At 43.9% G+C, this 72089-nt stretch overlaps 2 pseudogenes; both read right to left on the minus strand.

Annotated features, from left to right (window-relative positions):
* Window positions 1-13393: 13393 nt before the first annotated feature.
* LOC106580478 (piwi-like protein 2) lies at window positions 13394-43043 on the minus strand (annotated as a pseudogene).
* A 1729-nt stretch (window positions 43044-44772) lies between these two features.
* Window positions 44773-49467, minus strand: LOC106572410 (uncharacterized; annotated as a pseudogene).
* Window positions 49468-72089: the final 22622 nt, after the last annotated feature.

Here is a 72089-nt window from a genome sequence, read left to right on the forward strand (position 1 = left end):
ATTAAGACCGCACTCAGTCAGCTGTATAAGGAAATAAGCAAACAGGAAACCACCCAGAGCCGGCGCTCCTAGTGGCCGGAGACTTTAATGCAGGGAAATGTAAATCAGTTCTACCAAATTTCCATCAACATGTTAAATGTGCAACCAGAGGGAAAACAATTCTAGATCACCTGTACTCCACACACAGAGATGCGTACAAAGCTCTCCCTCGCCCTCCATTTGGTAAATCCGGCCACAACTCTATCCTCCTGATTTCTGCTTACAAGCAAAAATTAAAGCAGAAGGCACCAGTGACTCGGTCTATACAAAACGTGGTCAGATGAAACAGATACTAAACTACAGGACTGTTTTGCTATCACAGACTGGAACCTGTTCCGGGATTCTTCCGATGGCATTGAGGAGTACACCACATCAGTCACTGGCTTTATCAATAAGTGCATCGTCCCCACAGTGACTGCACATACATACCCCAACCAGAAGCTATGGATTACAGGCAACATTCGCACTGAGCTAAAGGGTAGAGCTGCCACTTTCAAGGTGCGGGACTCTAACCCAGAAGCTTACAAGAAATCCTGCTATGCCCTGCGACGAACCATCAAACAGGCAAAGCGTCAATTCAGAGCTAAGATTGAATCATACTACATCGGCTCCGACGCTCGTCTTATGTGGCAGGGCTTGCAAATTATTACAGACTACAAAGGGAAGCACAGCCGCGAGCTGCCCAGTGACCCGTCCTACCAGATGAGCTAAATCACTTCTATGCTCTCTTCGAGGCAAGCAATACTGAGGCATGCATGAGAGCATCAACTGTTCCGGACGACTGTGTGATCACGCTCTCCGTAGCCGACGTGAGTAAGACCTTTAAACAGGTCAACATACACAAGGCTGCGGGGCCAAACGGATAACCAGGACGTGTGCTCCGGGCATGTGCTGACCAACTGGCAGGTGTCTTCCCTGATATTTTCAACATGTCCCTGATTGAGTCTGTAATACCAACATGTTTCATGCAGACCACCATAGTCCCTGTGCACAAGAACAAAGGCAACCAGGCTAAATGACTACAGACCCGTAGCACTCACGTCCATAGCCATGAAGTGCTTTGAAAGGCTGGTAATGGCTCACATCAACACCATTATCCCAGAAACCCTAGACCCACTCCAATTTGCATACCGCCCAAACAGATCCACAGATGATGCAATCTCTATTGCACTCCACACTGCCCTTTCCCACCTGGACAAAAGGAACACTTATGTGAGGATGCTATTCATTGACTACAGCTCAGCGTTCAACACCATAGTACCCTCAAAGCTCATCACTAAGCTAAGGATCCTGGGACTAAACACCTCCCTCTGCAACTGGATCCTGGACTTCCTGACGGGCCGCACCCAGGTGGTGAGGGTAGGCAGCAACACATCTACCACGCTGATCCTCAACACTGGAGCTCCCCAGAGGTGTGTGCTCAGTCCCCTCCTGTACTCCCTGTTCACCCATGACTGCATGGCCAGGCACGACTCCAACACCATCATTAAGTCTGCAGACGACACAACAGTGGTAGGCCTGATCACTGACAACGACGAGACAGCCTATAGGGAGGAGGTCAGAGACCTGGCCGGGTGGTGCCAGAATAACAACCTATCCCTCAACGTAACCAAGACTAAGGAGATGATTGTGGACTACAGGAAAAGGAGGACCGAGCGCGCCCCCATTCTCATTGACGGGGCTGTAGTGGAGCAGGTAAAGAGCTTCAAGTTCCTTGGTGTCCACATCACCAACAAAACTAGAATGGTCCAAACACACCAAGACAGTCGTGAAGAGGGCACAACAAAGCCTATTCCCCCTCAGGAAACTAAAAAGATTTGGCTTGGGTCGTGAGATCCTCAAAAGGTTCTACAGCTGCAACATCGAGAGCATCCTGACTGGTTGCATCACTGCCTGGTACGGCAATTGCTCGGCCTCTGACCGCAAGGCACTACAGAGGGTAGTGCGTACGGCCCAGTACATCACTGGGGCTAAGCTGCCTGCCATCCAGGACCTCTACATCACGCAGTTTCAGTGGAAGGCCATGATTCCAATGATTCATCTTACCATGAGAACACAATTTGAAATCTAATCCAAGTCAGAATCTGAAAGCGTCCCCTTTCCTCAGAATACATTTTTCCCCCTCATTCTATTTTTCTTCTTTACGGTTTGCTCGGTTGAGACCTGTTAATTGTTGTGCAGACTGGTGTGCTCCTTCTAGGGGGGCTGAGGCTAACGAGGTAGTACAGTAAGGGGGAAAAAGTATTTGAGCGCTACGGGTCTGTAGTCATTTAGCCTGGTTGCCTTTGTTCTCCCTTTAAGAGTGTGCTCCTAACCTCAGCTCGTTGCCTGTATAAAAGACACCTGAGAGCCAGAAATCTTTCTGATTAAGAGGGGGTCAAATACTTATTTCCCTCATTAAAATGCAAATCAATTTATAACATTTTTGACATGCGTTTTTCTGGACTTTTTTGTTGTTATTCTGTCTCTCACTGTTCAAATAAACCTACCATTAAAATTATAGACTGATCATTTCTTTGTCAGTGGGCAAACATACATAATCAGCAGGGGGATCAACTACTTTTTGCCCTCACTGTAAAGCTTGTCTGCCAGCTGGATGGCCGGCTCTGAGTGGAGGTACTGGCCTGACAGGTAAACCAGTTTGAGGCCGTATTTGTACGGCGCTGGCACCTGGATAGTCCAGGGCCAATTCCAGTACATGTGGCACATTTTGAAGGTCAGCCTGGAGTGAAACCCAGGGTTAGATTATGTTAATAATGGCAGACTTTCATGCGACGCATTCCACGCCACCTACCAACCTATAAAGTCAACAACTGAGGTATTATGATAACTAGTGGATACTATTTGGCCCTTACTGCAACCAGAGATTTGTGGTGACATTCAATGTATGTTTAACCTTTCCTTTGCAAGTGGTCTGGGGAGAGGTTTGCCGTGTTGTAGACTGATATGTAGTGTGTGAGCAAGCCACAGCCCTGTTGAATGTGATGAGCCATCAGGTAGAAGTAAACCCTGGGGAGAGAGATATACTGCGCAAAAAAATAAAGGGAACACTTAAACAACACATCCTAGATCTGAATGAATGAAATAATCTTACTAAATACTTTTTTCTTTACATAGTTGAATGTGCTGACAACAAAATCACACAAAAATAATCAATGGAAATCCAATTTATCAACCCATGGAGGTCTGGATTTGGAGTCACACGCCAAATTAAAGTGGAAAACCACACTACAGGCTGATCCAACTTTGATGTAATGTCCTTAAAACAAGTCAAAATGAGGCTCAGTAGTGTGTGTGTGGCCTCCACGTGCCTGTATGACCTCCCTACAACGCCTGGGCATGCTCCTGATGAGGTGGCGGATGGTCTCCTGAGGGATCTCCTCCCAGACCTGGACTAAAGCATCCGCCAACTCCTGGACAGTCTGTGGTGCAACGTGGCGTTGGTGGATGGAGCGAGACATGATGTCCCAGATGTGCTCAATTGGATTCAGGTCTGGGGAACGGGCGGGCCAGTCCATAGCATCAATGCCTTCCTCTTGCAGGAACTGCTGACACACTCCAGCCACATGAGGTCTAGCATTGTCTTGCATTAGGAGGAACCCAGGGCCAACCGCACCAGCATATGGTCTCACAAGGGGTCTGAGGATCTCATCTCGGTACCTAATGGCAGTCAGGCTACCTCTGGCGAGCACATGGAGGGCTGTGCGGCCCCCCAAAGAAATGCCACCCCACACCATGACTGACCCACCGCCAAACCGGTCATGCTAGAGGATGTTGCAGGCAGCAGAACGTTCTCCACGGCGTCTCCAGACTCTGTCACGTCTGTCACGTGCTCAGTGTGAACCTGCTTTCATCTGTGAAGTGCACAGGGCGCCAGTGGCGAATTTGCCAATCTTGGTGATCTCTGGCAAATGCCAAACGTCCTGCATGGTGTTGGGCTGTAAGCACAACCCCCACCTGTGGATGTCGGGCCCTCATACCACCCTCATGGAGTCTGTTTCTGACCGTTTGAGCAGACACATGCACATTTGTGGCCTGCTGGAGGTCATTTTGCAGGGCTCTGGCAGTGCTCCTCCTGCTCCTCCTTGCACAAAGGCAGAGGTAGCGGTCCTGCTGCTGGGTTGTTGCCCTCCTACGGCCTCCTCCACATCTCCTGATGTACTGGCCTGTCTCCTGGTAGCTCCTCCATGCTCTGGACACTACGCTGACAGACACAGCAGACCTTCTTGCCACAGCTCGCATTGATGTGCCATCCGGGATGAGCTGCACTACCTGAGCCACTTGTGTGGGTTGTAGACTCCGTCTCATGCTACCACTAGAGTGAAAGCACCGCCAGCATTCAAAAGTGACCAAAACATCAGCCAGGAAGCATAGGAACTGAGAAGTGGTCTGTTGTCACCACCTGCAGAACCACTCCTTTAATGGGGGTGTCTTGCTAATTGCCTATAATTTCCACCTGTTGTCTATTCCATTTGCACAACAGCATGTGAAATTTATTGTCAATCAGTGTTGCTTCCTAAGTGGACAGTTTGATTTCACAGAAGTGTGATTGACTTGGAGTTACATTGTGTTGTTTAAGTGTTCCCTTTATTTTTTTGAGCAGTGTACATATTTTGATAAATGAGGAAGTGTTACAAAACTGATGACCTAAGCCTAATTCTGCCCATTTCTCCACTGAGAATGTACAGTCAGAGGGGTAGAAGGGGGCTTCTAAACAGCATTGGGCTTCATAATGACAGAGCCAGGAAGAACTAATCCCTGTTGGTGTGGTCCAGGACAGTCCTGGGCGTAAGGTTGGCTGGATGCCCTTTGGGTCGGGAAATGGTAGCACCTGGTGAAACCCAGCAGCGTTGCAGTTCTTGACACAAACTGGTGCGCCTGGCACCTACTACCATACCCCGTTCAAAGGCACTTAAATCTTGTCTTGCACATTCACCCTCTGAATGGCATAAATACACAAGCCATGTCTCAATTGTCTCCAGGTTAAACAATCCTCCTTTAACCCATCTCCTCCCCTTCATCTACACTGATTGAAGTGGATTTAACAGGTGACATCAATAAGGGATCATAGTGTTCACCTGGATTCACCTAGTCAGTCTGTCATGGAAAGAGCAGGTGTCCTTAATGTTGATATATAGTGCCTTCATAAACTATTCACACCCCTTTTTCGGGATTAAAATATACCTAATTGTCATTTGACAATGATCTATACAAAACTCTATCAAAGTTGAAGGAAAATTCTAACATTTGTAAAAAATAAAAAAACACTATCTTGATAGATAGATAATTATTCAACCCCCTGACTCAGTACATGTTAGAATCACCTTTGGCGAATACAGCTGTGAGTCTTTCTGGGTAAGTCTAAGAACTTTGCACACTTGGATTGTTCAATATTTGCACAATATTCTTATTTAAATTATTCAAGCTCTGTCAAGTTGGTTGTTGATCATTGCTAGATAGCTATTTTTAAGTCTTGCCATAGATTTAAGCCAATTTAAGTCAACTGTAACTAGGCCACTCAGGAACATTCAACGTTGTCTTGGTAAGCAACTCCAGTGTATATTTGGCCTTGTATTGTAGGTTATTGTCTTGCTGAAAGGTGAAGGTCTCCCAGTGTCTATTGGAAAGTAGACAACCCAGGTTTTTCTCTAGGATTTTGCCTGTGCTTTGCCCATTTCAATTTATTTTTTATCCTAAAAATGTCATAGTCCTTGCCGATGACAAGCATACCCATAACATGATGCAACAACCACCATGCTTGAAAATATGAAGAGTTGTACTCAGCGACATGTTGTGGGATTTGCCCCAAACATAAACACTTTGTATTCAGGACATTTCTTTGCCATTGTTTTTGCAGTTATTGCAAACAGGATGCATGTTTTGGAATATTTTTAATCTGTACAGGTTTCCTTATTTTAGGTTAGTATTGTGGAGTAAGTGCAATATTTTTCAAATTGTTCCTATCACAATCATTACAATGTAACCGTTTTAAAGTCACCATTGGCATAATTTACATTTTTGTCATTTAGCAGATGCTCTTATCCAGAGCGACTTACAGTAGTGAATGCATACATTTCATACTTTTTTTTTTCTCTCCGTACTGGTCCCCCATGGGAATCGAACCCACAACCTTGGCGTTGCAAACACCATGCTCTACCAACTGAGCCACACGGGACTAATGGCGGTGAATAATAATGGTGAAATCCCTGACTGTTTTTCTTCCTCTCCATCAACCGAGTTAGGAAGGACACCTGCATCGTTGTAGTGACTATTGATACACCATCCAAAGTATAATTAATAACTTAGCCATGCTCAAAGGGATATTCAATGTTTTATTTTACATCTACCAAAAGGTGCCCTTTGCGAGGCACTGAAAATCCTCCCTTGTCTTTGTGGTTGAATCTGTTTGACATTCACAGCTAGACTGAGGGACATTACAGATAACTGTATATGTGGGGTACAGAGATGAGGTAGTCATTCAAAAATCATGTTAAAACACTTATTACACAGCGAGTCCATGCAACTTATTGTGACTTGTTAAGCACATTTTTACTCCTGAACTTATTTAAGCTTTCCATAACAAAGCGGCTGAATACTTATTTACTGAAGACATCAGCTTTTTATTATTGTTTGTATTTGTAAACATTTCTAAAAACATAATTCCACTTTGATATTATGGGGAATTTTGTGTATGCCAGTGACCCAGTCTCAATTTACATTTTTCAATTTACATTTTTCAATTTACATTTTAAATTCAGGCTGTAATATAACATTTTTAAAAAGTCGAGGGGTGTGAATACTTTCTGAAAGTAAAAAATGCCTGTCTCTGGTTTTGAACAAAAATGTTGTATCATTTTTCCAGGCTGGAAGGCCTTTAGAAAGCTATGTTTAAAAAAATGTTTTATTGGCATCACAACTCTGTAGGGTCACCTCATATTGGCCTATTTCTGAATAGTAGACTTGACTCAAAAATCGTATGCATTTAAAATGGTAACAACATAGTATTTCTGCAGTGCAGCTAGCAGGCACACCCTGAAACCACTGATGACCTCCTCGTTGGGCATCTGAAAGGTCACTCTGGTGTACCACCTGGTCAGCACGCTAGGGGAGGGGATGAATGGGTAGGGGAAGAATGGGTAGAAATGTCATAGGCAATATCCCAAATGGCACACTATTCCTTATACAGTGCACCCTATGGGCCCTGGTCAAAAGTAGTGCACTATATAGGGAATAGGGTGTCATTTGGGATACAACCATAATTAGGTCAGAGCCATCAATAATCTGTTAATTGCAATTATTAGCCCTATTCGAAAAGGATTCCGTTTACTGGGGGAGGTTGGGTAATATACTTGTGTGCACAAGCACAAAACACCACACTGTAACTTTAGTCCCGAGCGAATCTGCCACGGCAGTAATTTTTATATGGCAGGAGTGTAACAATTCCAGACAGAAAAACCTAAATGTTTTTCAAAAAACTAATTTGTATTCAGGACAAAAAGTTAATTGCTTTGACACATTTTTCAGTATTACTTTAGTGCCTTGTTGCAAACCGGATGCATATTTTTGTACTTCCTTTTGTACTTCCTTTTCACTCCTTGTCATTTAGGTTAGTATTGTGGAGTAACTACAATGATGTTGATCCAGCCTCAGTTTTCTCCTGTCACAGCCATTAATCTCTGTAACCGTTGCCCATATGGTGAAATCCCTGAGCGGTTTCCTTCCTCTCCGGCAACTGAGTTAGGAAGGACGCCTGCGTCTTTGTAATGACTGGGTGTATTGATACATAATCCAAAGTGTAATTAATAACTTCACCTTAAAAGGGATAATCAATGTTTAATATTTTTATTTTGACCCATCTACCAATAGGCGCCCTTCTTTGCGAGCATTGGAAAACCTCCATGGTCGTTGTGGTTGAATCGGTGTTTGAAATTCACTGCTCGACTGAGGGACCTTACAAATAATGTTGTGTGTGGGGTACAGAGATACTTATTGTTGCCATAAAGTGGTTGAATACATTTCAGCTTTATTTTTTATTAATTTGTAAAAGAAATGATAAAATAATTTCATTTGTGTAAGCCAGTGACAAAAAAAAATCTGAATTTAATCAATTTTAAATTCAGGCTGTAACAACAAAGTGTGGAAAAAGTTGGTGAGAATACTTTCGTTAGGCACTGTATCTAATTCACTGGCCAGTTTATTAGGTACTCCAATCTAGCACCGGGTCAGGCCCCCTTTGCCTCGAGAACAGCCTGACTTCTTCAGGGCATGAAAACATTGCTCAATTAGTATCAAGGGACCTAACATGTGCCAGGAAAATATTCCCCACACCATTACACCACCACCAGCCTGTTCCATTGCCACCAGACAGAATGGGGCCATGGACTCATGCTGCTTACGCCAAACCCTAACTCTGCTTTCAGCATGACGCAACAGGAACCGGGATTCTCGGTAAACCCTAGACGTTGTGCGTGAAATGCTCAGGAAGCCAGCCGTTTGAGATACTGGAATTGGCATGCCTCCCACCAACAATCATACCACACTCAGTCACTTAGGTCACTCTTTTTGAGCCCATTCTAATGTTCCATCAAACAGTAGCTGGATGCCTGCTTTATACTGTACAGCAAGCCACAGCCACATGACTCAGTCTGTTGGAGCTAACCATTTTTGCGAACCTAATAAACTGGCCACTGGGTGTACATAATGTCCTAGCCTACCTCTTTCAGGTAATACATTCAATGCAGTATTAGCCTTTATATTTAGCTAATGAATGACGGGATAATATGCATAAGCTTCTAACTTATAGCCTCTGCATTGTTCTCTTGCACAAAACGCAGCTGCTCTCCCCTGGCCTCTGCTTTTAGCTGTTGTGGCGTCCCAGGAAAAGCTAGATTAGAATAACTTTTTTTGCATTTATTATACTAAGACTATACGAAGAGGGATGCAAGCTTGCTCTTGTTGGTGGATTGTTAAATACAGCAGCCAAAATAATCTTAATGATTTGAAAAATGAGTGTGCAATGGTGATAGCAGTTATTTATTCAGACCATAACCATTCAATCTTCGTGAAGAGATTACTCTAGTCCTATATTATTCTAGCATGTCATTACAATGAAGATAAGGACAAAACGTATTTAATTTAACTGTTGAAAGCGAGGAAGGAATGAGGCTACAATACACACGTCGAACACAGGAAATATTATCAAAAAGGTCATGTGTCAGGCTACTAAGTCTAAATATGTAAACCAGGCCCAAAATATAGTTCGCTAGCCTATAATTGTAACTTTGTAGGCCGCATAGCCTACACCAGCATTGCGTGTTCTCTCCCAGCTTCATGGTTTGAATGAGGTGCATAATTCCATACAATATACAGTACAGCACGGATGGGAAATGTGGGGCCCTCTTTTAGGCCCGCGGATCAAATTACATTTCCAAAAACTGAACCTACTGTTGAGTAAGAATCGTAGAATACACAAGGTGCAATTTCGAAATGTGGTAGTACATCAGCAGTTTCTGTTATGTCAGTCATTGACAGTTGCTCATGTCAGCTAATATTTTTTAGATTTGGTTAGCCAAAGCTGCCAGCTATAGAAACTTGTTGTAATCATGGTCAAAGTACCGACCTTGGGCCCCCCCATTGATCATTAGATATCATTAAAAACGGCAAACATTTATCTCCACCCTTTGGCAAAATGTATAGAATTGCAGGATACTTTGCTATAAAACTGATAATTTCACTCCACCCTATGGCAAAATGTGAGAATGCAGCAAACTTGCTTTAAAACAGCAACATTTTCTCTACGCACCATGCCAAAATGTGTAGAATTGCACATAAATAACTCACACTACCGTTCAAACGTTTGGGGTCACTTAGAAATGCCATTTTTGAAAGAAAAGCAAATTCTTTGTCCATTGAAATAGATCAGAAATACAGTGTAGACATTGTTAATGTTGTAAATGACTATTGTAGCTGGAAAAGGCTGATTTTATTTTATTTTTTAAATTATGGAATATCTACATCGGCGTACAGAATACCATTATCAGTAACCATCCCTCCTGTGTTCCAATGGCACGTTGTGTTAGCTAATCCAAGTTAATCATTTTAAAAGGCTAATTGATCAATTGAAAACCCTTTTGCAATTATGTTAGCACAGCTGAAAACTGTTGTTCTAATTAAAGAAGCAATAAACTGGCCTTCTTTAGACTAGTTGAGTATCTGGAGCATCAGCATTTGTGGGTTCGTGATTTGATACGATACAGAAACATCTGATTGCCGTGGACGTGCATCACAACTCCAGCAAGAAGAACAGATCAGTAATGGGCTTTGTCGCCCGCCTGAACAGGTATAAAAACAACGCACCCCTTAAAAGATACAGCCACATATTGGAGTAACATATAAGTCAATAGCCCTATTTGGACTAGGGTTGAATAATTTCCCAGTATTTTACAAATGTTCCATCCCAATAATAAATCCCTCTTCTCCCGGGTAACCCTGTATCGCCCACCAAAATCAAGTGTCATTCTAAAGCATATTAATGTCTGGATTAAAGGGATTCTACATTAAAGGGATACTTCGGGACTAGCATGCTTCTAGATAACGCAATGACTGGAAGTTTATGGGTAACACTAGTTTGCATTGGCTCGCAAATGTACCTTTAACCTGTTGGGGCTACAGGTTAGCAATGAACCCCGAGTCGGGATTGCTAACAAGGCTGGAAATTCAAAACATCAAAAATCTAATAATTTCAATTTCTCAAACAATCAACTATTTTACACAATTTAAAAGATAAACATCTCCTTAATCTATTTAAACGTAGAGCAAAGATGGACGTTAACAATACTACACTATAACAACAACAACAACAAAAGACAATAGCCATCAGGCAACTAACGGTCATCATGTTTGTGGCCAGCAAACCTCTCCTGCTCATCCATAATGCTATTGTCAACCGTCATTTAACTTCAGGCTAAATTATTCAAATCAGAGCCCCAGTCTTCTGCTTCCAGTCACGACTGTGTCAAAACAGTGTGCTCTGACTGCAACCTGAAGCTTGCTGCCTTATGGCAGCGTCATCCTGGTCACATCACTCCTCTGCTCCAGCCTCCCAAAGGGTAACATGAGGCGCCCCACCTTCACCAGAACTGTTAAGTGGCAGGCACATTTTAAAATAGCTGACTTCACAAAAATAACAAAACAAATCCCCTTACATATTCAGACTGCATACTGAAAATTGAATACAGCAACATTACACTCTACTTGTTTTATATCATCCCATTCGCATGTCACTATGGGTAAATGTTTGTTGTCCACTACAAAGTAAGGGATTTGTGCGGAAGAAACATTTTGGTTGAATGCATTCAGTTGTGCAACTAACTAGATATCCCTTCTTTATGTTATACAAAGCTTTAATTCTGACTTTCATGTCTCTCTGGATTCATCAACCCACTGTCTCCATTGTAATATTCATATGTGAATACATACTGAATTATAATTGGATGCATTTTACCGCCGTATCATACTGTGCGGTGATTGGTTAAGACCACCCAGACGGTTAGGTCATGGGCAGTTGATCGTGGTTGGAGATAGGCTAACATGTAGTTGTAGCTAGTTAATAAAGAGTTATGTTAAGAAACATCCTGTAGTTCTGCGTTTTATTATTTTGTACAAAGTGTACAAAACAAAACATCCATCTGGTGGACACAATACATATCTACACCCAAACTTGAAACAGTCAACATCAGCCCTTTATTTAACTAGGCAAATCAGTTAAGAACAAATAATTATTTACAATGACGGCCCGTTGGGTATACCCCTTCGGGGATTGCTTGACAAGATACAACGCGCGAAATTCAAAACAGAATAAATCGAATAATTTAAATTTCTCAATCTTACACCCTTTGAAAGATAAACATCTCCTTAATCTAACCACGTTGTCCGATTTCAAAAAGGCTTTACGGCGAAAGCATAAAGTTAGATTATGTTAGGACAGTACATTGACAAAACATTACACACAGCTATTTTCAATGCAAAGACAGGCGTCACCAAAAGCAGAAAACCAGCTAAAATGATGCACTAACCTTTGACAATCTTCATCAGATGACACTCCTAGGACATTATGTTAGAACAAAAAATGCATGTATTGTCTATCAAGTTCATATTTATATCCAAAAACAGCATTTTACAGTGGCGGTGAAATTCAGAAAATATTTTCCCTCAAATGCTGCCGGTGAATCAGCGCTACAATTTACAAAATTACTATTCGAAAACATTGGTAAATTATAATATTGTCATTCAAAGAATTATAGATTAACATCTCGTGAATGCAACCGCATTGCCAGATTTCAAAATAACTTTACTGGGAAATCACACTTTGCAATAAACGAGGTGCTATGCTCAGACAAATAGGCTAGGCGATACAGGTTAGCGCCATCTTGGAACCATCTAAAATCAAATATACTATTGTAAATATTCACTTACCTTTGATTATCTTCATCAGAAGGCACTTCCAGGAATCCCAGGTCCACAACAAATGTAGTTTTGTTCGAAAAAGTTAATAATTTATGTCCCAATAGCTCCTTCTTGTTAGCGCGTTCTGTAGGCTACTCAAAATGTACCGAAGCGCGCAGGACTTGTCGCCACGAAAGAGCAAAAAATATATATTTACGTTCGTTCAAACATGTCAAACGTTGTATAGCATAAGTCTTTAGGGCCTTTTTCAAACAGAACTTCAATAATATTCAAGGCGGACGATTGCATTGTCTTATAAAACGTTTCGGAAAGAAAGGGTCCCCACACGCATGCGCGTCATAGTAGACATGGCCATCCGCCTGTGACCTAGTTTACAGCCTTCCCGTTCGGTCAGTTTTTACAGGAGAACACTCAAACCACTTTGTAAAGACTGTTGACATCTAGTGGAAGCCTTGGGAAGTGAAAAATGAATCCTAACTCACTGTGTTTCAATGGCAAAGGCTTGAAGTGATTCCACACATCAGATTTCCACTTCCTGTTAGGATTTGTCTCAGGGTTTTGACTGCCATATGAGTTATGTTATACTCACAGACACCATTCAAACAGTTTTAGAAACATTAGAGTGTTTTCTATCCAAATCTACTAATTCTATGCATATTCTCGTTTCTGGGCAAGAGTAGTAAACAGTTTAAATCGGGTACGTTTTTTTATCCAGCCGTGCAAATACTGCCCCCTATCCCCAACAATGACGGCCTACCCCAGCCAAACCTGGACGACGCTGGGCCAATTGTGCGCCGTCCTATGTGACTCCTAATCACGGCCGGTTGTGATACAGCCTGGAATCGAAACAGGGACTGTAGTGACGCCTCTTGCACTGAGATGCAGTGCCTTAGACGGCTGCACCACTCGGGAGTCCTACTTTACCAGTAAAGAATATAATGCCTAACAGAGGGATGTTCACAGTCCACAGTTCTCCCCCAGTTTGCAGTTCATCTGTAGCAGGATTTTCTGGGCATCGCTTCTCAGCTTTTGGGGCTGGGAGATGGCCCGGATGTTGATGGCCTACAAAGCAAAAGAGATTAACATTTATTTTTTAATTCAACTTTTAAATGTATTTTAGATTAACATTTGCGTTAGGCTAAACAAGCAATTGAAACCTTTTTGTGTGCTCATGAAAACCTGGACATTTTGTGAACATCTGGTTCCTAAATTATGGTTCCTTGCCTTTTCCCCTGAACCCTTCAGTATTCTGATAGGACCTGAGGTGAAGGCTAAGCAAAATAGTGCTGGCACCCATCCTGTTATTTACTTTTGCTTATTGTATGTTGTGTGTTGCCGAGTAGACTATCCTGACTAAATGAAGATGAATAGTCTGGAGATGTGGCCGTATCAACCTGAGAGGGGACTGGACTCTGGATGCAGTAGAGCTTCTTGATGGCGCAGTAGAGCTTCTTGATGGCGCAGTAGAGCTTCTTGATGGCGCAGTCGAGCTTCTTGATGGCGCAGTCGAGCTTCTTGATGGCGCAGTCGAGCTTCTTGATGGCGCAGTCGAGCTTCTTGATGGCGCAGTCGTCTCTGTTGCCTGTCATGATGCACACCACCAACTGCACTTTGGGCTGAACTTTTTTTTACAAAAAAATTCAAATGTGTTTAGAGGCGATAGTGACATGTCCTGCCTCACTGGTGAGCTGGGAATGGATGCTCTTGACATAGGTCTCAATGCGGTCGTCCTTCAGCTCCACGCGGATGGGCTGGTCCAGCCTCAGGCCCATTGGCCCGGCCACCATCCCAAATCCGGACACTAGCTCCTCTGCCTGCTTAGCAAAGCAGGTAGAATATGGCCCAGCAGTTCATGGGGATCTGATAGACAAACATTACAGGCCAGAGGAGAATAGAGCAGTCAGTAAAGAGAAAGGGTGAATCTGAAATGACATTCCCTATGTAATGGACTATTTTTGTCCAAAGCCAGGCTGATTTCAGTTTATTTTTCTTCAATATTTTTTTTTAAGTGGCTGCATAGGGCATAAATATCCGTAATCAACCCCAAAACAGACTGCAGTACAGACTAGGGTTGGGCATGTAGGCAGACGAGTCACAGGAAGGACACTATAGAGGACTGTAGTTCCACACATTGTTTATGATTTGGTGCTTAGTCTAGGCTATATGTAAATCTTATTTAAATTGGTTATGGCTTTGGTAACAATCTCATTAAGTCCCTGTTAATAATAAAACAGTTAGGCCTAGTTATTTTTTTCTTGGTAAAGGAAACTAACACAGAGTACACAACAGCGGTCCAGCGCAGAGCTCACAGCCTACCTCAATGAAGATGCCATCGGAGGAGACTATAACCTACTGGCAATGTGGAGCAGAAATTGGCGCTTTCCAGTCAAGGCCAACGTCGCCCAAAAAAGACCTGTATATCTGTGCAACAAGCACTCAGTCTGAACATGTTTTCAGTAAAGCAAGCAATATTGTCACTCTACTCCAAAGACTTCTTAAACCAGAAAAGGTGAACATGCTGTTTTTTCTTGCCATAAACCTTTAGGTAGGCCTAAGACAACAATAACTAGACCCAATTGTTGTGTATTGATATTCTTTTGTCCCTTTAGGGCACCTGTAACTCCCCCTTGTTTACCTACTTTGAAAGTTCTTCCTGTGAAACGCATTAATCAATGCCCACGTCCTGTCTCATGTCCTGTCCTTGTATTAGTTGTATAAGTAATACAGTGTGCTATACAACACCAATGGTTCCTAATTGCTCTTTATTTAAATGTGAAAAATGGAGCCTACATTCAAATCATCCATATTGGAATTTACAGGACCCATATGTATTGGGTGCATTACACATTAGGGTGTCAACCCAGGGTGCTCAGAATGACAGACAATTACATTTCAATTATGGTAATGCTTCTTAACAGAACATGAAACTCATGTAATAAAACATCCAATAAAACATAATTTTCAAACATTTGCCAAAATGCAATTTGTGGAAAAACACCATTCTAAACAGCGCACCTGATAGAGATGAAAATCTGTCACATGTAGAACCTCTGTTAGAAATGTAGGAAGAGGGGGAATCTAAAGATGCAACAACTAGGATGTGTTGCTAATATGGATTGTGCCTTTGGCTTCTGGACAACGAAAGAAAGTTGATATGAAAACCAATAGAACAGGAGAGAAATGGCAGTGGTGGGTTCAATAGGTTAGTAAATGAGAAAACAACCATATGCCAAAATTATATAACTACTCCCGTCTATACCGAAATAAAATACTTCAAGAAAGCATTACTTAGACACAAAGGAATCGAGGATCATTAGCTTCTTTAAAAAAAATAGCTGTGGATTGTTTCAAATCACAAGCTTGTAGGCCTATGCCTATTTGGGAAGCCCGCAATTTGTGGCAATAAGCCTAGCTGATTGTTGAGTTGCGGCTGTCAGTGAAAAGCATCTAAAATGTGAAGATAATGCATCTCGAGTATAATCTAAAATGTTGAGACAAGGGGAGGGGTGTGTGGTGAAGATATAGGCGAGTCTCTCTCCAGAATTGCTCAGCTGTCGCTCAAATTCTTGCGCATTCATTGTTTCATTAAGTTCATTGTTTGCCCTTTCATTTTAAAAAAAATCAATTCCCCATTACATACTGTATGCCACCAGTAATAAATGTACCGTAAATCCCATGTAATTTGGTTACGTAGATTTATGTTAATGCATGTATTAATTCATAATTTACCGTTCTCATTCTCGGATTGTAAACGTTGTTTGCAGAGTTCACAACCTGCTACATGTAACAGTGTAGGTTCCGTCCCTTTCTTCGCCCCAACCTGGGCTCGAACCAGGGACCCTTGCACACATCAACAACTGACACCCCACGAAGCATCGCTACCCATCGCGCCACAAAAGCCGCGGCCCTTGCAACGCAAGGGGAAACCCTACTTCAAGTCTCAGAGCGAGTGACGTCACTGATTGAACCGCTATTAGCGCGCACCACCGCTAACTAGCCATTTCACATCGATTACATACACTTGGGAGAAACACGTTTTGGTTCTTTTCATAACCATCATTTATAAGATTTGTCAATTTCTTCCTTGTCTTTTGTTTGGAGTGCTCCATGTAAACAATGAGCATGTGTCTGGTTTCTATGTCCTGATAATGTTGAGGGAGCGCGCACGCCTGAGCACGCATAGAAGTACCTGGCCTGCTGCGCGAAAATGTAGGAAAGTGTTTTTACATCCATTGTGAATAATAAAGTAAAACTATAGTTCCTCATAGTTAGCTATTTGAAAAACCTTTCCAATAATCACCAATCGTAGGTGTGAAAGAGCAATGGAAGTGATTGGCCTTTTATAAACTGGGTGGTTCGAGCCCTGAAAGCTGATTGGCTGACAGCTGTGGTATATCACACCATATACTACGGGTATTACTTTTTTTTTACTGCTCTAATTACGTTGGTAACCAGTTTATAATAGCAATAAGGCACCTCTGGGGCTTGTGGTATATGGCCAATATACCACAGCTAAGGATTGTGTCCAGGCACTCCGCAATGCGTTGTGCATAAGAACAGCTCTTAGCCGTGGTATATTGGCCATACACCACACCCCCTCGTGCATTATTGCTTAAATAGGCCATGAGTTCCATGCGTCCATTTCTTTAGCCACCAATGGATCACAGTGTATCAATGTGTCCATATGGCAGAGGCAGGTGATCTCACATTAGTGGACATTTAACTTTAAGATGATCATTTTAACTCAGATTTTTATGATTGAGAAATTAAAATGTTATTATTGAAATGAAACTTATCTCCAGGTAATAGGCCAAACAAAAACCCTGCTGACACATATTTACTGAAAATGTAGGCTATGACCATCGTTGGTGGCATCACGATCAATGATGGCTGTCAATTATCGTCGCTAAAGGATGCAATCATAATGTTGCCCAAGCTATAGTATAAAGCTATAGTAAGCTAGTCATTCCCCTGACATCAGTGGGCTGTACTTGACCCTTTGACTCACACAGCTGATTGAAGCATCCCTGACAACCTCCCTGGACCAGCTGACATCAGCTCCGGTGACAAAGGATGCTGACAAGCAGACAGACGGTCTCCAGGGGAATAATTCTTCCTGTAATCTAGATGAACCAACAGAATAGTTCATAGTACTTTTTATAGTTACACAAAGAAAGGTATGTGAGCCTGTATGCATGAAACATCTGAAGGGGGGGTGGGGGAAAAAAAGTCCTTTTACAAGTGCTTGTAAAACTGGAGAGTAGTGGATACATACTCTGACCTCAATCAAAGTAGTAAGAGCACGTTAAATATTCTTTACTCTTGAGTCCATTTAACTCGGCAGGAATTTTAGAAGACTTGAACTATTCTAACCCATTACGAGCTGCCAGCAGGTCACTGGCAAATGTTTATCAACTGAGATTTACTCTTGGGAATGTATTTTATTACTCAACTTTTAAAAGCAGCTTTGATCCAATTTATGACATCCTCTTGTGGTTAAACTTTGAAGGAAAAGCCGTTTGTTCCAAGTTATTTTTCTAAAGCTAAACTCAGCTTCAACGTGGCCCCTGGGAGCTGTGTTGGTAGGCTTTCTGCACACAGGACGAGCCTAATAAACCTAAACATAGCGATTGTAGAGCCCGACCGATATGGATTTTTGGGTCCGATGAGCGATATTAGGGAGGCAACAGTCACCTATTACCAATATGCTTTTTTAGAGGTGGAATTAAAAATCATACCTTTTCTTTTCACATTGTGCCTCAAAGGATTAACTGATACTCCAAATTATGATTTCTTAACTAAATATTACAATTTAAGAACATTTTATTTGTGGTTTACATGATCACCACCAAAAAGCAACTATATCCTCTATAAATAAAAAAATACCTTCTTAGGTAGAACTTACAGATTTGTCTATGGCAGTAGATAAGAATGCAGAAGTGTTTGTGCTGAAGCACTACAAGCACACTAATAAACAAGGGCTGAATGAATTAAACTTAGTCTCAAAGTAAATCTGAAACGGCACTTTTTATTAAAACACACATCACGACAAGAGAGACAACACTACATAACGAGAGGCCTAAGACAACAACATAGCATGGCAGCAACACATGACAACATGGTCGCAGCACAAAACATGGTCAAAACATTATTGGGCACAGACAACATCACAAAGGGCAAGAAGGTAGAGACAACAATACATCACGCGAAGCAGCCACAACTGTCAGGGATGTGTGTGCTTTGGAGACCTTTAACAGAATGTGACTGGCAGAACGGGTGTTGTATGTGGAGGATGAGGGCTGCAGTAGATATCTTAGATAAGGAGGACTGAGGCCTAAGAGGTTTCTATAAATAAGCATCAACCAGTGGGTCTTGCGACGGGTATACAGAGATGACCAATTTACAGGGGAGTATAGAGTGCAGTGATGGCCGAATGGTAAAGAACATCTAGCCGCTCGAGAGCACCCTTACCCGCTGATCTATAAATTACTTCTCCGTAATCTAGCATGGGTAGGATGGTCATCTGAATCAGTGTTAGTTTGGCAGCTGGGGTGAAAGAGGAGCGATTACGATAGAGGAAACCAAGTCTAGATTTAACCAAGTCTAGATTTAACTTTAGCCTGCAGCTTTGATATGTGCTGAGAAGGACATACTCCCAAGTACTTGTATGAGGTGACTACTTCAAGCTCTAAACCCTCAGTGGTAGTAATCACACCTGTGGGGAGAGGGGCATTCTTCTTACCAAAGCATATGACCTTTGTTTTGGAGGTGTTCAAGGTTAAGAGCAGAGAAAGCTTGTTGTACACTAAGAAAGCTTTGTTGTAGAGCGTTTAACACCCTCAGCCTGTACACTACATTGCTTTACAACAGTCAAATGTCATGTAATGAAACAATTGATGACAACCGTGCAATGAGAGCTTGTTTAGAGATAATTTTGAGGAGATTGTAAACTCTATTGGAATCGTTCCCATTGTGTATGTTCCCATGCGTCGTCAATGGACCGCGTGGTGCATTCTGGGCGATTCTAGGACAAGAAATGCTGTCCTTCAAGGAATGTATGGGAGTTAATTGTGCGCTAGCTCAAAAAAACAACATTCGCATGAATTTCGTCAACAAGTAAAACGCAAATATATTCAGAGATTTGAGACAATTAACTTGTTCTCTGTAATATCACATAGCTTTGAAATTGTTACATTACGTACTTTCATGGAAAATAGGCTGGTTTCTCGACTCATACCCTGATTTTGAGGGATTGCTTGACGATAAGCTTAGCAACCGCGTGACTCAACATGACAACATGAACACGATTGGCCGACAGTCTGCTGCGTAAGGCGTTCCTTCATTCATTGTCCAATGGGATTCCTATCTCCTCGTTTCTCCCATCTCTGGCTTGTTATCACATGTTGTCTGTTATTACAAGCACATGCTAGCTCTTCATTATAAAAATGTTTTTTTTACTGAAACTAATGGAAATTACACATATTCAATTAAATCTATTGGCTATATATTTCAACTGCAAATGGCACGCGCTGATGACTGAACTTTAATGCAGGAAATGTTTGTCACTGGTTTTAGTCACATTGTAATTTAGGTAGCTAGCAAACTTATGAATGAAGCGCGTGGTCAGAATGATAGTTAGCGCAGATCTAACTAAGCCCACTAACGTAATAGGCCTAGACAGTAACACTGTTATGTTTGTATGAATGATGTGTCAGTGTTGACTTTGGCGCCAGTCCAGTGTTTGCACATATGTAGCACAGATAGCTTTTTAGCTAGGCTAACTACCTTTCTGGCTAGATAGAGCTTAATTACATTGCTGGTTAGCTAGCGTTAACCAAGTGAGCATGTGATGAGGACAGGGCTGCTTGCGTGGTGAAATATTTACTTATTCAAATACACTGTCGCTGGAAAACTACTCAGCGTCAAACCACCATGGACACTCACGGATTCTCACGTGACTTACAGGCTGAATGATGTTCAATGAGCAGCTCAGAGCGCCCTCTCCTGGCAACCATTGAAACTTTCTAAAAATAACTGCAAATGAGCACACGTATTTGTTAATTCTATGTATACAATAACGGTGCTTTAAATGGTGGAATAAAGACTGATACAAATGTTTCTGTGAAAGGCTAACATCTGCAGATAATATCAGTCGGGCTCTAATTAATTGTGCATTTAATTTAACACACGACTGACCTATTGCTGTCCATTTAACTTGATGGATTTCACGAACGACGATCCAGCATCCAACCATTTTTTTAAGAGTAATGTGTGAGTGAGCATGTCTAATGAGCTATGTGGAGCCTCACTACCAGATAGACTTAATTTTATGTGCGACTTCAGCTACACAACACATTTCCGTCAAATGTTGATTGTTTAATTGTGCCGTGTGTATCCTCACCACCAGGATGTCTTGGCTGATCTCCAGCCCCCAGCGTGCCAACTCCGTCTGGGCTCTGGGTTGGTGTTCTTCAGGAGCTGCTTCAGGGAGTGGGTGTGCTGCTCACTACTCACTCACATTGATGTGCATTGTCAGGTCCTGGGACGGTAAAACCGTTACTTTCATTCTATAACAATATAATTACTCTAACTTTGCCCTTCCCATTTAATCTCTGACGTGTCTGGGTTCAAATAGTATTTTTTGTTTCCCCACCCCCAATACTTGGAGCACTACATTCAGCCTGTCTGGATTGCCAGCTAGGTTTATGGTGTAGAATTTTGGGATTATTCAATTTATTTAATTGAGGCAGGAAAACTCAAGCAAGCACAGCATTTGAAAGAAAACAATAGTAACCAGCTAATGTGTTATCAAATGCTGCGTTATCAAAATCACTGTGCTGCCTTCGTGGACTGTGGATGTCACAGAATGTAAATGTCACAGAAAACCCCCCAGGGAAGAGAATGCATTGCTGACACAATGATTTTACCATCATGGCTTGGAAGTCCGTTCACATTTTGTCAGGAATTCCAGTCATGAAGGAGAGCTCAGGCAGAAGCAGGATCATGCCGGTTATGACTTGCTGTAAGATAAAAACACAAAATTAAATAGAACGTATTGTATCTCTATGGAGAAGAATGTCTCCAACTCATCAATAGAAACTCAGAACGACTATTTATAAAGCATGTGTGATAGTAGAACATCATAAAGAGCTATGAAAACAGAGTATCTTGCAATTAATCCCAATACTGACTTGCCCCATAAATTGGCCTTCTGTTTCAGGGATAGTATTCCGTTTCAGGGTTGTTGGGTGTGTTAGCTTCAGCAAACGAGTCCTGCGGAATGTTTTTATCTTTCCCCCTTGCTTGGACCTCTTTTTGGGCCGATGGATAAGCATGGGTTGGGCCATATCTTTTATGGTGATGCAGTAGTTTTTGCTGTTCATATTACAGGAAAAAAGTTATAATACACACATAGGAAATGCACTTGAATAACACACACGGCTCTGTTCAAAAACATAGATTAGTTGCCAGCTTGAGATTGAATGAATGGGCAACTTCAGACCCGGCCTTACCTGTAGTCGGCCATGTTGAAGGAATCTTTGAGGGATGCGGTAGGTGTGGTTGTTTTAGCGGGTGATGACAATGCTGCCGATCAGCTCTTTGGTGCACTCATCCCGGAAGCTCTCCCTGCTTTTTTGGTAGATCACTTTCTTGGGATGCAGAGGGGTCAAAAGGACAAAGGTTACCACTCTGGGCCCTGCAAGTCAGCCCATTTGTTTCCCAGCATATATCCCTTTAGTGACCAAGACTAGACAACCCCTCAGTCTCACAAGTCCCTGAGGTTGTTTTGAAGTGGTTGAGGCATACTCGGTGTCCAAATCTCTATGAGCAGGCTGATGCACTTTCTGTGAGAGCTTGTCGATATTTGTTGAAATATGAGTGTATCAGTGAAAATGCTATTTGTAAATACCTCTATGGCAAAAAAAGTGTTTTAAATTGGTATGAACTACAGTAGACGGCGCACCATGTGGGTATACACACCATGTGTATCTACACTGAGTATACCAAACATTAGGAACGCCTTAATATTGACTTGCACCCCACAGTTGTGTCAAGTTGGCTGGATGTCCTTTGGGTCGTGGACCATTCTTGATACACATGGAAAACTGTTGAGTGTGGAAAAGCACAGCAGCATTGCAGTTCTTGGCACAAACCGGTGCGCCTGGCACCTACTACCATACCACGTTCCAAGGCACTTAAATCTTTCCGATTCACCCTCTGAATGGGACAAGTGCACAATCCATTGCTCAATTGTCTCAAGGCTTAAACATCCTTCTTTAACCCGTCTCCTCCCCTTCATCTACACTGATTGAAGTGGATTTAACAGGTGACATCAATAAGGGATCATAGTTTTCACCAGGATTCACCTAGTCATTCTGTCATGGAAAGAGCAGGTGTCCTTCATGTTTTGTACACTCAGTGTACACCTTAAAATATCTGTCAAGAGAACAGATTTATCATGCATATTTTAGAGTATTAGACAAGTTAGTCAGTGACATAATGTAACCATTCTTCTAAGTGGTTAGGTTGAACTCACATGCAGTCAAGGAGGGAGTCGTATCACAGCACTTTGTGGGACACATCCACATGGAGGTACAGGCTTCCGTCAGTGTGCTTTCTGCACATTGAGTAACCTGGCCACACCTGCAGCCTAGAATATGAAGATGGAAACCAAGTGGCTTGAGTCAGCTGCTATTATCCTAGAGATTTCAGTTGGAGTATAATTTCTCAGTCTGTGGACAATTTGAATTCCTTCCCGATGTTCACAAGTATGACCGCGCTTTTTGGAACGTAATGATTCCGCCCCACATGCTTCAGTCCCAGGATCCTCATTAACCTTGACAACACACAGGGAGAGAACACTAATGTCTCGTCTAACCAGACAAATTGAACATTTGGTGTAGCCAGCCAGGCTTTTTTTGGGGGGGTTATATATATTAGATTTGTAAAATTAGCTACTTCAGTAAAAAAGCTTTTTAGGATTTAGGGGGAAATTGACCGTTTTAAAAAGTCTGGCCTCGTGTGTAAACCATTTGAGGCCTCTCTAGAAAGGAATTGTTTTTGCTTGTGTAACCGATGTGAAATGGCTAGTTAGTTAGCGGTGGTGCGCGCTAATAGCGTTTCAATCAGTGACGTCACTCGCTCTGAGACCTGAAGTGGTTGTTCCCCTTGCGTTGCAAGGGCCGCGGCTTTTGTGGCGTGATGGGTAACGATGCTTCGTGGGTGTCAGTTGTTGATGTGTGCAAGGGTCCCTGGTTCGAGCCCAGGTTGGGGCGAAGAGAGGGACGGAACCTACACTGTTACACTTGAAGCTATCAAACGAGCACAATAGATGACTCCATGTAGAGAACAAGGGGAGATTCAGACAACATGGCTGCACTTACGGCAGGTTTTCCATTTACATTTTCCATTTACGTCATTTAGCAGACGACTTAGAGAAAGTCTCTCATAGGTAGACCACAGGCCTTTAAACCCCCCCCCCAATTTCTCAAAATGTAAAAAAGATCAATTAGTGGTGGACCATTAGCGGCTCATATTGCAGCACTGTGGTGTATTTATTAGAGACCAAATGGAAGACAACATACTGTAAACAGGGAGGGACTACCTGAACTTGTCCAATAAGAACCATTGTTTTCTGTTGTAAAATGTTTTGCTATGATGTGCCCTAATGAAGGCTGCATTTTGCAGTTATGAATACGGCCCTGTTACCTCCTCAATACCACGTTGTAAAAAGGGGATGCACAGGTCAGAATGGGGTGGCAGGATCTTAGTCATCTGAACCTTGATGTCAACCTCCTCCTTAAGCAGCAGTTCCCATTGAGTGTATTACTAAGTTTAAGCCAATTATTTGGAATTATTTGTCTTTTGCAATTATTTCCCTGATGCACTTCAGAGACATCAGGGAAAAGTGAACTACCTCTTCCATCTTCACATGGAGGTAGAGAATTGAGGCGTCAAAAGCAACATCTCCCTTGGTGGGGCGATGGTCCTTTATGACAAATCGCATTCCCATCGACTCAGCTTTGGGACTGAAAGGTGGGACAAATGGAATAATAAGTTAAATTTAGATGTGCTGGCACTACTGAAATGCTTCTATGGAACGAGGTGCTTATCTGAGTGAAGTCATGACTCATGTAGTCCCAAAAAAACGTTTTCAAATACTCAACAGGGCAAATGTTATTTCTACAGCAGATATTTTTCACAGGAATGTTGCTCTTTTTTTCCCTAATACATGTACTTACGTGAAAGTGACATGGTACTGATATACTACCTCGTTCCTGCAGCCAGATATGGTTTGAGCCTATGTGCAATGTTATTCCTTTGGTACCAATCTTTTGGAATGGTTTACTGAAAAAGGAGAGAAAATAACCGTTCAATGACTAGGCCTAACAGTCATAAAACACACAATTCATAATATAATGAGCTCCAACAGTAATTGGGACAGTGACACATTTTTTGTTGTTTTGGCTTTGTACTCCAGCACTTTAGATTTGAGGGTATTTTCATCCATATCGGGTGAACCGTTTTAGAAATTACAGGACTTTTTGTACATAGTCCCCCCATTTTAGGGGACCAAAAGTATTGGGACAAATTCACTTAGGTATATTATAGTAAAAAGTAAAGTATTTGGTCCCATATTTATAGCACGGAATGACTACATCAAGTTTGTGACCAAACATTTGTTGGATGCATTTGCTGTTTGTTTTGGTTGTGTTTTAGATTATTTGTGCCCCGTAGAAATGAATGGTAAATAATGTAGTGTCATTTTGGAGTCACTTCTATTGTAAATAAGAATATAATGTTTCTAAACACTTATACATTAATGTGGATGCTACCATGATTACAGATAATCCTGAATGAATCGTGAATAATGATGAGGGAGAAAGTTAGACTCATAAATGTCATAAACCTCAAAAATGCTAACCTCCCCTGTCATTGTAATGGTGCGAGGTTAGCATCTTTTGGGGATCTGATATTTGTGAGTCTCTGTTGTGCAGCGTACATGAGGTGATGAAGTTACACTTGTATGCAATTCATTACTAAATGTTTGCTATAACATACCGTCATTTCCGGACTATTAAGCGCACCTGAATATAAGCCGCACCCACTGGATTTAAAAATGTTTTATAATTTTGAACATAAATAAGCCGCACATGTCTATAAGCCGCAGGTGCCTACCGGTTCATTGAAACAAATGAACTTTACACAGGCTTTAACGAAACACGGCTTGTAACAAAAATAAATAGGCTTTAACGAAACACGGCTTGTAACAAAACATTTAAAATGAGCAGTAAGCTTTAGTTGTCTTTTTGCACTGAGTCAATTCCTCATGCTGCTGTTTCCAACGTCTTATCATCGACTCATTAAGACCAAGCTCCCGTGCAGCAGCTCTATTTCCTTTTCCAACAGCCAGATCAATCGCCTTCAACTTGAAAGCTGCATCATATGCATTTCTCCGTGTCTTTGCCATGAGGGTGACAAAATGACTACCGTAATCAGAATGATGCGAAGTTTCAGAGCGCTTGATTTAATCTAAACAGGAAACAAAAAAGTTGTTTGACCTTAACCCGTTCGGCAATTTCATTGGTCTAATGAAAGCTTCATGCTGCCAAAAAACTGAGCACGTCACAGAATGTGTTTTTTTTTAGAAAAAAAAATTGAAAGCACGAAAAATCCATATATTAGCCGCGTCATTGTTTAAGCCGCGAGGTTCAAAGCCTGGGAAAAAAGTTGCGGCTTATAGTCCGGAATTTACGGTATTTTATAACGGCTTTCTGCCAGAAGTCAAAGAGCTCTGGTTGAGTTATCTGTACAGCTGCCATTTTTCCCCTGTGCTTCCTACTAGCGTTTTCTTCTCTTCAGTTCTTCTCCACTCTGCTCCATGTACACATGCTGCTCTTCCTTCAGAAAATGTATGCATCACACCTTTATTTGCACAATTTCTCTTGTTCACTTTCGATTGTAAGTGTCCAATCACCAAAAATGACAGTCGGTAGCTACTAGCTATGCTTGTATAACTTTATGAGCTGGATTTGCCTGTCTTTGCAATTAGTTTGTTCGTTTTCACTCATTAGAATTGAGCTATTAGTTTGTGCTAATTTTGTTTGCATTCTGGTAATAGCATTCTTGTAATAGAGGCTTTTCTTGCACTTTTAGCTCCCCCTTGTCTGCTATGCTGTTAATACTGTAAATTCCGGGATAAGAGAAGGACGCTATGACAATATAGAAATCTGGATACCGCCCAAGCCTACCTTATAGTCTTTGGAACATTTCAAGTCCAAAGTGCTGGAGTAGAGAGCCAAAACAACAACAAAAATGGTTACTGTCCCAATAGTTTTGGAGCTCACTGTATACAAATACATTTCTGCCTCATCATTTGATTGCCTTCAACAACAGTAACGTCATTTATAGCAACAATAACAATTTACTTCATAACAATATGTTTTCAGAACATGGTTTGACCAATACGGGTATTTAGTTACCATATGGATGGTACTTACCAGGTGGCCTCCATTTTAAGTTCTCCCTCAGTTGGACATCTACCTGGAGCCATGTGGGCTTCTTAGGGTGGGGAAGAGGGGAATCAGCGAAGACAGGATGGGGCCAGGGGGAAGAGCAGGGCCACAGTGGACCCCCTCCCAGTACCCAAGGGGGCATCGATGCTCGTCCCATTCCCATCATCTGAGATGGCAGACCTCGGCCAAGGAAGCTGCAGACAGAGACATTACAAGTTCTTAGTTGATCAAATACGCCATCCACAACATAAGTGTGACATAATATGTAGAAGAAAATAAAAATCGGAAAATATTTAAATATTTGTTTTTATATAACTAATAAGATCTATTATCTAATCAATATTACTGCTTATCTGTTTGTCTGAAGAAAAATGCTCTATTTTTATTGTCCGGCCTAGACGGTTCCTTGAATTATTAAAGGGAATGAACCATGACAATGACAAAATCACATTAGGGCTGCACAATTAATTGCAATATTGACATATGCAAGATATCTTTATCGCAATATTTTGAAACAGCCAAGCCTGGTCCTGGCCGTTCTGCGGCCCTATGCAAGGCAACAAAAATTGCTGCCCTCCCATACCCCCGCAAATCTAGAATAGTCCCAGTAAGATAAATGAAAAAAATCTGAACCAATCAGACGTGTTTATGATTTGGTTCAAAGCCGGGCCAGACTACATCCCCCAAAAATTACAACCGGTCTGGACGACACTAAAAAGAGGGGCGGTCCAGACAGGATAAAATAAGACGTCATTGATCACTGGGGTATAACCTACAATGTCAGCCTGCAATGAAATTGTATGAATGCCCATTCATGTGGTAGGCCTACTGTTTGTAAAACAGGCAGTTGCGTTGGCTTTATTAGTCCTGATTCCTGCCTGTGACTACTGGATTTGGCTATTTAACAATAGAACCGCCTAGCCTTTCAGCATTCAGAAAGGATTCAAACCTGCTGACTTTTTCCATAGTTACAGCCTTATATAGCTGAAAATAGCTATGCAGCGACGCTCCCCATCCAACCTGACCGAGCTTGAGAGGATCTGCAGAGAAGAATGGGTGAATCTCCCCAAATACCAGTATGCCAAGCTTGTAGCATCATACCCAAGAAGACTCAAGGCTGTAATCGCTGCCAAAGGTGCTTCAAGAAAGTACCTTTACAATTGCATAAATAAATATTAATGGAAATATATTAAATGACAAGATATTAAAACAGTAATTTGTTGATTGGGTCAGACACTGTATTGTGCCCATATACCCATGCCTTTACACATTAATCAATTGCGTCTTCTCTTTATGCTTCGGGTCCAGTCAGCACACAGCTGACTATGGAGCCCCACAAACAAAATCGGTTGCACTGCACACTTTTCATGGGCCTTGTTTTGTGTGCACCTGCCGACTTGACATCGTGTCTTATTTGTCCCGAGTGGGAGCTGTGGTGCTTGGCGGCCTGCAGCTTCTTTCTTGGCGTTCATGTGGTTCTCACAAAGCTCACATGCCAGATCCAGTGGGATGCATGCTGCTGAGGATGCAAACACTCTTATTTAACATTTGTACACTGTGAGTGTTGCCTTACCACTCTCCATCACTGTTGTGGAGTACAGCATTGCTGGTATGTTGTTTTGCGCAGAGGGGGGGCAGCTCCCGCCTCTGTTCATTGTTCTGAGCAGGCTAGTCTTCATTGGAATCAACTTGTCTGCCAGGGGAATTGATGTGAAGAAGTTGTCCATGGTCACATTTCTGCCTTTGCCCATGTAAGGCTCCACGAGTCTCATATTTAGAAATCAAAAATGTTTTACCTACATGTGACTCAAGGAGGATTTGATAAAGCGATGGTCCTTTCCCTGCATGTCAATTACAAGATGCGCCCATCTTCTCATGTTCAATTTGACAACTGACAGGCCAAATAGTGTCATTCATCAGATAGCCTATAGACAAGATTACATTGACAAACTCTTATGTGTGAAATTAGTTTAGGTATAGTTTCGATGGGCCGGCTGTGTAGGCTGACTGGCATTGTTTCCCGCTCATCAACTTGGAGTCAAGGATATGTTTTCATTATTCTAAAGGCCTACTGAAACACACAGCATGTTTTCAAAACGTAAAAGGGTATTGTTAGGTTCTAATTATCAGAGTAAGAACTCAACGGACACTATGAAAGCTCAAACCAAATGTATTCTTCCCAAATTATCGAACAGCTGAACAGAAAACGACATTCACACAGGCACTGATATTTAACCCTTTCTCCTATGCAGAGTCTCCTCCTACACATCTGAACAGCCAATGCATCTCTGTTGCTAGACAGAACCTTAGTGATATCTGTTCTTCCTCACATCATCTGACCTGATCTCTGCCCCAAAGTGCTCACTCCTCCACAACTCACGGCTATCATGGTGACTGGTACCAGACTGTCTCTTCTCCCAGAGGATCCCTGATGGCTAACAACAACATATCCTGACAATGTACACGTTATACAATACCCTCTCTCCCTCAGTGACATGAATAAGTATATTCAATATTCTCAGAACCCAACAGTATCAACCCGCAAGGCATACGGTCAAATTATTTGCTGCTGGTAAATAGGCATAACACACTCATTACACTATTGTCTTTCTAAATTAAAATCAACCTTTTCACCCTCCTTATCATTGTTAGGCCTAATTTAAATTCAACTGTGAAGTAAGGTGCAGAATTATCATACATGTGTCATTAATTCAGTGAGGAGAGAGCAATGCATTAGCACCTGGCTGGGTACCAATGTCCTACAGCACATTGTCTTGGCGGATTAAGTTAGCAATAAGTGTGGGGGTGAAAAAAAAGAAACTGGTAAAAAGACTAAATACTTTTCTGTTTGTGATTTTAAAATTCTGACAAATGAGCAGACATTTAGGAAATGTCAGGGATGGAGCAGGGGTTTTTTTTGGCTGCTTTTTTTATTCATTTACAAAATCAAATGGCTGGCTGTTGGCCTATGGCGGTTCTAGTGTTAAAGGGATACTTTGGGATTTTGGCAATGGTAAACATTTTATGTCTCTGCATCCAGTATGAAGGAAGTTAGGTCATTTCACAAGCCAATGCTAACTAGAGTTAGCGCAATGACTGGGAGTCTATGGTATCTCCTAGCATGCTAGCAACTCCCTTCAAACTACACGCAGACATAAAAATGGTATCCACGAGTTCATCTGACTCTGGGGAGGTAGATGAAGGGCTTCATTGACAAAATCCTGAAGTATCCCTTTAAGCTCTGAATATCAGCTATCCAACTTGATCAGGAGTTATTCTGAGCCTATTTGTTCAATGAGAATCAATGTGTTTACACAGAAGGAAATGCAGAAGTATTCTCCTTTCACTATGATCAGCTCGTTTGTACGGATACAAAATTGAAACCACTGATCATGACAATTTAGCCCATGGGGTGAAACTCTAGTACCGCAGTTGTGAGCAGCCTGAGAGTCCATTCCATATTGTCTATTCTACTTTGACCTGTCCTGTTTTTAGGCTATGGTGTTTGTAGGGTTGTCCGACCAAAAAAAGTTGTCTGTTCTTTCAATATATTGACACATCCTATGTGTTTTAAACAACTCAACTATATTCACTGAGCTTATCTGATGCTTTAAGCACACAGTTTGATTAAATAATTAAGACACAAATGACTAGAAGGAGTCTGACCAGCAATTGATTTGATTGTGCCAGGCTGGGCTCAGACTTGCTGCGCTGTGTTAAAAAAAAAAAAAGACTGAGTGACTGTGACTAGCACCCGTTGTCTCTCTCTCCTCCCTGCTGCAGCGACCACCAGAGAACAGTGTTTATCCCGCTGTCCATGTTGCTGGAGCTGCAATGTAATTACAGCCATTTCTGACTGAAAAGTTCTGATACCGAAATTCCTAATTTGTTTAGGAAAAACATTCCCTATTCCCTCAACCCTTGCTCTCTTTACGTGACATATATGCATCGCATGCATGTGACCAAAGACCTATTCACACGGGACTAGTATCACTAGAGAACGTTGGTTATGTAATTATTACAATGATTCGGACAGAATTAGTTTTTTCCAAACCCACGTAATTTTTTCCAATAAATTGACAGTTATGAAGGTTTTTATTCTAGGAGCGAAGATACAGTATTTCAACATATCCAGGTGATGGGGCCACACTGATAACTCAAGTTTCTAAACCATACCATCTTTCCTATTGTGTCGCCATTATATTTGAATTGAGGAAGTGTCATTAGGATATTTTTATGAATGCCCCCCAGCATTCAGATGTGAGCTAAACAGTGCAATTGCACTTGAGATGCATTTTAAGGCTATGGATGAGAAAGTTAACATATAATTTTCAAACGTTAGGTCAGATGTATGCTGCTGCTTTGTGATCTATTAACAGCAAACATTGCATTAAATAGGCCCCCAAAAAATTACTGGTGCATTTGGCAATATTCAATTTATACGCACAAAAAATATAAACAAAAGAATTCACCGCAAAAGTTGATAGGCAACATGTAGGCCATTCATTTATAACTTATGCGCAGCACTTAGTTCAATTTATCGAATCAGTTATTGTTTTCTTGCGCAAAAAGCGAGCAACACCTGTCAACACAGACATTTCTCTCAAAACACAGGGATGTTGATTCGCACGGGACTAGTGTTATCAGAGGACCTTGAAGTTGGCCAAAAAACAGTAGGTTATTTTGGCTAGAATTGTTACTCTCCTGCCATTTAAAAACTACTGACATGGCAGATTCGGACGGGGCTAAAATTACAGATGGTGTTTTGTGGTCGTGCACATAATTACATTACCTGACACCCCCAGTAAAACTAATCCTGTCCGAATAGGGCCTGACCTATATCAGATCTTAATCACATCAATAAGTTGGTTATAAACAAACTCTGAACACGTAACGCATGACAGCGAAATGGATCCAGATGACATGACAAAAAAAATTGAAACGGGGGAATAGTTAAAGGTTGCTCAGGAGGCAAAGGGAAAGTCAGATGTGTGGAATAAATGTGACTAGTTGTGGAAAATACTGGAGATCAAGAAAAGGTAAGGAGCAAGCGCTGCATGTATATTATGAGTGCCAAACGGGTGCGGTATAGATTACAATATCTTTTTTATGAAAGTTTGGAACAATGTAAACAACACTAAATAAAGTATAAGCTTACTAGTCTAACTTTTTTTGTTAGGCCTTTATTACAACAGTCACATTCCTTTGTGAAAGCAATTTCCGAAATCGAATGGTTTATTTGTTTAAGCTAATTATTCAAGGCTCGCTTTATTTTAAAACTAAAATTGATTGCATTTCAAATCATGAACGACTCTTATGCTGTGTGATGACATAAACGAATGAATGATAGATACAGTAGCCTATAGAAGTATTGAAATATAGGCAATAAGGAGATCAAGAAAATGTTGTATTATTATTAATATAATTCCAGACAATTTGGAGCAGTATAAACACTAAATAAATTATATCTAATAACAGATAGGCTGTTAAGAAAGAACGTGTAAAGCCTATTACAGAAAATCAAAGATTAAGAAGAGCCAAATTTGTGAAATTGTTTACTTGATATGTCATTGCGTGAGGCTTGGTGCTCACGGAATCTGTAGGCTAACAAACACTCAGACAGGCAACTGAAGCAGGATCTGTCTAATGTCTGTAGATGTATTGATGATGTATAATGCCAGGCACATTTAACAGTTAGGCTATTGATTATAGACCTAATTAAGTTTTTCTTAATAAGAGCTGATTTCTCATCTCCTGTTTTCTCAATGCCTCCGCGGCATTGTTCTCAACATCATTATGCACATTGCAACATTGTCTAGGAAAAGGCGCCAATTCAACAGCACACTGATGTGTTTCAGAGCCGTGGACAGCGACCGCTATCCAACGAGGGAGAAAGCACATCTGTTATAAAATATAATTTTTGTTAGTGTTGCAGCATTGTTCTAATGTAATATAACCATATACAATTTCAGTAGCACAAGTGTCCGTCTTATTACATTGTCATACATATGATCTTTTGCCTGTAGGCTACAGAAAAGGCCATATACTCCTACCATATCCATTACCTGATACATTATTTACAGTGCATTCGGAAAGTATTCAGACCATAGCTGTATTTGAATACCCATACTAACATACTGTATAATAAACTCAGTAAAAGAAAAGTCCTCACTGTCAACAGCGTTTATTTTCAGCAAACTTAACATGTAAATATTTGTATGAACACAACAAGATTCAACAACTGAGAAAAACTGAAAAAATTCCACAGACATGTGACTAACAGAAATGGAATGTGTCCCTGAACAAAGGGGGGGTCAAAATCAAAAGTAACAGTCAGTATCTGGTGTGGCCACCAGCTGTATTAAGTACTGCAGTGCATCTCTTTCTCATGGACTGCAACAGATTTGCCACTTCTTGCTGTGAGATGTTACCCCACTCTTCCACCAAGGCACCTGCAAGTTCCCAGACATTTCTGGGGGAATGGCCCTAGCCCTCACCCTCGGATCCAACAATTCCCAGATGTGCTCAATGGGATTGAGATCCGGGCTCTTTGCTGGCCATGGCAGAACACTGACATTCCTGTCTCGCAGGAAATCACACACAGAACGAGCAGTATGGCTGGTAGCATTGTCATGCTGGAGGGTCATGTCAGGATGAGCCTGCAGGAAGGGTACCACATGAGGGAGGAGGATGTCTTCCCTATAACGCACAGCGTTGAGATTGCCGGCAATGACAAGCTCAGTCTGATGATGCTGTGACACACCACCCAGACCATGACGGACCCTCCACCTCCAAATCAATCCCGCTCCAGAGTACAGGCCTCGGTGTAACGCTCATTCCTTCGACGATAAACGCAAACCTGACCATCACCCCTGGTGAGACTGTTAGGTTATTATTTTTCAGAGTAAATAACCCACGGACACTAGAGAACCTTCCTTTAACCAAGTTTAATTCTTCCCAAAGGTTCTGTACAGCTGTATTCAGACACCAAAACATTTCTCTCCATCACAGTTATATACATCCTACTTAAGACAAGCCTTCTCTCCAATCCTTACGGTTCAACAGAAAGAGGGTAACAGGATACCAAACCCTTATTACTCCCTTAAGGGAATCTGTCCTCCCCTCCTGACCTCAACCACTACATCTAATCCACAGATGTCCATCTGTCTCAACACGTTGCTCTGCTCCCATCCCCCAACGCATTCCACAGCTATCTGTCTTTCTACAGAGACCCAGTCTCTTTCACTCCTTAATATTCTATGCTTCTTCTCTATCATTTATTTAATATCTCAATGTTCAAAATGTCGATTTCAACAAGACAAAACCGCGACTCGTCAGTGAAGAGCACTTTTTGCCAGTCCTGTCTGGTCCAGCGACGGTAGGTTTGTGTTTTTCAGAGTCAGTAGAAAGGCCTCTTTAGCGTCCTAAGTTTTCATAACTGTGACCTTAATTGCCTACTGGCTGTAAGCTGTTACTGTCTTAACGACCGTTCCATGTTCCTTAACTGTTTATGGTTCATTGAACAAGCATGGGAAACAGTGTTTAAAATCCTTTACAATGAAGATCTGTGAATTTATTTGGATTTTTAAGCATTATCTTTGAAAGACAGGGTCCTGAAACTGACGTTTCTTTTTTTGCTGGGTTTACATACTATTTGTTCATTTTAGTATACTGTAAACTAACGGTATCCTTTCAGATGAGCGTACTAGCACTTCGCCTGTCTACCGGAAGTTGATGCTTTTGCTATGCAACCTCTTGCTAGCTATTTAGCATAAGAAGTTACTAGCTAGACATTTTACGACTTCGAGTGTGTTCGTAAATTCCATCTGGAGTGCGCTCTGGGCGTTCGTAAATTCAGAGCGTTGTCAGATTGTCCATTCGTAAATTCAGAGCGTTTCACTCTCGGAGCATTCAGAGCGCACACTGGACGCTCTGGCCGGTCTTTAACCTCCCTACTTTCTACCTTTGACTCATCGCTCTCTGCCGGCTTCTTTCCACTCCTCTCCTATCTTGACGTCACCCTCTCACCAACCCCCCAACTCACAAGGCAGGCAATACGCTTGACCTCATCTTTACTAGATGCTGTTCTTCTACTAATCTCACTGCAACTCCCCTCCAAGTCTCCGACCACTACCTTGTATCCTTTTCCCTCTCCAAAACTACTCACTCTGCCCCTACTCAGATGGTTTTGCGCCGTCGCAACCTTCGCTCTCTCTCTCCTGCTACTCTCTCCTCTTCCATCCTATCATCTCTTCCCTCTGCTCAATCCTTCTCCAACCAATCTCCTGATTCTGCTTCCTCAACCCTCCTCTCCTCCCTTTCTGCATCCTTTGACTCTCTATGTCCCCTATCCTCCCGGCCGGCTCGGTCCTCCCCTCCTGCTCCGTGGCTTGACGACTCATTGCGAGCTCACAGAACAGGGCTCCGGGCAGCCGAGCGGAAATGGAGGAAAACTAGCCTCCCTGCGGACCTGGCATCTTTTCACTCCCTCCTCTCCACATTTTCTTCCTCCGTTTCTGCTGCTAAAGCCACTTTCTACCACTCTAAATTCCAAGCATCTGCCTCTAACCCTAGGAAGCTCTTTGTCACCTTCTCCTCCCTCCTGAATCCTCCTCCCCCTCCTCCCCCCTCTCTGCAGATTACTTTGTCAACCATTTTGAAAGAAGGTTGACGACATCCGATCCTTGTTTGACACACTGGTCCTGCTCACATTGCCCTACCCTATGCTTTGACCTCTTTCTCCCCTCTCTCTCCAGATGAAATCTTGCGACTTGTGATGGCCGGCCGCCCAACAACCTGCCCGCTTGACCCTATCCCCTCCTCTCTTCTCCAGACCATTTCCGGAGACCTTCTCCCTTACCTCACCTCGCTCATCAACTCATCCTTGACCGCTGGCTACGTCCCTTCCATATTCAAGAGAGCGAGAGTTGCACCCCTTCTCAAAATACCTACACTCGATCCCTCCGATGTCAACAACTACAGACCAGTATCCCTTCTTTCTTTTCTCTCAAACTCTTGAGCGTGCCGTCCTTGGCCAGCTCTCTTGCTATCTCTCTCAGAATGACCTTCTTGATCCAAATCAGTCAGGTTTCAAGACTGGTCATTCAACTGAGACTGCTCTTCTCTGTCACGGAGGCTCTCCGCACTGCTAAAGCTAACTCTCTCTCCTCTGCTCTCATCCTTCTAGACCTATCTGCTGCCTTTGATACTGTGAACCATCAGATCCTCCTCTCCACCCTCTCCGAGTTGGGCATATCCGGCGCGGCTCACTCTTGGATTGCGTCCTACCTGACAGGTCGCTCCTACCAGGTGGCGTGGCGAGAATCCGTCTCCACACCACGTGCTCTCACCACTGGTGTCCCCCAGGGCTCAGTTCTAGGCCCTCTCCTATTCTCGCTATACACCAAGTCACTTGGCTCTGTCATATCCTCACATGGTCTTTCCTATCATTGCTACGCAGACGACACACAATTAATCTTCTCCTTTCCCCCTTCTGATAACCAGGTGGCGAATCGCATCTCTGCATGTCTGGCAGACATATCAGTGTGGATGACGGATCACCACCTCAAGCTGAACCTCGGCAAGACGGAGCTGCTCTTCCTCCCGAGGAAGGACTGCCCGTTCCATGATCTCGCCATCACGGTTGACAACTCCATTGTGTCCTCCTCCCAGAGTGCTAAGAGCCTTGGCGTGACCCTGGACAACACCCTGTCATTCTCCGCTAACATCAAGGTGGTGATCCGATCCTGTAGGTACATGCTCTACAACATTCGCAGAGTACGACCCTGCCTCACACGGAAGCGGTGCAGGTCCTAATCCAGGCACTTGTCATCTCCCATCTGGATTACTGCAACTCACTGTTGGCGGGGCCCCCTGCCTGTGCCATTAAACCCCTACAACTCATCCAGAACGCCGCAGCCCGTCTGGTGGTCAACCTTCCCAAGTTCTCACACGTCACCCCGCTCCTCCGCACACTCCACTGGCTTCCAGTTGAAGCTCGCATCTGCTACAAGACCATGGTGCTTGCCTACGGAGCTGTACCTTCAGGCTCTGATCAGTCCCTACACCCAAAGAAGGGTACTGCGTTCATCCACCTCTGGCCTGCTCGCCTCCCTACCTCTGCGGAAGCACAGTTCCCGCTCAGCCCAGTCAAAACTGTTCACTGCTCTGGCACCCCAATGGTGGAACAAGCTCCCTCACGACGCCAGGACAGCGGAGTCAATCACCACCTTTTGGAGACACCTGAAACCCCACCTCTTTAAGGAATACCTGGGATAGGATTAAGTAATCCTTCTAACCCTCCCCCCCTACCCTCCCCCCCAAAAAAATATATAGATGTACTATTGTAAAGTGGTTGTTCCACTGGATATCATATGGTGAATGCACCAATTTGTAAGTCGCTCTGGATAAGAGCGTCTGTTAAATGACGTAAATGTAAATGAGTAAGGTTGATCCGAGCGTTTTGACCTCACAACAGCAGTGAAGCACCCAAGCTAACTGGCTAACGTTGGCTAGCTACTTTCAGATACAAATGAGAGAACACCTCACTCTGACCATTTTACTCGCCCTTGCAGAGCTGGTTAGGCTGTTTTCATGTTATCCAGAGCATTGGTGACTGTATCTGTGCTGCTGGCAACAATTTAATTACGCTTTTTTGCCAACGTTTACCAACTCCGGCCATATTCAACGGGTGTTGAGCGTTCGTAAATTCATCAGTTATTCTGCGCTCTGGCACACAGACGAGAGTGCTCTGAAATCAGAGTAGATAGCCAGAGCGAATTTACGAACGCACCCTTAGTACATACTGCTGTAATGTTGTGCTGCGGTTCGTAAGGGCAACGTAGCTAACAAATTGTCAGCCAAAGTAACTTATTTGAAAAGTCATTACTTTATTACATTGCTCACCATTTTCTTAACATTTGTCATAATTAGTAAAAGCTATGAAATTGTCTCCGCTCTCGGACTTTGGCTGCATATTTTCCGCCATTTTCTTGAAATCTGAAAAAGTTGTGAAGCCACGCCCCAAAAATTGTATTATGGTCCCTAAAACCATTTAAATAGTGTCCACTGCTTGTATACCTCGTATTTTGACAAATTTAGTACTACATCAGAAGTTTTGGCATACTAACTCTATCCATACTATGACCAATAAGCATACTACATAATTTATGTCGCAAATACTATGGTTAGTGTGGTTAGTAAGAGTATTCGAACACAGCTCATTACTTTTTCCACGTTTTGTTACGTTACAGCCTTATTTTAAAATTGATTAAAAAAAAATTCCCTCAATCTACACATAATACCCCATGATGACAAGCCAAAAACAAAAAACGTATGTAAATGTGATAAGTATTCAGATCCTTTACTCAGTGCTTTGTTGAAGCACCTTTTGCAGCGATTACAGCCTCGAGTCTTATTGGGTATGACACTACAAACTTGGCACACCTGTATTTGGGGAGTTTCTCCCATTTTTCTCTGCAGATCCTCTCAAGCTCTGTCAGGTTGGATAGGGAGCGTCACTATACAGCTATTTTCAGGTCTCTCCAGAGCTGTTTGATAGGGTTCAAGTCCGGGCTCTGGCTGGGCCACTCAAGAACATTCAGAGACTTGTCTCGAAGCCACTCCTGCGTTGTCTTGGCTGTGTGCTTAGGGTCGTTGTTCTGTTGGAAGGTGAACTGTCGCCCCAGTCTGAGGTCCTGAGCACTCTGGAGCAGATTTTCATCAAGGATCTCTGTACTTTGCTCCGTTCATCTTTTGATCCTGGCTAGTCTCCCTTTCGCTGCCGCTGAAAAACATCCCCACAGCATGATGCTGCCACCACCATGCTTCACCGTAGGGATGATGCCAGGTTCTCTCCAGATTTGTTGCTTGGCATTCAGACCAAAGAGTTCAATCTTGGTTTCATCAGACCAGAGAATCTTGTTTCTCATGGTCAGAGTCCTTTAGGTGCCTTTTGGCAAACTCCAAGCAGACTGTCATGTGCCTTTTACCGAGGAGTGGCTTCCATCTGGCAGAGATGGTTGTCCTTCTGGAAGGTTCTCCCATCTCCACAGAGGAACTATGGAGCTCTGTCAAGTGTGACCATCGGCCAGCTCTAGGAAGAGTTTGTGGTTACAAACTTCTACCATTTAAGAATGATAGAGGCCACTGTGTTCTTGGGGACATTCAATGTTGCTGAAATCTTCCCTAGATCTGTGCCTTGACAAAATCCTATCTCGGAGCTCTACGGACAATTCCTTCGACCTGATGGCTTGGTTTTTGCTCTGACATGCACTGTCAACTGTGGTACCTTCATATAGACAGGTGTGTGCCTTTCCAAATCATGTCCAATCAATTGAATTTACCATAGGTGGACTCCAATCAAATTGTAGAGAAACATCTCAAGGATGATCAGTGGAAACAGGATGCACCTGAGATAAATTTCAAGTGCCATAGCAAAGGGTCTGAATACTTACATAAATACTTTTTTTTTGTTTATGTATAAATCTGCAAAAATGTGTGTAGATTGATGAGGATTTTATTTAATCAATTTTAGAATATGGCTTTAATGTAACAAAACGTAACAAACCTGACAGAGCATGAGGGGATCTGCAGAGAAGAATAGGAGAAACTCCCCAAATACAGGTGTGCCAAGCTTGTTGCGTCTTACCCAAGACTTGAGACTAATCGCTGCCAAAGCCACTTCAACAAAGTACTGAGTAAAGGGTCTGAATACTTATGTAAATGTGATTTCACTTTTTTTGCAAAAAACAAAAACTGTTTTTGCTTTGTCATTACGGGGTATTGTCTGTAGATTGATGAAGGGGAAAAAAACAATTGAATCCATTTTAGAATAAGGCTGTGTGTAACGTAACAAAATGCGGAAAAAGTCAAGTCACATACACACTGAAGAGTGGGAAGTCTGATTTAACTTCACATAGACAATGGATAATGAATTAATAAGGAGATGGGCATATTATGATAAGGATATGCGAGTGGGATTCCTGTATATACACAGCATGAATTATGAATTCTAGAAGCATTACTGCCAGGCCCCAAAATACCTTTTGCCCCAGGCTAAATAGAATGGTTTGAGTTTACCACGTCATTCTCCTTCCTGCCTGCTGCCTCGGCCTATCATGTCCTCAGGGAACCCGTCTCTCCCCAGGCCAGCGACTGCCACTGCTCCAGTAGGGGTTGTCTGTGGTTTTAGCTCTGCTCCAAAATCTCCGACAGCACCCCTTTCTGTGCCAAAAAGAACACCAGAGAAACACCAGGGGATTCATCCCTATCCTAATTCCTGGGGCCTCATTTCATACATAAGGAAATCAACCAAGCGTACCAGTTTCCTAAATCTTTTAAAGCTCTAATTATGATTTGACTATGTTACATTTTTAGAGGAGTGTTCAGTACTTCTATTTATTGCGTACAGAAGATGGCATAACTTTAGCGCATCAATATTTGACAGATTTCTAATATTCTGACTTTTTTCCAAAGTAACGGCCAACCATTATTCTTAACCCTAGTCATTTTAACTACCGCTGAGCGATTAATGGATTTTGGAGGTCGGTTCGGTTTTGATTATTAAAAAATACAAGTTTTCAATTTTGGTTTTGATTATTTGTGTTGATGCTCTAACACAGAATAAAACCATGAATAAAATCCCCATAATGGTAATGACTGCCCATTACTGCTTATCACTTATTAACCATAATTTATTCACAAAAACTTTACAAAAATATTTCAGTTGTGTATATTACATTGGCTTTATTTGATGACTATTATTTAATTCCAAGTCATCTCAATAGAGTTGCTGCCTATGCTGTAACTCTTTTGTAGTTCTTCAAAGTAAATAAGGCATACTTCTTTGACTGCTGAATACCAATTATCAATCACTTTGATCATGTATTTTCAGGTAGAGAAACAACAGCTGCTCTATTTCCCCTCACAATCATGCATTCTTGTCTCTTCTGTAGCAGGTGTTAAAGAAACACAGACCGGACAAGTAAATGTGCAATGGATTATGGTCATTGTAGTTAATTAACTCATTTTATGCACTAAATTATGTAGTATATTGGTCTGTTGGAAACTACAACTCCCTACTACATCACACAGTTCAAGCTGGCTCTGAAATTGCAGGCATTGAGCTCCACAGAAAAAAACTGAACGAAATGGAATTCAAATAATTGAACTGATGTAGGTCAATTAGTTGTTTAAAAAACAAAAAAATAGCCAACATTTTGGTTAATCATTCAGCACTAATTTGAACTCAAACTCAGTGGAAAACATGATCTTCCCAGTTAGTTTGATCCTGTATGCCTTCATCTCTGGCAAAGTGGGTGGGGTTATATCATGCCTGTTTGGCCCTGTCCGGGGATTTCATCGGATGGGGCCACAGTGTCTCCTGACCCTTCCTGTCTCAGCCTCCAGTATTTATGCTGCAGTAGTTTGTGTCGGGGGGCTAGGGTCAGTCTGTTACATCTGGAGTATTTCTCTTGTCTTATCCGGTGTCCTGTGTGAATTTAAATATGCTCTCTTCTAATTCTCTCTTTCTCTCTCGGAGGACCTGAGCCCTAGGACCATGCCTCAGGACTACCTGGCATGATGACTCCTTGCTCCCAGTCCACCTGGCCATGCTGCTGCTCCAGTTTCAACTGTTCTGCCTGCGGCTATGGAACCCTGACCTGTTCACCGGACGTGCTACCTGTCCCAGACCTGCTGTTTTCAACTCTCTAGAGACAGCAGGAGCGGTAGAGATACTCTCAAAGATCGGCTATGAAAAAGCCAACTGACACTTACTCTTGAGTTGCTGACTTGTTGCACCCTCGACAACTACTATGATTATTATTATTTGACCATGCTGGTCATTTATGAACATTTGAACATCTAGGCCATGTGCTGTTATAATCTCCACCCGGCACAGCCAGAAGATGACTGGCCACCTCTCATAGCCTGGTTCCTCTCTTGGTTTCTTCCTAGGTTTTGGCCTTTCTAGGGAGTTTTTCCTGGCCACCGTGCTTCTACACCTGCATTGCTTGCTGTTTGGGGTTTTAGGCTGGGTTTCTGTACAGCACTTTGAGATATCAGCTGATGTAAGAAGGGCTTTAGAAATACATTTGATTTGATCTCTAGCCAAGTGTCCCAAATGGCACCCTATTAGCTATGTAGGGCACTACTTTTGGGCCCTGATCAGAAGTAGTGTACTACATTGGGAATGGGGTGCCATTAGGGACATAAACCTAGTCTTTCATAAAGTCATTATAACTCACCCACTGGCGGAGCTCCCCTACCCCAGGAGGTCTTTGAGGGTTCGATTCCAATGCCTCTGAACATGGACACCAGAGACGACCCCTGGCCTTGGATGGGCATGTCCACCTGCCAATTACAATATCGTTACAAGAGCTATGCGAGAGCCAAACCTGGGCTCAAATGGTATTTGAACAATTCCCGAATGGACTAGGTGAAAAATGTTGGTGTGCCCTTGAGCAAAGCACTTAACCCTAAATTGCTCTGGATAAGAGCGTCTGCTAAATGTAAGTGTGTCATCTGTCCTTGATTGAGCTTGCAATGAGTGCAATGGAACTAACTGAATAGTCCCATAAGCGCAAACCACCTTGAACCCTAGTCTGATTTGGAGTTAGGAGAAAGACTTTACAAACCCTAAGTAACACAACCCTGCTTGATTACTACTTCTACTTCAGGCCAGACTTGTGTGATCGGCTGACCTGGAGGACCTTGACCAGTGAGGCTCCAAACCCCTCTTGCCACCCCTACCACCGACTCAGCTGACGAAAGAAGCAGCCCTCTTGTGCGGCCAAGCCCACCATCTTCTGATGTGGGCATGAGTATCCCCCTGGCGAAGGCAATGGAGAGCTCGCTCGCTGGGAAGGGCACTCCTCTCCCATACTGCATTAGCAGTGAATCACCAGGGTTGATGAAACCCCTGGCTCTTCCTGTTGCTGGCTTATCTGACAGAAGTCCTCCCTCCTGCTGCTGCAGGCAAGTCATGTGGGAGGCTTGGGAACTAGGCTTGTTTGGATCCATTCCAACTAGCTTCTCTCACATTCAATGCTTGTGAGATGCAAAAGGACATATGGAAACTTGCTAAACCCTGAGAATGCTCCAGATGGCAATATGCACATGTATTTTCTCATAATGAAAATACCTACTTTGCTAGTATCAAAACACGTATGGAAAATGTATTATGACGGGGCAAAAGACAGGAGGCGACTTGCTGGGTTTGCTCAACACTTGAGTTCACTCAGCAAGGCTCAGCCGCCAAGCCAATTCATGTCAGGGTAAAATTTGCAATATCCACGCCCGAGAAAGCAACCGGTTGCTGCCAGTCGGGGAAAGTTAGCCGGCTAACTAGTTGCATGTGTTTTTCCTCTCTAACATTCATTAGACTAGTAACGTAAACTACTCAGACATGTTATACCAACATCAATATTGCAATTTCTAGTGTTTTAACAACAGCTAATGAATGCTAGCAGCAAGCGTGACTGCTTTTTCTTGCAAAAACATACACCGGTGGAAAAGGTAACGCGAGAGACAATCATATTTCAGCATGCGTCGCTATTTCGTTGCGTGATACGTTCTTTACAATTCAAACAGAACGCCAAACCTTATTTTCATCAACTTTTGCTGTATTTACAGGACTCGCATCTCAAAATGTGTACCGACCTGTCTGCCACTTGACAACTGTAGCCAAAATTACGGAATGTCTGGAAACACCCTGGTAAATCGAACAAATGTGTCAAAAGTGCATTGGTTCACGATAGCTGTCAATCGGGAAAATAATATTCAATAAAATATTTACAATTGTAATATTTTACGACAGCATACATTTTCACAAATTACGCTTTTTAAAAGTTAGCAATCTATTTTATAATATCTGACATGATGTAATAGAAGACACCATCGTCAATCCTAAGCATGTCCATTGTTGATACCTGTCACGACTTCGGCCGAAGTTGGTGCCTCTCCTTGTTCGTTCGGCGGTCATCGTCACGGCTTTCTAGCTACCACCGATCCACGTTTCTTTTTCCATTTGTTATGTCTTGATTGTTCACAACTGTTTCCCATATCGTTATGATTATTTTCCCTATTTAACCCTCTGGTTCTCATTATGTTTTGTGCGTGATTGTTTGCTTGTCATCGTGTTTTGTGTCAGGATTATTTATCCCTGCGTGGATTTTGACTTATGAGTTTCTTCGAGAGTAAAGTACTGTAATGACCCTGCTGGGTCATAAAGGAAAAAGTGACGGACTCTAGGTGTGCAGGTCAGAACACAGGTTTATTCCTAAACTGGGCTATTGTTCAGGCCACAGCCCACGCCGCTAAATGCCGAACGTACACAATTATACCAAGTCTAATTAAGGGTTACTCCCATAGGAACAGAGCAAGGCCCCGAACAGAAAGAGAGAGAAGATGAGACAGTAATCCCTATTTATGCATTTCCAAATCCCGCGGGATTACCCATCATACCCCCCCAACCTTTCCCTCTGTCCTGACATATTTAACCCCTGCTAGTAGCCATGAGAACCATAACACACCCACAAACACAGAACACAATACCGGGTCGTTACATAGCCCCCCCCTTTCTAAACCCTAGCCCCTAGGGTTACACAACAAAATCCTTAAAACGACCCGGAGGTCGCATCAGTCTCTTGGGCCTCCCCGTGGCTCTCACCGGTGAACCTCCAGAACACTCATCTGCACCAATGTCATTTCCAGCGCCCTCCGAAGAAGCAGCCCCCATCCCAGGCTCAGGTTACGCTAGAGTCTCCTCGTTAGACTGTTCCCGTGGGCTCACATCAGAGACCTCACTCCCATTTCCTACCGTTTTCCTCCCTCTGTAGGGTGCCAATCGGTCCCGGTGGACCACCACCTTCCTGCTCCGTGGGGGGACCTCCACCCGGTACGTCACCTCCCCCACTCTCTCTATCACCAGACAAGGCCCCACCCATGCACTGTCCAGCTTTGGGCACCGCCCCTTCTTGCGCGTGGGGTTGTGAAGCCACACACATTCTCCCGCTCCAAAGTGCCTCCCCCTAGCGCGCGAGTCGTAGTGGCGCTTTTGGCGCACCCCTGCGTTCTCGAGTTGCTCTCTTGCGAAGGTGTGAGCCGCTTCTAACCGGTTCTGCAGACGACACACATAGTTCGGGCCAGGCAAAACCCCGTCGTCATTATCAGGAGGGTGGCCAAACGTCAGTTCGGCTGGGGTGCGCAACTCACGACCTAACATTAGTAGCGCTGGAGCACGCAGTCGACTCTTGAACAGCCGACCTACATGCCATAAGAATAAACGGTAAGTGGGTATCCCAATCTCTCTGGTGTTTTGAGGTAACGATGGCCAGCTGCTGTGCTAACGTTCTGTTAAATCTTTCCACCAGCCCATCACTCTGGGGGTGAAGCGGAGTAGTGCGCGTCTTCTCCGCGCCTAACCGTCTACACAACTCTGAGAACACCCGTGACTCGAAGTTTCTCCCCTGGTCGCTGTGAATAGACTGTGGCACCCCAAACCGACTGATTATTCCCCCCACCAACGCATCAGCTACTGTCTCTGCCTCCTGGTCTGGGAGAGCGTAAGCCTCCGGGCCACTTGGTGAAGTAGTCCATAGCGGTTAGAATCCACCTGTTACCTCTGTCTGTGGTTGGAAACGGCCCCACTATGTCTACTCCCAGTCTCTCCATGGGCTCCCCTACTGGGAATTGTTGTAGGAGGGCGTGTGACTGACCTGGAGGTCCTTTTTTAGCAGCACACTCGTCGCACTGCCTACAAAAGTCCTCAACATCCCTCCTGTGCCTGGCCCAATAGAAGCCTTTACGCACGCGCTTTAACGTTTTGGAGACCCCAAAATGCCCTGCGCCAACTCCCCCATGAAGCTGCTGTAACACGCTCCCCTGCAGCCTTTTGGGCACCACTACCTGCCACGTAATTTCTCCAGTCGCTGGCTTTTTCCACCCCCTCTGGAGCACTCCCTCAGCCACTCTAAGGACTGTGAATTTAGCCCACAGTCCCTTGGTGACTGGTGATAGAGGGGCTACTTCCCCCCACGGCGGTCGTCTTCTCTCTTCCACCCACCGCAGCACAGGACGCAGCTCTGCGTCCTCCTCCTGGCGACGCCTCCACTCCCCAACGTCCACAGCCTCGGCACTCTGTCACACTCAGCTGACTCACCGTGGCGGTGACTCCCTCCTCCCTGCACAGTTCTCTCTCTCGCTCCACCAGTTTGGCGCAGTACCCACAGCCATCCTCAGCACACGGGCGGCGGGACAAGGCGTCTGCATTGCTGTGGCGAAGGCCGGCTCTGTGCTCCACCTGGAAGTCGTAGGGTTGTAGCTCCTCCAGCCAGCGGGCAATCTGACCCTCTGGCTCCTTGAAGGAGAGAAGCCACTGCAGGGCGGAGTGATCCGTCCGGACCACAAACGGCAGGCCCCCCCAGGTAGTACTTGAAATGGCGTACTGCTGCCACGACAGCCAAAAGCTCTCTCCTTGTCACGCAGTAGCGTTTCTCAGCCTTATCAAAAGTCCTGCTGTAATAAGCTATTACGTGTTCCCCATCAGGACCACGCTGAGCCAGCACAGCCCCCAAACCCTCATTGCTTGCGTCGGTGTCCAGGATGAACGGACGGTTTGGGTCTGGTGAGGCCAGGACAGGGGCCTCCATCAGGGCACGTTTGAGAGCCTCAAACGCCCGCTGGTGCTCTTCGGTCCACTGAAAAACAGTGTCCTCCTTGAGAAGGTGGTTCAAAGGAGCCGCTACCCCCGTAAACCCCTTCACAAACCTACGATAGTAGGATGCCAGCCCCAGGAAGCTCTTAACCTCTTTTTTCCCCCTGGAACTGGCCACCCCCCTCACAGCCTCTACTTTGTCTGGCATCGTGCTGATGCCCTCACCACCCAGCTGATGCCCCAGGAACGCCACCTCCCTTTGCATGAAATGGCACTTTCCCGGATGTAATTTTAGCCCCGCCCCCGAGATCCTCTCCAACACTCGCCTAAGTGCCCCCAGTGCCCCCTCAAACGATGTGCCGTGCACCAATATGTCGTCTAGGTACACAACACACTCGTCTCTCGGAACCCCCGCCAGCACTCTGTCGATGAGCCTCTCAAAGGTGGCAGGAGCATTACAGAGCCCGAAGCACAGCACCTTGAACTGCCAATGGCCCCTATCTGTGGAGAAGGCCGTTTTTTCACGTGCCCCTGGCAAGAGGGGCACCTGCCAGTAGCCACTGCGCAGATCAAGGGAGGAGAACCACGAGGACCCTCTCACGTGGTCTAGCGACTCATCAATCCTCGGTAGGGGATAAGAGTCTTTAGTGGTGACAGAATTTAGGCCCCTGTAGTCAACACAAAACCTAAGTTTACCCCCTTTCTTAGGCACCATGACGACCGGCGCGGACCATGGGCTATCTGATGGCTCAATGAAATCAGCCCACAACATGTCAACAATAGCTGTGGCTGCTGCTTCCCTCCTGGCAAGGGGAATACGACGGGGCCGAATTTTAATGGGTCAGGCGTCCCCAGTGTCTATTTCGTGCTGAACTAGGTGCGTTTGTCCTACCTCATCTTCCCCCCAAGCGAAGCTATCTTTAAAGTCCAACAGCAGCTGCTTTAACTGTCTCTGTTGTCTCTCATCCAGACCCTGACAGTTCTTCAGCCACACAGCCTCGACGGCGTCGATAGCTTCCTCCTTCCCCCCGTCGGGCTGATGGGGTGAAGGAGCCAGTGTGTTTTGGGCTACTGAGCTGCCTGTGCTTGCACCATGATGGGGAGTGAAGGCCGTCGCCGCCGGAGACAGCTGCTGGAATGGCACAACGACCAAGGGAGCAGCCGGGATGACCGGTGGAGTTTCTGCAAGCTTGGAGGAAGACGGAGGGACAGCCCTGCCCCCTGCTGGCTCTCCCAAAGGTGACATTCCCACTGTGGGCCCCCCCGACAGCCTCAAAGTGCCCGACGCTAAGTCCAACTGAGCCCCACAGTTTTTCAAAAAGTCCATTCCCAGTATACAGGGGTCCTGCACCGCTGCTACCCACGCCAGACACCCCACAGTTCTCCCCCCCACAGTCACAGATAGCTGACACTTCCCTAACATGGGGGCTAGCTCCCCCGTGACAGTCCGTAGCTGGACAAGGGTCGGCTCCACCCGCACCCCAACAGGTAGTATGTCTGGTCTCACCAGGGTTACTGTAGAGCCTGTGTCGACCAGGGCCAAACATTCCACCCCCTCTACCTTGACGATGACATTGCAGAAGTCCCCAACGGTGGTACGTCCCACCACAACTACCGGACTAGGAAACACGGCGGCAGCTACACCCTGGGGGAGCAGGTCCCCACCCTCTTGTCTGCGCTGCTGGGTACCTCTTTTGCTTACAGTGGGTTCGGGGGCGGTGGGGTGGGTCCGCGCTGCCCCCTGTGCGAGAACCCGCCGTTGTTTCCCTGGTGACGGGGGAATCTGCCACACTCCCGCTGAATGTGGCCAGGCTGGCCACAACCCCAGCAGACAATAGGAGTTGAGCTGACACTGCGACGCTGCCTGGAGCCCCTCTCCATGACAAGCGAAGCAGTCTTGACTAGCCCGCCCAACTCGTCGACCCACTCTGGTTTCGTGACCCCTGGCACCCCAGCCACCACTGCTCTCACCTCTGGTTGACTGGCGACATCCACTCTCACTCCCTCACCCCAGATCAGCTCCCTCTTCCTGGCTATCTCCACTGCAGCCCGCAGAGATGGTGGGTCCGCCATCTGAACATGCTTACCCAGTTCGGTGGAAGAGAGCGCTCTAATAAAACTGTCCCGTGCCAGCTCGTCTTGCACCCCAATCGGCATAGTTGCATAAGCCCGCCTGGTCAGGCTCAGAATACCACTTGCCAACGCCTTTAATGATTCCCCCTGAAGTCTCTTTTTGTTACTCAGTTCAATCCGCAGCATGTTGGGCTGCGCGTCGCTGCCGAAACGGCCCCCCAATGCCTCCACTAGCGCACCGTAGTCGCCCCTCTCGTCCGGGGCTAGCGTTAACAGGCATTCCGACCCCTCCTCTGTCAGGCTCAGGGCAAGCTGTAACGCTTTCGTCTCGTCAGACCACCTCCCGGCTCTAGCCAACAACTCGAATTGAGTGAAAAAAACTTCCCATTTACCTTGTCCATTGAACTTTGGTAGTTTAGCCGCTACCGTGGCTAATGGCAATAGGCCGCTGCCATCTCTGTTTACATAAGCAGGCCCCGCCATTTCCGCACCCGGTGACGTTGATATCCCCGTCGCCGTGACGTCTGCTCTCGAGCGGTGTGAAGGAAAACCCGCCAGTTCTGCCATCTTTCTGACTGACAATTTAACTCCCGCCATGTGGCCCTCCAGCTCTTCTACGGCAGTCGCCGCCCGACCCTCCCGACCGGGTACCCCCGAGCCCACAACGGACACATTGTCCGACTCTTCCTTAATTTTCCGCCTCGCCCCAAGCATCATGACCGTAGATGCGAGTCACGCTAAAGCTAACCCGGCCTATACTGAACAGCTAACTCGCCCAGTCTTGATCCCGTAGTTCGATAGCACTTCTGACGCCAATGTAATGACCCTGCTGGGTCATAAAGGAAAAAGTGACGGACTCTAGGTGTGCAGGTCAGAACACAGGTTTATTCCTAAACTGGGCTATTGTTCAGGCCACAGCCCACGCCGCTAAATGCCGAATGTACACAATTATACCAAGTCTAATTAAGGGTTACTCCCATAGGAACAGAGCAAGGCCCCGAACAGAAAGTGAGAGAAGATGAGACAGTAATCCCTATTTATGCATTTCCAAATCCCGCGGGATTACCCATCATACCCCCCCAACCTTTCCCTCTGTCCTGACATATTTAACCCCTGCTAGTAGCCATGAGAACCATAACACACCCACAAACACAGAACACAATACCGGGTCGTTACAGTACGTTATTTTACTCAGTTCTGTGTCCTGTGCTTGACTCTATCCTCACCTCCACAACTGACACTGACAATACCGTAGGAAGACAGCTGTTTTGCTTGTATCGATACTTATCATTCGGACCTTGCATTGCATTTTACATGGAAGGTTATACTGTAGCTAGTAAACCTTTATATTTATTTATCTGAATGATTAAACCCTGTATAAGTTCAGCATGGGAACCTGTCAAGAAAAAGCATTTTGTCTTGTGACTTGACATCACTACAATGCATGCTGCTGGATGAAAACAGGAACGCATATCACCAAAATCAGCAGCACATACTGTATAACCTGAGTGGGAGATGGGTGGGCCTGTTTGGATTACATTTTGAGTTACAGCTGTACACAAGAGACTGAGAGGTTTGTTTGATGTGTCGATACAATTGAACATAAAATGTCAACTGCTTGCACTATGTTTACTCACACACATTTTTGGCTGCTGCAAAGTCACCCTGCTGTTTTCCTTTTAAGCCAGCTGCATCCCAGCTGGGCCGGGCCACGGCATCAATGTGGTAGTGAGTAGTCCTAGAGATAGATCTACAGTAGTAACCCCGTTAAAACCTGTTGGGGCTAGGGGGCAGTATTTGCACGGCCGGATAAAAAAACGTACCTGATTTAAACTGGTTACTACTCTTGCCCAGAAACGAGAATATGCATATAATTAGTAGATTTGGATAGAAAACACTCTAAAGTTTCTAAAACTGTTTGAATGGTGTCTGTGAGTATAACATAACTCATATAGCAGGCCAAAACCTGAGAAGATTCCATAAAGGAGAAGCCCTGTCTGACAATTTGTTCTCCTTCTGCGGCATCTCTATCGAATATACAGCATCTCTGCTGTAACGTGACATTTTCTAAGGCTTCCATTGGCTCTCAGAAGGCGCCAGAAAGTGCAATGACGTCTCTCCAGTCTCTGGGCGAAAAACAGCAGGAGATTTTGTGAGTGGTCAGGCAGAGAACAGTGACACTGGAGATGCGCGTTCATGTGAATTCTCCATGTTTTTCTTTCTCTCTTTGAATGAATACAACGTCGCCTGGTTGGAATATTATTGCTATTTTACGAGAAAAATCGCATAAAAATTTATTTTAAACAGCGTTTGACATGCTTCTAAGTACGGTAATGGAATATTTTGCATTTTTTTGTCACGAAATGCGCTCGCGCGTCACCCTTCGGATACTGACCTGAACGCACGAACAAAACGGAGCTATTTGGATATAACTATGGATTATTTCGAACCAAAACATCATTTGTTGTTGAAGTAGAAGTCCTGGGAGTGCATTCTGACGAAGAACAGCAAAGGTAATACAATTTTTCTTAGAGTAAATCTGAGTTTGGTGAGGGCCAAACTTGGTGGGTGTCAAATTAGCTAGCCGTGATGGCCGGGCTATCTACTCAGAATATTGCAAAATGTGCTTTCGCCGAAAAGCTATTTTAAAATCTGACACCGCGATTGCATAAAGGAGTTCTGTATCTATAATTCTTGAAATAATTGTTATGTATTTTGTGAACGTTAATCGTGAGTAATTAAGTAAATTCACCGGACGTTTGCGGTGGGTATGCTAGTTCTGAACATCACATGCTAATGTAAAAAACTGGTTTTTGATATAAATATGAACTTGATTGAACAAAACATGCATGTATTGTATAACATAATGTCCTAGGAGTGTCATCTGATGAAGATCATCAAAGGTTAGTGCTGCATTTAGCTGTGGTTTTGGTTTTTGTGACATATGCTTGCTTTGAAAATGGCTGTGTGATTATTTTTGGCAGGGTACTCTCCTGACATAATCTAATGTTTAGATTAGATTAACGAGAGTCTTGTCTTTAAAATGGTGTAAAATAGTCATATGTTTGAGAAATTGAAGTTATAGCATTCATGAGGTATTTGTATTTCGCGCCACGCGATTCCACTGGCTGTTGACTAGGTGGGACGCTTGCCCAGGGAGGTTAACAACCAACGTTCCCACAACTTTAGAGAAGAGTCTCATTAGGGCTCCCGAGTTGTGTAGCGGTCTAAGGCACTGCATCTCAGTGCAAGAGGTGTCACTACAGTCCCTGGTTCGAATCCAGGCTGTATCACATCCAGCTGTGATTGGGAATCCCATAGGGCGGCGCACAATTGGCCCAGCATCCTTTATTTAACTAGGCAAGTGTAACCGATGTGAAATGGCTAGTTAGTTAGCGGTGGTGCGTGCTAATAGCGTTTCAATCAGTGACGTCACTTGCTCTGAGACTTGAAGTAGGGTTTCCCCTTGTGTTGCAAGGGCCGTGGCTTTTGTGGCGCGATGGGTAACGATGCTTCGTGGGGTGTCAGTTGTTGATGTGTGCAAGGGTCCCTGGTTCGAGCCCGGGTTGGGGCGAAGAGAGGGACGGAACCTACACTGTTACACAAGTCAGTTAAGAACAAATTATTTTTTACAATGACAGCCTACACCGGCCAAACCCGGACAACGCTGGACCAATTGTGCGCCGCCTTAACATACACAGAATACGGTTGCCATGTTCTCTGAATTAAAAATATTAACATGCTAGACACGTTCATGGGAATGTTGCAGGAACATTTCTGTGTATCAGTTGGCATGATGTCACCTAATGGTCCCAAAGAAATCAGACTTTGACATACATTATTACATTGTGCATGTTAATTGATACATTGATTATTATCAGTGGCGATTTTAGCATGTAAATCTTGCTTGGGTAAACTCGTTTTTTATTTATGCCAGCAAAGCCACTACATAACACAACACTAAACAATACATTAATTGCTCTATAACGGTGACAAGTGGTGCCCACAAACTGTTAGGGCCTACATAAAGCTGTCCAATAGCAGAGCTTTCTTTTCAGCACCATGGAGTGAATCCTTACCACCGCTACACCTGGCTATCGGAGGAGCCTTCTCTGGCAGCGAAACAGTTCATTCAGCCTCATTTACTGCCTTTAAAAAAAACATAGCTGATATGGCTGACTTGCTTAAACAAATGTGGTTTCTACTGACAAATGTACAAACTATGGCAGGGAACGATAAGAGGCAATCCATAATTTCGATTAAGACAATGAGTGAGCTAAGACGAACGTAGTCAATATAACTATTGTTCAGCACTTTTTTGAAATGTTCAGCGACAGAATTCAGAACATTGGTCATTCGTACAGTATTATCCATATACACCAAGTCAGAGCCATAGAATAAAAAAGGGGGCATATAAGCAGACAATGAAAGCTCTTGCAATATTCAATGATGGCATTTCTCTAAAGCAGGCTATAGGCTACATGTGCACCACCAACTCAGAACAGTAGGCTAAGTTATGAGGAGGAAAGGGACCAGATGATTAGGGTGAGGCACATGGGCAACTAACAGCTTACTACACAACATACACTTAGTATTACTTTCTTAGCATATACATATCTCCCAGGCATCTTGCATTTATGCAGCAGCATACAGTGCATTTTTGGACTCACCTTGTGCTGTCTGTGCTCACTTGAACAGGAAGTTATTTTGTACTTTGTCATTCAAATCTGGCATTCTCTGGATTTATGGTGCTTTCAAGATAACTGGGAACTCAAAAAAACAAGGTTGAATCATGACGTCAGTGATCTTCAGGTCAGAGCGCTAGAAAGAGGCCCGAGTTCCCGACTTGGAATTCTGAGTTGGATGACCATTCAAAACGTATTTTCCCAGTCGCAGCTCGTTTTTTGAGTTCCCAGTTGTCTTGAACTCACTGAAGTCTGAGATTTCCCAATTCTGAGTTTCTAGATGTTTTGAACGTGGCAGAAGTCATGCTGGATTGACAGCAGGCTAGTGATTGCTTTGCAACGCTTGCAGTTAGCCACTGATTCCTTCCAAACCACTCATTGAATTTGCGATTTACAAACTTGTGTAATGTTTATATGTCCAATGGCCGATGAGCACTGATAGTTTTATCTATAATTTCTCCTCATACGACAAGGATTGAAAAGGATTTGCCATTAGATTGTCGACTTGATTCATGATGATAACTGCTTGTCTACCTTGCTAGCTAAGATTTAAAGTATGACGTTGACATGATCAGTCCAATCAAACCTACGGCAGATATTTACGTGATTTGACGTCATTCTATCTGTGGCCAATGACCTTGAGCCTTCTTGGATGGGCACTTCTAATGCAAAGCTATGGTAGCACCCAAGGGGCTTGCATTTTCTAGCTCTCCCTGTAGATTTTGTGGTGACATAGTGTCCCCATGAGTGACAGAACACTGAGCCAATCACGGCGCAACTAGAGAACATTACCAAGCTCTACGCTTTTGTATTTCCCGCTGGCTGCCCCAACACCACAGAAATCACTGAGCTAGGCTGAAACACCTGCATTTTGGAGCTGACTTACTCAAGAAAGCAAAGAGAGACCATGTTTGTACGCGGCTTTGTTAACTCTTTCTTTTTTTACATCGTTTGCTAACTGATATGTGACACGTATTAATGACAAAGTAACATGCAAATATGGCAACAACAAAAATAAAATGAATATATACACTGCTCAAAAAAATAAAGGGAACACTTAAACGACACAATGTAACTCCAAGTCAATCACACTTCTGTGAAATCAAACTGTCCACTTAGGAAGCAACACTGATTGACAATACATTTCACATGCTGTTGTGCAAATGGAATAGACAACAGGTGGAAATTATAGGCAATTAGCAAGACACCCCCAATAAAGGAGTGGTTCTGCAGGTGGGGATCACAGACCACTTCTCAGTTCCTATGCTTCCTGGCTAATGTTTTGGTCACTTTGAATGCTGGCGGTGCTTTCACTCTAGTGGTAGCATGAGACGGAGTCTACAACCCACACAAGTGGCTCAGGTAGTGCAGCTCATCCAGGATGGCACATCAATGCGAGCTGTGGCATGAAGGTTTGCTGTGTCTGTCAGCGTAGTGTCCAGAGCATGGAGGCGCTACCAGGAGACAGGCCAGTACATCAGGAGACGTGGAGGAGGCCGTAGGAGGGCAACAACCCAGCAGCAGGACCGCTACCTCCGCCTTTGTGCAAGGAGGAGCAGGAGAAGCACTGCCAGAGCCCTGCAAAATGACCTCCAGCAGGCCACAAATGTGCATGTGTCTGCTCAACCAGTCAGAAACAGACTCCATGAGGGTGGTATGAGGGCCCGACGTCCACAGATGGGGGTTGTGCTTACAGCCCAACACCGTGCAGGACGTTTGGCATTTGCCAGAGAACACCAAGATTGGCAAATTCGCCACTGGTGCCCTGTGCTCTTCACAGATGAAAGCAGGTTCACACTGAGCACGTGACAGACGTGACAGAGTCTGGAGACGCCGTGGAAAACGTTTTGCTGCCTGCAACATCCTCCAGCATGACCGGTTTGGCGGTGGGTCAGTCATGGTGTGGGGTGGCATTTCTTTGGGGGGCCGCACAGCCCTCCATGTGCTCGCCAGAGGTAGCCTTACTGACATTAGGTACCGAGATGAGATCCTCAGACCCCTTGTGAGACCATATACTGGTGCGGCTGGCCCTGGGTTCCTCCTAATGCAAGACAATGCTAGACCTCATGTGGCTGGAGTGTGTCAGCAGTTCCTGCAAGAGGAAGGCATTGATGCTATGGACTGGCCCGCCCGTTCCCCAGACCTGAATCCAATTGAGCACATCTGGGACATCATGTCTCGCTCCATCCACCAACGCCACGTTGCACCACAGACTGTCCAGGAGTTGGCGGATGCTTTAGTCCAGGTCTGGGAGGAGATCCCTCAGGAGACCATCCGCCACCTCATCAGGAGCATGCCCAGGCATTGTAGGGAGGTCATACAGGCACGTGGAGGCCACACACACTACTGACCCTCATTTTGACTTGTTTTAAGGACATTACATCAAAGTTGGATCAGCCTGTAGTGTGGTTTTCCACTTTCATTTTGAGTGTGACTCCAAATCCAGACCTCCATGGGTTGATAAATTGGATTTCCATTGATTATTTTTGTGTGATTTTGTTGTCAGCACATTCAACTATGTAAAGAAAAAAGTATTTAATAAGATTATTTCTTTCATTCAGATCTAGGATGTGTTGTTTAAGTGTTCCCTTTATTTTTTGAGCAGTATATATATAAATATATTTCTTTGCTGAACAGGTGGTGCTCAAAACAGGGTCGCCCTGAATGACGGGTTGCCACTGATTATTATTCAACATGTCCACACCTGGGATTTAAACTCACAACCTCTTGGTTCTCGGCATTCCGATCTTCCTGCTAAGAGACCATGTCAAGACGTGTGTAGGTGGCAGAGAAGTCAAGGGCAGGAGAAACAAGCTTGGTGGAACTGGAGTAGTTTAATAAAGCAAAACAAACTCCAAAAACCAAAGTACAATAAAAAGGAAACATGGGTACCAAAACCCTGTTGCGCACCAAAAATGACAACACGCGCAAAACAACAAACAATCTCTGACAAGGACATGAGGGGAAACAAAGGGTTAAATACACAACATGTAATGAATGGGTGTCGTAGGGTTTAGACCAAGATGCAGCGGGAAAATGCATACTCATCTTCTTTTATTAAAGGACAAAGAAGGAAAACCAAAATGAACACGTATACAAAAACCACGACGACAAAGAACAGGCCGGTAAGGCACAAAGCTATACACAGCAACAATCTCCCACAAAATCCCATGACAAAAACACTCCTAAATATAGGACCTTCAATCAGAGGCAACGATAGACAGCTGCCTCCAATTGAAGGCCCCAATCCCCATTACCAAAACATAGAAATACAAACACCTAGAGAGAACATAGAAAAACTAACATAGAACAATAACAAACCCTGGACTAATAAATCAAATACCCCTCTACATAAATACATAGCCCGAACCATATAAACCAAATACCCCCTCTCCATGAACACATACACAAACACACCCTGAACCACATAAAACAAATACCCCCTGCCACGTCCTGACCAAACTACAAGAACAAATAACCCCTTTACTGGTCAGGACGTGACAATGGGAATTGGAACCAGGTGTGTAGGAAGACAAGACAAAACCAATCGATAATGAAAAATGGATCAATGATGGCTAGAAGACCGGTGACGTCGACCGCCGAGCATCGCCCGAACAAGGAGGGGCATCGACTTCGGCAGAAGTCGTGACAGACCATGTATGTGTCAGTTATCACTTAGTCTGACTATTCTCTCAAAATTAATTTGATTGACTTATTTTGGCAATTAACGCCTTCTGTATAGTTTACCCTGTTTTCACAATGATCATTTAAAAAAAAAATGCCTTTATTTGACCAGGTAAGCTAGTTGAGAACAAGTTCTCATTTACAACTGCGAACTGGCCTAGATAAAGCAAAGCAGTGCGACACAAACAACAGTTACACATGGAATAAACAAGCGTACAGTCAATAACACAATAGAAAGAAAAAATAAAGTCTATATACAGTGTGTGCAAATGGAGTGAGGAGGTAAGTCAATAAGTAGGCCATAGTTGCGAAGTAATTACAATTTAGCAAATTAACACTGGAGTGATAGATGAGCAGATGATGATGTGCAAGTAGAAATACTGGTGTGCAAAAGAGAAGAAAAGTAAATAAAAACAGTATGGGGATGAGGTAGGTGGATTGGGTGGGCTGTTTACAGATGGGCTGTGTACAGCTGCAGCGATCGGTAAGCTGCTCAGATAGCTGATGCTTAAAGTTAGTGAGGGAAATATAAGTCTCCTGCTTCAGCGATTTTTGCAATTTGCTCCAGTCATTGGCAGCAGAGAACTGGAAGGATTTGGGGATGACCAGTGAGATATACCTGCTAGAGCTCGTGCTATGGGTGGGTGTTGTTATCGTGACCAGTGAGCTAAGGCAGAGCTTTACCTAGCATCAACTTATAGATGACCTGGAGCCAGTGGGTCTGGCGATGAATATGTAGCGAGGGCCAGTAAGGGGCTTTGGTAACAAAACGGATGGCACTGTGATAGACTGCATCAAGTTGAGTAGAGTATTGGAAGCTATTTTGTAAATTACATCGCCGAAGTCGAGGATCGGTAGGCTAGTCAGTTTTACGAGGGTGTGTTTGGCGGCGTGAGTGAAGGAGGCTTTGTTGCGAAATAGGAAGCCGATTCTAGATATAATTTTGGATTGGAGATTGGAGATGTTTAATATGAGTCTGGAAGGAGAGTTTACAGTCTAACCAGACACCTAGGTACTTGTAGTTGTCCACATATTCTAAGTCAGAACCGTCCAGAGTAGTGATGCTAGTCAGGCGGGCAGGTGCGGCCAGCGAATGGTTGAAAAGCATGCATTTGGTTTTTTTCTAGCGTTTAAGAGCAGCTGGAGGCCACGGAAGGACTGTTGTATGGCATTGAAGCTCGTTTGGAGGTTAGTCAACACAGTGTCCAAGGAAGGGCCAGATGTATACAGAATGGTGTCGTCTGCGTAGACGTGGATCAGGGAATCACCCGCAGCAAGAGCGACATCGTTGATATATACAGAGAAAAGAGTCGGCCCGAGAATTGAACCCTGTGGTACCCCCATAGAGACTGCCAGAGGTCCGGACAACAGGCCCTCCGATTTGACACACTGAACTCTATCTGAGAAGTAGCTGGTGAACCAGGCGAGGCAGTCATTTGAGAAACCAAGGCTGTTGAGTCTGCCGATGAGAATACGGTGATTGACAGAGTCAAAAGCCTTGGCCAGGTTGATGAACACGGCTGCACAGTACTGTCTTTTATCAATGGCGGTTATGATATCGTTTAGGACCTTGAGCGTTGCTGAGGTGCACCCGTGACCAGCTCGGACACCGGATTGCACAGCGGAGAAGGTAAGGTGGGATTCGAAATGGTCGGTGCTCTGTTTATTAACTTGGCTTTCAAAGACTATAGAGAGGCAGGGCAGAATGGATATAGGTCTATAACAGTTTGGGTCTAGAGCGTCACCCCCTTTGAAGAGGGGGGATGACCGCGGCAGCTTTCCAATCTTTAGGGATCTCGGATGATATGAAAGAGAGGTTGAACAGACTGGTAGTAGGGGTTGCAACAATGGCGGCGGATAATTTTAGAAAGAGAGGGTCCAGATTGTCTAGCCCAGCTGATTTGTACGGGTCCAGGTTTTGCAGCTCTTTCAGAACATCTGCTATCTGGATTTGGGTGAAGGAGAAGCTGGGGAGGCTTGGGCAAGTAGATGCGGGGGGTGCAGAGCTGTTGGCCGGGGTAGGGGTAGCCAGAAGGAAAGCATGGCCAGCCGTAGAGAAATGCTTATTGAAATTCTTGATTATCGTGGATTTATCGGTGGTGACAGTGTTTCCTACCCTCAGTGCAGTGGGCAGCTGGGAGGAGGTGCTCTTATTCTTGATGGACTTTACAGTGTCCCAAAACGTTTTGGAGTTAGAGCTACAGGATGCACATTTCTGTTTGAAAAAGATAGTCTGCTTTCCTAACTGACTGCGTGTATTGGTTCCTGACTTCCCTGAAAGGTTGCATATCGCGGGGACTATTCGATACTAGTGCAGTCCGTCACAGGATGTTTTTGTGCTGGTCGAGGGCAGTCAGGTCTGGAGTGAACGAAGGGCTATAGCTGTTCTTAGTTCTACATTTTTTGAAAGGGGCATGCTTATATAAGACGGTGAGGAAATTACTTTTAAAGAACGACCAGGCATCCTCGACTGACGGGATGAGGTCAATATCCTTCCAGGATACCCGGGCCAGGTCGATTCGAAAGGCCTGCTCGCAGAAGTGTTTTAGGGAGCGTTTGACAGTGATGAGGGGTGGTCGTTTGACAGCGGACCCATAGCGGATGCAGGCAATTAGGTAGTGATCGCTGAGATCCTGATTGAAAACAGCAGAGGTGTATTTGGAGGGCAAGTTGGTCAGGATAATATCTAATTAAATAGTGTTTCTTGAGTGTACTTTTAACCAAGCTGATATTTACTTCAAAGTGCATTCACCCTATTGCTTACACCTATGCAGTTGTTTCAGTTCTACACAAGTGCCTCTGGAGAAGTGGTTAGGGTTTGCTTCTGGACAGGCCATAACTATACTGGTCCAATAAGCACATGCCCTAGGGGAAACCCTTATTGGGACAGTGGTTAAGGTATTTGTCATTGCTGCTGGTGGCCTGTGTTCGAAATCCTCTAGAGGAGTCACACTACTCTCACATTCTTAGCAATATATCTTAATGTCATTATTTGGCAACAGTTGTAACTCCCCTAATTTATCTAATTCAACTTAGTTTCTCATTGAAAGATGGGAATCTGTAGGATTACCCCTTGAGCCCAAATGATGACCACAGCTGGGAAGTACCACCCTCTCAATCTCCAGCATGGACTATTCTGAATTCTGCATCAGCGAAGGCTGTCATTGACATGTGTTATCTGCATGATTTAGGAAAACAACTAACTTCCTGCATTTCAACACATTTTGCCATGGGGTATAGTGACAAATGTGCAGTTTTATAATGCTATTCTACAAATGTATTTTTATGTGCACTACATCATCAGACACAGCATTTTATCTGCTAGTTGCCAATTGGATGGAAACCTAACTATAGTCCTCGTTATGTCAACTAGTTTATTGAACATTAGTCCAGTTAATTACTACCATCAAAGAGATGAGGCTGTCGCACAGCTGCCAACCTCTGAATATAACTTTTACAATTACTCTGATTATTGGCATTTGTAATCATCATAATCTTTTGATTATTTCATGTCCCAGAACCGAGTCCATGACCAGATAATGTCGGGATTAAGGTCACAGTAACGAATAATCTTCAATTTACCACCAACCAAACGAGATAAACAATGTTTATCTTCATCTCTCCTAGAATAAGCCTGCATTATCACAAACTGTCCCATAGAATGTACTACACTACATGACCAAAAGTACAGTGGAAGTCGGAAGTTTACATACACTTAGGTTGGAGTCATTAAAACTCATTTTTCAACCACTCCACAAATTTCTTGTTAACAAACTATAGTTTTGGCAAACATCTACTTTGTGTATGACACAAGTAATTCTTCCCAAAATTGTTTACAGACTGCCAATCCAAGATGGCGTAGCAGTCAGACGTCTTTGTTCTTCATATTGCCGTGTCCCATGTATATATCTTTTTATATATTTTTCTTTGCATATCTTTTTTATATATTTTTCTAAATCTAAACTTCAAGACTCTCCTGCAACCCGCCTCACCCAATGTGGTGTGGATCTGTTTTTTCTAAAGTATTTTTATTTACCTCCAATCCAGAATCCCCCAACAGAAGCTAGCCAGCTCACTAGCTACTAGCTAGTAGTCAGCTAACCACTGCTAGCTGTCACCAGCTAACCTTTAGCTCGGAAAGCTCTCGCCAGTTGTACAACGCGACTCAAACCAGAGCATACCGGACCTATTTTCTCTCCATATTCCCGGATTCCTACCGCAAGCTCTGGACATTTTCACCTGGATCATCGCAGCTAGCTAGCTGCTATCCGAGTGACTTCTCCGGCTAATGTCGGTCCCGAAGCAAGCACAAATTAGCCTGGAGCTAGCCCATGCTAGGCCCTTTCTCCAGCTAGCTAAAGAGGCCCATCAGCCACTCCTAGGCTAGAATACCCGGACCCCTTCTACTGCCGGTACGGGGCACGGAACCCCGCCGATCCTTCACGACTGGACTAGGACGTAATCTGCTCGAGGGGGTACTCAACTGGCCTCTACATCGCGACATCCCCTGAATGCCCATCTGTTAGCCGCGGCCCGCTAGCTACTAGCTGCAGGCTGCTAGCCGCGTCCCGCTAGCTGTCTAGAGCATTTTGGACTGTTAGCTGTATATAGATCCATCAGCCAATTTCTTGGGCTACTATACCTATAGTGAGGGAAAAAAGTATATGATCCCCTGCTGATTTTGTACGTTTGCCCACTGACAAAGAAATTATCAGTCTATAATTTTAATGGTAGGTTTATTTGAACAGTGAGAGACAGAATAACAACAAAAAAATCCAGAAAAACACATGTCAAAAATGTTATAGATTGATTTGCATTTTAATGAGGGAAATAAATATTTGACCCCCTCTCAATCAGAAAGATTTCTGGCTCTCAGGTGTCTTTTATACAGGTAACGAGCTGAGATTTGGAGCACACTCTTAAAGGGAGTGCTCCTAACAGCAGCTTGTTACCTGTAAAAAAGACACCTGTCCACAGAAGCAATCAATCAATCAGATTCCAAGCTCTCCACCATGGCCAAGACCAAAGAGCTCTCCAAGGATGTCAGGGACAAGATTGTAGACCTACACAAGGCTGGAATGGGCTACAAGACCATCGCCAAGCAACTTGGTGAGAAGGTGACAACAGTTGGTGCGGTTATTCGCAAATGGAAGAAACACAAAATAACTGTCAATCTCCCTCGGCCTGCGGCTCCATGCAAGATCTCACCTCGTGGAGTTGCAATGATCATGAGTATCAGCCCAGAACTACACGGGAGGATCTTGTCAATGATCTCAAGGCAGCTGGGACCATAGTCACCAAGAAAACAGTTGGTAACACATTACGCCGTGAAGGACTGAAATCCTGCAGCGCCCGCAAGGTCCACCTGCTCAAGAAAGCACATATACATGCCCGTCTGAAGTTTGCCAATGAACATCTGAATGATTCAGAGGACAACTGGGTGAAAGTGTTGTGGTCAGATGAGACCAAAATGGAGCTCTTTGGCATCAACTCAACTCGCCGTGTTTGGAGGAGGAGGAATGCTGCCTATGACCCCAAGAACACCATACCCACCGTCAAACATGGAGGTGGAAACATTATGCTTTGGGGGTGTTTTTCTGCTAAGGGGACAGGACAACTTCACCGCATCAAAGGGACGATGGACAGGGCCATGTACCATCAAATCTTGGGTGAGAACCTCCTTCCCTCAGCCAGGGCATTGAAAATGGGTCGTGGATGGGTATTCCAGCATGACAATGACCCAAAACACATGGCCAAGGCAACAAAGTAGTGGCTCAAGAAGAAGCACATTAAGGTCCTTGAGTGGCCTAGCCAGTCTCCAGACCTTAATCCCATAGAAAATCTGTGGAGGGAGCTGAAGGTTCGAGTTGCCAAACGTCAGCCTCGAAACCTTAATGACTTGGAGAAGATCTGCAAAGAGGAGTGGGACACAATCCCTCCTGAGATGTGTGCAAACCTGGTGGCCAACTACAAGAAACGTCTGACCTCTGTAATCGCCACCAACTACTAAGTCATGTTTTGCAGAGGGGTCACATACTTGTTTCCCTCATCAAAATGCAAATCAATTCATAACATTTTTAACATGCGTTTTTCTAGGTTTTTTGTTGTTATTCTGTCTCTCACTGTTCAAATAAACCTACCATTACAATTATAGACTGATCATTTCTTTGTCAGTTGGCAAATGTACAAAATCAGCAGGGGATCAAATATTTTTTTCCCTCACTGTATCTTGCCAATTGGACCTGGACCCCTTTGCTACTCAGAACCCTACTGATCCATCATGACTGGTCTATCGACATCACGGTATGCTGAGGCTAAAACAGACTTTCCTCCGTTGAGACGTCCCTCTAAGGCCCGCTACTAGCTTGCTAGCCCCGGCCTGCTAGCTGTCTGAATCACCGTGTCTCCAGCCAGCCCAACCACTCACTGGACCCCTATTGATCACCCGCTACGCATACCTCCTCCTAATATCAATATGCCTTGTCCATTACTGTTCTGGTTAGTGATTACTGTCTTATTTCACTGTAGAGCCTCTAGCCCTGCTCAATATGCCTTAACCCACCATTTAGTTCCACCTCCCACATATGCGGTGACATCACCTTGTTTAAACGTCTCTAGAGACAATATCTCTCCTATCATTACTCAATGCCTATGTTTACCTCCAATGTACTCACATCCTACCATACCTTTGTCTGTACATTATGCCTTCAATCTATTCTATCGTGCCCAGAAACCTGCTCCTTTTACTCTCTGTTCTGAACGTAATAGACGACCAGTTCTGATAGCCTTTAGCCGTACCCTTATCCTACTCCTCCTCTGTTCCTCTGGTGATGTAGCGGTTAATTTAGCCCCTGCAGTGCCTAGCTCCAGAGTTCTGTCTTACTATTCAGGTCTGTACCCAAACAATTCGAGCTTCTACTTTTAAAAATCCACCTTTCCAGAAACAAGTCTCTCACCGTTGTCGCTTGCTATAGACCACCCTCTGCCCCCAGCTGTGCCCTGGACACCATATGTAAATTGATTGCCCCCATCTATCTTCAGAGCTCGTGCTGCTAGGTGACCTAAACACCCCGGCCATCCTACAATCTAAGCTTGATGCCCTCAATCTCACACAAATTATCAATCAACCTACCAGGTACAACCCCAAATCCGTAAACACGGGCACCCTCATAGATATCATCCTAACCAACTTGCCCTCCAAATACACCTCTGCTGTTTTCAACCAAGATCTCAGATATCACTGCCTTATTGCCTGCATCCGTAATGGGTCTGCGGTCAAACGACCACCCCTCATCACTGTCAAACGCTCCCTAAAACACTTCAGCGAGCAGACCTTTCTGATCGACCTGGCCCAGGTATCCTGGAAGGATATTGACCTCATCCCGTCAGTCGAGGATGCCTGGTTATTCTTTAAAAGCGCCTTCCTTACCATCTTAAATAAGCATGCCGCATTCAAACATTTTAGAACCAGGAACAGATATAGCCCTTGGTTCTCTCCAGACCTGACTGCCCTTGACCAGCACAAAAACATCCCGTGGCGTTCTGCATTAGCATCGAATAGCCCCCGTGATATGAAACTTTTAAGGGAAGTTAGGAACCAATATACACAGGCAGTTAGGAAAGCTAAGGCCAGCTTTTTCAAGCAGAAATTTTCATCCTGTAGCACAGAGTCAAAAAAGTTCCGGGACACTGTAAAGTCCATGGAGAATAAGACCACCTCCTCCCAGCTGCCCACTGCACTGAGGCTAGGAAACACTTGTCACCATCGATAAATCCGCTATAATTCAGAATTTCAACAAGCATTTTTCTACGGCTGGCCATGCTTTCCACCTGGCTACCCCTACCCCGATCAACAGTCCTCCACCCCCACAGCAAATCGCCCAAGCCTCCCCCATTTCTCCTTCACCCAAATCCAGATAGCTGATGTTCTGAAAGAGCTGCAAAATCTGGACCCCTACAAATCAGACAATCTAGACAATCTGGACCCTCTCTTTCTAAAATGATCTGCCGAAAATGTTGCAACCCCTATTACTAGCCTGTTCAACCTCTCTTTCGTATCGTCTAAGATTCCCATAGATTGGAAAGCTACCGCGGTCATCCTCCTCTTCAAAGGGGGAGACACTCTAGACCCAAACTGCTACAGACCTATATCTATCCTACCCTGCCTTTCTAAGGTCTTCGAAAGCCAAGTTAACAAACAGTTTACCGACCATTTCGAATCCCACCGCACCTTCTCCGCTATACAATCTGGTTTCAGAGCTGGTCATGGGTGCACCTCAGCCACGCTCAAGGTCCTAAACGATATCATAACCGCCATTGATAAGAGACATTACTGTGCAGCCGTGTTCATCGACCTGGCAAAGACTTTCGACTCTGTCAATCACCGCATTCTTATTGGCAGACTCAACAGCCATGGTTTCTCAAATGATTGCCTTTCCTGGTTCACCAACTACTTCTCTGAGAGTTCAGCGTGTCAAATCGGAGGGCCTGTTGTCCGGACCTCTGTCAGTCTCTATGGGGGTGCCACAGGGTTCAATTCTCGGGCCGACTCTCTTCTCTGTATACATCAATGATGTCACCCTTGCTGCTGGTGATTCTTTGATCCACCTCTACGCAGACGACAGCATTCTGTATACCTCTGGCCCTTCTTTGGACACTGTGTTAACTAACCTCCAGATGAGCTTCAATGCCATACAACTCTCCTTCCGTGGCCTCCAACTGCTCTTAAATGCAAGTAAAACTAAATGCATGCTCTTCAACTGATCGCTGCCTGCACCTGCCCGCCCTTCCAGCATCACTCCTCTGGACGGTTCTGACATAGAATATGTGGACAACTACAAATACCTAGGTGTCTGGTTAGACTGTAAACTCTCCTTCCAGACTCACATTAAGCATCTCCAATCCAAAATTAAATCTAGAATCGGCTTCCTATTTCGCAACATGGCATCCTTTACTCATGCTGCCAAACATACCCTCGTAAAACTGACCATCCTACCGATCCTCGACTTCGGGGATGTCATTTACAAAATAGCCTCCAACACTCTACTCAACAACCTGGATGCAGTCTATCACAGTGCCATCCGTTTTGTCACCAAAGCCCCATATACTACCCACCACTGCGACCTGTACGCTCTCGTCGGCTGGCCCTCGCTTCATACTCATCGCCATACCCACTGGCTCCATGTCTCTGCTAGGTAAAGCCCCGCCTTATCACAGCTCACTGGGCACCATAGCAGCACCTACCCGTAGCACACGCTCCAGCAGGTATATCTGACTGGTCATCCCCAAAGCCAATTCTTCCTTTGGCCGCCTCTCCTTCCAGTTCTCTGCTTCCAATGATTGGAATGAACTGCAAAAATCACTAAAGTTGGAGACTCATATCTCCCTCACAAGCTCAAGCACCAGCTGTCAGAGCAGCTCACAGATCACTGCACCTGTACATAGCCCATCTGTAAATAGCCCATCCAACTACCTCATCCCCATACTGTATATTTATTTATTTATCTTGCTCCTTTGCACCCCAGTATCTCTACTTGCACGTTCATCTTCTGCACATCTACCATTCCAGTGTTTAATTGCTATATTGTAATTACTTCCCCACCATGGCCTATTTATTACCTTACCTCCCTTATACTACCTCATTTGCAGATGCTGTATATATACTTTTTCTACTGTATTATTGATTGTATGTTTGTTTATTGCATGTGTAACTCTGTGTTGTTGTATGTGTCGAACTGCTTTGCCTTATCTTGCTATGCTTGGCCAGGTCGCAGTTGCAAATGAGAACTTGTTCTCAACTAGCCTACCTGGTTAAATAAAAATGTAATTAAAAATATATATATATATTTCACTTTTATTATTCACTGTATCACAATTCCAGTGAGTCAGAAGTTTACATACACTAAGTTGACTCTGCCTTTCTGGAAAATTCCAGAAAATGATGTCATGGCTTTAGAAGCTTCTGATAGGCTAATTGACATCATTTGAGTCAATTGGAGGTGTACCTGTGGATGTATTTCAAAGCCTACCTTCAAACTCAGTGCCTCTTTGCTTGACATCATGGGAAAATCTAAAGAAATCAGCCAAGACCTCAGAAAAACAATTGTAGACATCCGCAAGTCTGGTTTATCCTTGGGAGCAATTTCCAAACGCCTGAAGGTACCACGTTCATCTGTACAAACAATAGTACGCAAGTATAAACACCATGGGACTACGCAGCCGTCATACCACTCAGGAAGGAGACGCGTTCTGTCTCGTTGAGATGAACGTACTTTGGTGCGAAAAATGCAAATCATTCCCAGAACAACAGCAAAGAACCTTGTGAAGATGCTGGAGGAAACAAGTACAAAACTATCTATATCCACAGTAAAACGAGTCCTATATCGACATAACCTGACAGGCTGCTCAGCAAGGAAGAAGCCACTGCTCCAAAACCGCCATAAAAAAGCCAGACTACGGTTTGTAACTGCACATGGGGACAAAGATTGTACTTTTTGTGGAAATGTCCTCTGGTCTGATGAACTGTTTGGCCATAATGACCATCGTTATGTTTGGAGGAAAAAGGGGGAGGCTTGCAAGCCAAATAACACCATCCCAACCGAGAAGCACGTGGGTGGCAGCATCATGTTGTGGGGGTGCTTTGCTGCAGGAGGGACTGGTGCACTTCACAAAATAGATGGCATCATTAGAACGGAAAATTATGTGGATATATGGAAGCAACATCTCAAGACATCAGTCAAGAGGTTGAAGCTTGGTTGCAAATGGGTCTTCCAAATGGACAATGACCCCAAGCATACTTCTAAAGTAGTGGCAAAATTGCTTAAGGACAACAATGTCAAGGTATTGGAGTGGCCATCACAAAGCCCTAACCTCAAACCTATAGAAAATGTGTGGCCAGAACTGAAAAATTGTGTGCGAGCAAGGAGGCCTACAAACCTGACTCAGTTGCACCAGCTCTGTTAGGAAGAAGGGGCCAAAATTCACCCAACTAATTGTGGAAACTTGTGGAAGGCTACCCTAAACGTTTGACCCAAGTTAAACAATTTAAAGACAATGCTACCAAATACTAACTGACAGAGGTGGGACCAAGTCATTGTTTTACAAGTCACAAGTAAGTCTCAAGTCTTAGAACTCAAGTCCCAAGTCAATTCTCAAGTCAAGAGGTGGGACAAGTATCAAGTCAAGTTTTGAGTCCTAAACAAGTCATAATGTACTCTTCACCAAATGTAATACCATTTCATATTTTTAACAAGAGAAATACTTTGTATATTACATTTACGCAAGTCATGAATGCTTTTAAAAATATATTTATTACTTTCCAAATATACTTTATTTTTCCATGTTAATACATGGGTAGCCATAAGAAAGAACTCGCCGACGTTCCTCTGCACTGCCACGTGCAACTTTTTCTCAGATGGAACAATTTGATTGGCTGCTGTCCGATTCAATCTGTTAAGTTAAGAGTTGATGTGCTGCACACTTTTTTAATATTTGGGCTTGGGGAAGGGAATATAAAGTCAGTTTGAGTCAAAAGGCTCAAGTCCAAGTTAAGTCACGAGTCATTGGTGTTAAAGTCAAAGTCGAGTTGCAAGTCATCATATTTGTGACTCGAGTCCAAGTCATGTGACTCGAGTCGAGTTGCAAGTCATGTGACTCGAGTCCACTAATTGAGTGTATGTAAACTTCTGACCCACTGGGAATGTGATGAAAGAAATAAAACCTGAAATAAATCATTCTCTCTACTATTATTCTGACATTTCACATTCTTAAAATAAAGTGCTGATCCTAACTGACCTAAGACAGAATTTTTACGAGGATTAAATGTCAGGAATTGTGAAAAGCTGGGTTTAAATGTATTTGGCTAAGGTGTATGTAAACTTCCGACTTCAACTGTATGTGGACACCTGCTAGTAGATCATCTCATTTGAAAATCATGGGCAATAACATTTACATTACATTTAAGTCATTTAGCAGACGCTCTTATCCAGAGCGACTTACAAATTGGTGCATTCACCTTATGATATCCAGTGGAACAACCACTTTACAATAGTGCATCTAAATCTTTTAAGGGGGGGGAGGTTAGAAGGATTACTTTATCCTATCCTAGGTATTCCTTAAAGAGGTGGGGTTTCAGGTGTCTCCGGAAGGTGGTGATTGACTCCGCTGTCCTGGCGTCGTGAGGGAGCTTGTTCCACCATTGGGGTGCCAGAGCAGCGAACAGTTTTGACTGGGCTGAGCGGGAACTGTGCTTCCTCAGAGGTAGGGGGGCCAGCAGGCCAGAGGTGGATGAACGCAGTGCCCTTGTTTGGGTGTAGGGCCTGATCAGAGCCTGAAGGTATGGAGGTGCCGTTCCCTTCACAGCTCCGTAGGCAATCACCATGGTCTTGTAGCGGATGCGAGCTTCAACTGGAAGCCAGTGGAGAGAGCGGAGGAGCGGGGTGACGTGAGAGAACTATATGGAGTTGGTCCCCCTTTTCTGCTTTAACAGCCTCCGCTTTTCACTAGATGTTGGAACTAGAGGTCGACCGATTATGATTTTTCAATGCCGATACCGATTATTGGAGGACCAAAAAAAGCTGATACCGATTAATCAGACGATTTTTATATATATATATATTTGTAATAATGACAATTACAACAATACTGAATGAACAATGAATACTTTTATTTTAACTTAATATAATACATCAATAAAATCTATTTAGTCTCAAATAAATAATGAAACATGTTCAATTTGGTTTAAATAATGCAAAAACAAAGTGTTGGAGAAGAAATTAAAAGTGCAATATGTGCCATGTAAAAAAAGCTAACGTTTAAGTTCCTTGCTTAGAACATGAAAGCTGGTGGTTCCTTTTAACATGAGTCTTCAATATTCCCAGGTAAGAAGTTTTAGGTTGTAGTTATTATAGGACTATTTCGCTCTATACCATTTGTATTTCATATACCTTTGACTATTGGATGTTCTAATAGGTACTTTAGTATTGCCAGTCTAATCTCGGGAGTGGATAGACTTGAAGTCATAAACAGTGCAATGCTTGAAGCATTGCGAAGAGCTGCTGGCAAACGCAGTAAAGTGCTGTTTGAATGAATGCTTACGAGCCTGCTGCTGCCTACCACCACTCAGTCAGACTGCTCTATCAAATCATAGACTTAATTATAATATAATAACACACAGAAATACGAGCCTTAGGTCATTAATATGGTCAAATCCGGAAACTATCATTTCGAAAACAAAACGTTTATTATTTCAGTGAAATACGGAACCTTTACGTATTTTATCTAACGGGTGGCATCCATAAGTCTAAATATTGTTGTTACATTGCACAACTTTCAATGTTATGTCATAATTACGTAAAATTCTGGCAAATTAGTTCGCAACGAGCCAGGCGGCCCAAACTGCTGCATATACCCTGACTCTGTTGCACAGAACACAAGATAAGTGACACAATTTCCCTAGTTAAAAGAAATTCATGTTAGCAGGCAATATTAACTAAATATGCAGGTTTAAAAATGTATACTTGTGTATTGATTTTAAGAAAGGCGTTGATGTTAATGGTTAGGTACACATTGGTGCAACGACAGTGCTTTTTCGCGAATGCGCTTGTTAAATCACCCATTTGGCGAAGTAGGCTGTGATTCAATGATAAGTTAACAGGCACCGCATAAATTATATGCAACGCAGGACAAGCTAGATAAACTAGTAATATCATCAACCATGTGTAGTTAACTAGTGATTATGTTAAAGATTGATTGTTTTTTATAAGATACATTTAATGCTAGCTGGCACCTTACCTTGGCTCATTGCTGCATTCACATAACAGGTAGTCAGCTTGCCACGCAGTCGCCTCGTGGAGTGCAATGTATTCGGCCATGATCGGTGTCCAAAAATGCCGATTACCAATTGTTATGAAAACTTGAAATCGGCCCTAATAAATCAGCCATTCCGATTAATCGGTCGACCTCTAGTTGGAACATTGTTGTGTGGACTTGCTTCCATTCAGCCACAAGGGCATTAGTGAGGTCGGGCACCTATGTTGGGCGATTAGGCCTGGCTTGCGTTCCAATTAATCTCAAAGGTGTTAGATGGGGTTGAGGTCAGAGCTCTGTGCAGATCTGTCAAGGTCTTTCACACCGATCTCAACAAACCCTATCTGTATGGACCTAGCTTTGTGCATGAGGGCACTGTCATGCTGAAACAGGAAAGGACCTTCTCCAAATTGTTGCCACTGTCAGGGTAGGTTCCTTATCCCTTGTCAATCATTGGCTTATTGGTGAAATCAGCAGTCAGACAATATCTTTAAGTAAATCAATCATTCATTTATTAATGCAATTGCAGACAGAAGTTGACAACGGGAACAGAGCACGCATGTTTCCGAGTAAGTTCTGCACCCCACCTAAGGGCGCAGCTGATTTTATACACTTGTGGTATGATACCTAGGGGTATGATAACCTACATCAATGTATGTGTGTATCAATAAGCTGAGGTTACTTTATAAGACAACCTAGTACATTAGCTTCTCTGAATTTATTAGCATTGTCTACTGTCACACAGATCAAAATGTCAAAACCAGAGAGTGGTTACTTCTCTTTATCTATTTTCGTTCTGACTCAGACCTAGCCTGCAAGCACACTTTCGCAACAGCCAGGGCTTAACCACAAAGACTAATATAGATAGCTTATGCAACATATAGTGGCAGAGTTTTTAGAAACATAGCAACAGTATCTTATTATAAAGCCTGCAGCAAAACATATGAATCTTAAGGTCCCCTTAATCAATAATGGGGAGGGTCTTTGGGACCCACCCCCTACACCACAAAGTTGGAAGCATAGAATCATCTAGAATGTCATTGTACGCTTTAGCATTAAGATTTCCCTTCTCTGGAACTAAGGGGCCTAACCCGAACCATTAAAAACAGCCCTAGACCATTATACCTCCTCCACCAAACTTTACAGTTGGCACTATGCATTGGG

The sequence above is a fragment of the Salmo salar genome, chromosome ssa20 (genome assembly GCF_905237065.1).
Source record: "Salmo salar chromosome ssa20, Ssal_v3.1, whole genome shotgun sequence".
NCBI lineage: Eukaryota > Metazoa > Chordata > Actinopteri > Salmoniformes > Salmonidae > Salmo > Salmo salar.